General features: G+C 37.9%; 1 protein-coding gene across 1 annotated transcript; it reads right to left on the bottom strand.

The window, feature by feature from the left end:
• Positions 1-24,510: 24,510 nt before the first annotated feature.
• On the bottom strand, positions 24,511-66,389 carry HECTD2 (HECT domain E3 ubiquitin protein ligase 2). The gene is made up of 21 exons (XM_074874917.1): positions 66,121-66,389; positions 60,752-60,881; positions 54,416-54,554; positions 51,910-52,012; positions 50,907-50,996; positions 50,239-50,303; positions 49,131-49,176; positions 47,937-48,046; positions 46,431-46,579; positions 44,760-44,883; positions 42,356-42,452; positions 41,363-41,470; positions 39,374-39,506; positions 35,703-35,791; positions 34,570-34,728; positions 34,077-34,151; positions 32,976-33,063; positions 32,570-32,676; positions 30,280-30,395; positions 29,509-29,652; positions 24,511-27,100 (listed from the first exon to the last, which is right to left on the bottom strand). Exons 1-21 carry the CDS (start codon positions 66,334-66,336, stop codon positions 26,980-26,982), a joined length of 2,409 nt encoding a protein of 802 aa, XP_074731018.1. The 5' UTR covers positions 66,337-66,389; the 3' UTR covers positions 24,511-26,979.
• Positions 66,390-72,089: the final 5,700 nt, after the last annotated feature.

Raw genomic sequence — 72,089 nt, 5'->3', positions numbered from 1 at the left:
CAAACTCTATTTTGCTTCCTTTCAGAGATCAAATTATTTTGCTGCAGCCTGCAGCAGAACTAAAGGTATAGAGTCTCAAGGCCATCAGAAGACATGGAGATTTCTGGAGTTTGTATACATGAACTGGGTCAAATTATTTTCTTAAAATGGGACAAACATCAGGAAAACTCTTATGAACAGCAGCAAAAAATTATGGAAGCACAGAGAAAGCCCAGTTGAGAATCAGCTTTTACTGGTTTGACTAGATGAGGCCTGACTGTTGCCCAGCATCTTGAGAAATGGCTGGAACTGACAGCAGAATTGAAATCTCCCTTCTGGGACATCACAAAAGAAACTGTGAAAGAAAAAGCTAGCAGCTACACAGAGAGGTGGTGAGAAGGACATAGAAGTCATTCAGGCTTGAACAAAACACTTCTGTTTTTTGGAGATCAGCTCTTGTTTTTTTAGAAGCAGCTCTCACACCTGGTCATATTCAGTTACTGTCATTGAATGATCCTGGATGCTGTCACTTCCACTTTGCCCTTCTTTCATTTTATCCCCATTGTTGAATGTTATCGGGAAGGTTACCTAGGGTAATTATATATCAGTGGTTCTGCGGGCTCTGGGGAAAGAAATCAGGGATGAAGAATATTGAGCACCCAGGACTTCTGCCCCTGTTCCAGGCCTGAATCATAAGAGCTGAAATATCCTTCCCCATTATCGCAGTACTTTCCTTACCTTCTGAGTCGCCATCTTTCCAATATTAGCCTGTAAAGCAATAGTTTATGTTACTTCTTGTATGCCTGGGTAAAACCTAGCCGCAAGAGCTGCTCTGATAAGTTGTGAGAACCAGCCCTGCAGCCTAAAGAGCACTCCACTTGCTAAGCTGAGTTTCTAATTGAAGTACATCACATCTGACTTTCCTGATAGCTGACTAATTGAGCAGCATGGCAACACTCTGTATTAGGCTTTATAATGACTTCCAAGGTTTCAGTTCTTTCATTTACTCAAGATATAGTGACCACCACAGAAACAAGTCTCACACTGCTGCTTTCAGGAGGGGAGAAAGAGTTGCCTCTTTCCTTCAGATTCTGCTGTGGAATGAAAACCAAGGCACCAGCTACAAAACACCAGCCCAAATCCCAGTGAGCAGGCTCCCCAGCTGCCAGTGGATCCTCCTTGGCATGAAGGAAACATGGGGAAAGCGAAGCCCCTGGACTTGGGGAACCAAGATCAGAGTCTTGTTCAAATTTGGAGAAGGGCTGGAAACAGTATCAGTCCACTATTTACATGTGAGAGTGAGATTCCTATCTGTGAAATCTGCCTTTCATTTACATCTGAATCAAAATATTGGGTATTTTTGGGACCCAATATCCTTTTTGCTGTTACTGTAGGTAGCATATGAGACCGTATGCAACTCATGCAATTTTTTTTCAGCGAAGAACTGCCAGCTTTGCTCAACTATGAGCCTCCTGTGGACTCTCTTCTCTCTGTTTGAGAATAATTCACTCCTACGCACTTTTTCTCAAGCTACACGATCCTTTTCCCACATGACTGTGTAAGCATATCCATGCCACGCAGCAATATATTTAGGAACAGAGTACTGAGAGGAAGCACTGGAGTCTGCTGCTGCCTCCTGCAATAGAAAGAATGTGATCACATGGAGTGCATCTACTTACTCAGATCTGGTGTCAGAAGGATGATTTGTGTCCTCTCTGCAGAAGTAAAAATAAATAAGGTTCAGGCTAAGTTCAACAACCTAAGGTTGCATATTAGCAGCTCACAGTTTTCCTGGGAGATGAGGCACTTTTTGAGTTCCCACTAACAGGAAAGCAGCCAGATAAAAGCCCAGTGCATGGATGAAGGTGCTCACACTGAAGCAACTCATACTTTTTGGTCGTGACTTTAGTGGGCTTTTGTGAGCCATGACTACAGCATATTTTATCAGGATTACCTTGAGTCACTGGCCTGTCTATTCAAGATCTATAGATCTGTGGACTCTGAGCAAGTTCCTGTTCATGCACTGCATTACGAATAGTAAAGTGCAACTGTGGGTAGACTGTCAATTAATTTCTATCTTAATCTCTTGTTTGAATAACAAAGCTGTATTAATAAGTAATAACCATCCCTTTGCCAGATCTTGCAAGTAAAATCTACTCTTAGTGTAGAAATACCAAATGAGAGTAGTAAACAACTGCAAATTATTATGAACTTCGAAATCCCTGACCAAATTAGGTCATCCAAACACTGTCCCTTCCTCCTCTGCATCTTTTCCATTCCCACTCTTCTCCCCCATTACATTGTGTAGGAACAAGACTTTAGAGCAAGAGCAAAAGCAAGTTAGCTATGGTCCTCCACTTGAACCACTTTAGCAAATCTCAAAGACAGAAACAATTTAAATTCATGTATGACAATTTACCACCAAGATGGAGAGCTGGCAAACTGTAAAGTGGATGACCCACTGCTACAATTCAACCTGCATGAGCTGACAATCTGAATGATTAATGTACATTTGCAAATGGGAATAAATTTGTTCATAATGGAAGAAGCCAGGAGGTAGTCACTGAAGGGGGAAGAAATGGTTTCTAAAAATAATTTGAGGTCACATGGAGTAATTAATTGAACATCATATAATTGTTTATAAATACCTGATGGTTGCGGTGAGGACTAAAGAAGAATGAGCCAGACTCTTCTCTATGGTGACAGGGCTGTGACAGGACAACAGGCAATGGGCAAAACCTGAAACACAGGAAATTCCCCTTAAACTTAAGAAAAAATTTTTTCACTGTGGGGTGATTGAACAGTGGAACAGATCACCCAGAGAGGTTTTGGAGTCTCCATCCTTGGAATTATTCAAAACTGGACTGGACAGAGCCGTGGGCAACCGGCTCTAGGTGGCTCTGCTTTGAGCAGGAGCCTTGGACAAGATGACCTCCGGAGGTCCCTGCTAACATCCACCTCTCTTTGTTTCTGTTAAGAAGTTGACTGTGGCTTTTCAGTACCTACACAGAGGTTGCAAATATGAGAATAGAAGGACCAGAAACTTACCTATGTGACAAGATTCAATGATACTAAATGATTTAAGTAAACTGCAAAGTTTTGACCATCTGACTTAGAGCAATTTGCTAAGGACTACGGTGGATACTCCATCAATGCCAATTTTTAAATCAAATTAGGCATTATTCTAAACACCACTGTTTTATTCAACAAGGAACTAATTCAGTAAAATCTCTGGTCTAAGCTGTAATGTGTTTATATTAGATTCTTTTTAATAAGGGTCTTTTTATTAATGGCCTATTCTATATAATGTATATTCTTATACTTTATAAAAACACATTGCTGAATGGGGCCTGTGTTCCAGTGAACTTAAGTATCTTGGTGCATCTTTTAACTCATAATTTTCATTACATTCTTTTGGCCTCAGAAAACTGAAAAAATACAAAAGATATTTTTAACATAGCATTGTCACCATGTAGGAAAAACCTACAGTGAGAAGACTAGCTGATGTACTTTTTTAACTTCATAAATACGACTTTGAAGAAAAAAAAAAACTTTAAAAAAGAAAGTATAGCACAAGAGAGACCTGTACAACCCATATTTCTCCCTGGGGTGCCCTGCAGTATTGGTCTTCACAGGGAAAAAAGTAATGGTGCATGTTTTAGGCTGTGGTTTTAAGAAGCTTTCAAGAATGAAGAATCTCCTAAAGTACAACTGTAACCATGATGCCAAACTTCAGTAATATTTATAAATTTATGGAAACTGTGCCCACCTCCTTCTGACTACAGAGGATGATCAGGTGTCATGGGCACAGAACTGAAGCTTACAAAGATCTTTTGAATTTTAAGCTAGCTCAAAACACAAGGGCACGTGCATCCAAGTGGTGCATTTTCTAGTTCACTGTGTCACTGGGACAGTGGTCAGTGTATGTAGCACATTGCACATGAATAGAGTGCCTTAAGAGGCCTGCTTCAGTTCAAATATTTATTTTGTAGACTGGACATCGATTAGGTCTATGCGGCCTCTTTGTCCATCTATAGTGTGCTGCAAGCATTCAGGTTACAGCACCCAGTTTGCTGTGCATCCTGCTTCTGTGAAAAGCAGAGTATCCTTCCCATCCCTCGCTTTGACTCTGGCAATTTTCAGAAGTGAAGGTGGTACAGCTTGTCAGCATCTTCCATGGGATACCTGGGTAGTGACAGCTTGGGCTCCACACTGGCTTTTTCGCAGCCTTCTGTCAGGCAGCCAGGCCAAATCCCTTTAGACGCAAAGGGGACATTTTTAGAATAACTAATGTTCAATCAGTGACAGGCCAGACAAAGTGATGTGTTTCAGAAAATTGCTGCTCAGGAAGGAAGACTGGAGATATCAGGGAAAGAGGATTCTCATCTTTACAGAGTCATGTTAAATACGTGCTAAATTTTTCCAAAAAGAAAAGAAGTAAAACTAAATTGGCAAAAACCACCAAGTATGTTTGACCTTTTTTCCCTATAAGCAAAATCTTAGACTTGAGCTGAGGTCTCCCTCATGTGAAAAGAATAAAAAAGAACTTGTTCCCTGTGGTACATTGTTCCTTTCTGGAGATGGGGAAGATGATGTTTGTAATGTAAGTGATTCCAGCCTTTCACCATAATTGTCATGCCCTAGATGGGACTGCATGGCAGATACACCTCTCCACAGAAGCAAACCTCTGCATTGCTAATGCTTTGGAGCACCCTGGAATAGACCTTGGAATCTGCAAGAACCAGGGCTCAGAAATGACCAATGAATCTTACCAGTCTCCCCCTCAACCTTTCACTCAACTTTCATTAACAGAAAACCAAACAAAAATATCACACACACGTGAAAAGGAATAAAGAGCATTTCTTGCTGTTACAATTGCAATGAAAGTCCCCTCTTCCCCACTCCCGGACTCCCCAGCCTCCAAGCAAAAATAACTGGGGAGGCTACTGCAGAAAGGGTACTACTCACTCCCTCACATAAGCACATTTCTAAATACCCAGTGAGGGTGATTAAATGCCAACATTATTTGCTGGGACTGGCGCTTTATCTATGTGATTCACCTGCAAAGTTAATTTTGTAAAAGTGCAAACAAGCGCCGCCATTTTTTTTTTTTTAACTCTGAGTCTGATGACTGGCAGAGGTCTGTACCAGCTTCTCAGGCTGCCAAACAGTGGATCGCCTGCCCAACACAGAGTTAGAAGAGTAGTTCACAGCTTGTGAAAAAGAACTTTTTTTTTTTTTTTTTCTCATTCCTCCCATTTATGGGCAGATAGAAGAAAAGAAAAGAAAGTAAAAAACTTTGCTAACTTTTAAAGTTTGCTGATTTTCTAAAATGCACCAGCAAAATGCTCAGCTAGCAATGGAGAAAACTCTTACAATCCATTAAAGATGAAAACATTCCAATTTTTTGCTAAAAAAGCTGCATTCAAAACCCAGATCAGCGGAACTTTCTTGATCAGCCTCCATGTGTTTACTAACATGCAGATGTCTAAAAATACGTATTTACCAATCACAGGTTACCTGAGTTTAATAGATCAGAAAGAAACTAATGTCCGTTAAAATTTAACAGTCGTCTTCTAGCTTGTGTGCTTGCAGACTTTGAAGCCATGCCCAGGATAAAGTAGGAGTTCTCTGTGGGACTAACCTGATTTGAGGATGGTTAGAGGGTAACCTTTGAAGGACTGCCAATACAAATGATCCTTCTTGATAATGTCTGCCTTGAGCACGGTGAAATGTTTCTTGGATCCTATTCATTAAATGTTTCTGTCCTCTTTGAGCACCTTTCAAGTTAAAAAAAAAAATCAATCACAGAATTTTAGTGAAAAGTTTACCCTTACTAAATAAAGATACTTACTCTAGTGTTATGTTAATTAATAACTGTCTGATGGCCTAATTTGGAGGCCTCAGGATGGAACCGAACAATAAAAAGCAGAATCTTTTCTCATTTAGTCTGCATTTGCTGCTGAAATCAGTCTTTCAGACCTCTACTTCAGCTCTCTTATGATGAATTTAGAGAGATGAATGTTTGCAAAAATAGATTTGCTCGCTGGAGCTAGGATGTAAAGGCACTGGTATTCTCATTTTCCCCTCCCTTCCTCCCTTCCTCCCTCCCTTCCTTCCTTCCCTCCCCAGTACAACAGTACCATTTTTTAGGAATGCAGCTTATGCTGAAAGTACACACAGCCCAGATGTAGAGAGCTACAATTATGCAATAGAGAATTTTAGTCCACACTGAGCTTTCAAAATGTCTGGTTTAGATAGTACTTTCTCAAATGGGAGCCCGAATGTGCACTGTATGTACCTTCCTTTGCAGATGGGAAGGTGAAGGGAAACACTAGGTACATCTTTTCTGTTCATTTTTCTCCATGTATTTTGTGCCAGTGCACAGATTTGAGAAGGTTTCATCTAGAAGCCCAGGACAACGATTTCCCCTCATTTGTGGCAGGATTTCCTAAACTTCTGAAGGCTGCTTCTCCTGCTTCAGGAAAAGGAGCAAGGACCATGCTTCCTCCCCACCCCTGGCCCACCTTGGATAACCCTGAGGCATGTCTCCACTCATTTGTTTTTTGTTTTTTCAAAAACACCACCTCAGATTGTCCTTTTAGAAAATGGAAACCCTTGACAGTTGTATTAGCACTTGTTGCCAGTGTTAATATCAGTATTCACCCCATCTATATGCCTTGTGTATGACACAGATTTCTCCTGCTATCCTATTAGTGAAGTCTTACCACATTTAAATACAATTATCATTAATTCAAAAGACTGCCAGCAGTGGATAGCTTTTCTATGGTTTTAGAGGCTAAAGTATAAGTATCACAGGTCCAACTTTATGTTTCTTTTTATGATAATTAAGTGCTGACTTTATTCCCAGAACTGAAAGGATGAACCCTCCTCTCTAGCTCAGGTACAGGGCCCCTAGGCATCACCAAAATGTTAGAGGGATCTCTGAAGCCCTGCAGTGAATTTCAGCCTCTGCTTCATGTTGGAGATGCCACAAAGCAAACTTCCCGCAGACCAAAGAACCTCTGCTTTCAGTAAAATGGTCCCTAACCACCAAAGCGTGTCGGCACATACACAGTGCTTCAATTCCATCTGCCCTGTTCGGTAGCATGCGTAAACCTGGATTTTGTGGTATGACACTTAAAACAACAAATGTAGGCACATGAGGAAATAGTAGTAAAGCCAAATAAGCCTTTGTTGTGGCCTCTGCAGCATTAATGTTACTGCAGTAGAAAGCAGAGATGACTTCTTTGGTTATGGGAGAAATACAACTCTTGACAAAACTGTGTTCCATATATGAACAACATGAAACGCTTATGAAATGTGAAATTCTTCTTTTTCATAATATATTTTAGAACACATTCTCCCAGTAATATCTTCTGGAAACATACAGGATAACCCTGCTGCAGCTTAATAAACCATTTGTTTGCTCTGTGCTTTTTGTATTTCAACACACTTTCCCAGATGCCACTCTCAGCTGAAAGAGATGGGCTGTTTCTACATTTAGCAAACAAAAATGTAAACACTCTGCAGTTTAATGAACTAAAACCATGTCATGAACTAGAGGTCTTCCCTTCCTCTCCTGCCTCCCCAAGCAAGCATTTCACTCGGCCTCTAAGCAAGTATTTAAACTTCTCCAAAGGCAATATTGCCAAAAATTAAATCAAAGTGGCTTTCATACCATTTTCATACCTACTAACTATTAAATATGGAAATATCCTGGGACTCGTGAACTGACAGGCAGTCGTATTGTCATTTCAGTCCCACAAGAATCTGTTTAGTTTTTCCAATCTCAAAGAACAGTAAAAAAAAAAAGACAGATTTTGTTTAGCAAAAATGTGTGTATGTTTAAAACATTCATAGCAAATGTAGGAAAATATATAAACCTCACAGCTGATATATTAAAATTATTTTGCTAAGAGCCATGATGTCAGGTGGCCAGAGTTTTCCAGAAAGCTGGTATGTGAACAAATGGATGCACTTTTTGCGTACAGAAAACACAGACACCTGCAAACAGCTGAAGTGCTGCCTGGTGTTGCATACAACCCTGTTCCTGTGATGCAACCACGCAGGTCTCATCCACCAACGCTGGAACGAAAGCCAACCATGCTATATAGTAAATTTTCACTTATATTTTACCAATGAATATTTATATCCCAGAAGTACACAGCTGTGATATGAACTCAGACGCACAGAGTATCCACACCACCACAAACAGAAAACAGAGTGATGTGGCTCTTCCAAATGCAGCCCATCAATGCACCCCTGAATTTTGAAGGATGTCAGTCAGAATCTCTCTGTTGACTCTCAGTTTGATCAGAGCTGTTAGTCCTCCTGGTTAAGTGAACAGAGGCAGCTGTTTGCCATCCAAGAGCAAATGCCTTACCCGATTCTTCCTGCAGCGTTAGGAATAAGAAAACTGTATGAGGTATTTTTGTTTCAGTGGCCAAAATCCTCATTCTGCATAATTTGTATGGCTAGAAATTACTGTGTCTTATTCCAGTAGTGGACTAATGTAGCTCTGACTGGGATTAATTGACTGTGTTGAAAAGATAACATGTTGATAAGGCTTATGTTATCTAAATGAGCTATTTTGTATACTTTAATGTCAGGTAAATGGATAGTGTTGAAAGGAGGGAAAAGACAGAGCTAGGGCAAATGTTCAGCCATTTCAGGCGAAGCAAACCCAGCTGGGAGTAGCTACGCCATACCTTTGGTATCAAAACATCCTCACTTTCAGCAGGCAGACAAGCCTTATTCTGAGCTGAGCCAACCTGCCCACACATTGCTTCTGGTTCATGGTGTCTCTCTTTCCTTTCTCCTAGTCGCCCAGGGTATGGAAAACACAGAAATCTGGAGCAGGTGAGCTCCTACTAAGCAGGGGCTGCCCCAGGAGCTGGACTCTTCCCTGGCCGCAGCTTTCCTTTGTTGAAGTAGCTTCAGGATATTCTCCCCCAAACATCCCCAACCCTGCCTGCCCTTTGCGGCCTTTGCCAGCATTGTTTTCTGGTTCTGTTAAACCCTCTCTAGGCAATTTTGTGACTACAAAGAGGAAATTTCAGTGGAGTTAATGTTCCTATCAGCAGTGTGGGGGCTGCAGCAAGTGGGATACCAGACAGTGCAAACTTGACCACACCTTACCAGTTGCTGAAGAGAAGGAAGGACTGTTGTGATAAGGAAATGGGCAGACAAAAAGCAACTTGGTAAAAAGAAATGAGAGCAACACTCCTGGCACCCCAGTACCTTGCTTTGACCCAGGAATAATAAAGGTTAAGGCTGGCTGGAAATTTTTGGTATTATTATGCTGACTCTTGCAGAGTCAGGACACCATCATATTTGCCTTCTGCAAAGCTTCCTGTGAAGAAACAAAACAGTCTCCTGAGATAATGCTGTAAACTAGCATAAACCCACCATCAAATATAGAAAGATTGGCTGCACTTTCTTACTATACAGACTATGTACTTGCCTGTGCTGACCTCTAAAATAAAAGAGGGCAAGGTAGTGCTTGCCATGAGAGGAAGTGTTTCAAATCCAGATGATTTTAATTCTTTACTTTGGCCAATATATTATTTTGCTCTTACTTCCTAACTAATTTGTCTTGGATTTTAAAGGTGGCTGTGAGTTACCAGAATGCATCTGGGTTTTCAATGGACTTCAGCTTAGGTAATACTGTGTAAAATACAGCTGAAATAGGAAAATACCATAAAAAGAAATTTTTTGAAAGCACTGCAGTCTTTAGAATAGATAAAACAGAAATTCTAATACACGCCAGACAAATATGCATAGTATGTAATCATATGTGTCATCCTTGTGTTACCCTGGTTTGGATTCATTCTAAGTGCACTGAAAAAAGTCTTTTCATGGGCACTGGGCTGGGACCACACTGATATTATCAGGGTGGAAAAAGTAGCAATCGATTATTGGAAGCAAAATACGCTGGTGACAAATACTGGAACTGCTTACATTATATTAGTATTTCCCAATACTTTTTCTCACCTGTTTTTGTTGCCTCTTCTGCTTGATTGTACCGCTCCTTCAATCTATTGCATCTGCCAAAGATGGGGTAACCACTGAACTTCTGACAGTCCTGCTCTGGAGAAAAAAAAAATGCAATGCTTAGTGGTACTTGTTGTTGCAGAGAGTGGAAATCAAGGGTCATTGGGAGTTGTTGCATATGGCTTAATAGTCACATACCATTTTGCACATCTATTCATCCTGGGCAAAGAGAGAAGTCAGTAGCACGGAGATGTGTGTTCCATCTTCCAGAGTTGTTCTGCTAATGCAATGCTAATAGACCATGTCCTGAAGAAAACTCTTTCTTCGGGGAATATGGACACCCTTTTGCTTAAATGTGGTGAAGATTTGGACAAAAAATCATTCCACATGTAAACAAAGTCTGCTTGCTTATTTAAGAACAATTTTGAAAAAGATGAATATGGATCAATCTTAGGGGAGAATGATCAAGAACAACATATTTCTTGGGTGAAAAGGGGGCTGCTCCAATACTTATTCAGCATCATTCTTTATTGATGCTACCAGGTTTCAACAACTGACTAGAAGTTGTGGGTTTAGCACCCCTTAAGCATAAAAACATCAGTACCACACTATTTTAAGAAATTGCAAATGATGGCCAGAAACACAAAGCTTTTTTCTTAATCTATGAAGACATAATTGGGAGTAGGCTGAGCTAGATGCAGAGAAATATGAAACAACCATATAAAGGCAAAGAAAGTCTATTGTAGTCACTGGCTGAGTTTAATCTGTATTTGTAAGAAGTGTGTCAACTCAGCCAACAGAAGTTGGCAGCTATGTGTGAGCAGCTAGGTTTTCCAAAGGAAGGCCAAAGAAAAACTAGAGTGTGTTTGTTCTGGCATCAAGACACTCTCACCCCAGCTGAAAGCTCAGCTATGTTTCTTCTTAGTCCAGAATTACCATCATTCTACTCAGCATACTATCATTCCTTTTGGATACATATACATTCTTAAAACAAATGATAATTTGCATCCAGAGGTAATGTTTTTGAGGAAGGTTAATTCTGGTGAGGTTACCTGACTACTCAGCAAGCAACAGGGCACCTTCTGCAGTTCTCCACTGTCTGGTGTCCTTCAGTATCCAGAGCTTTGGATAGATCAGAAACCCTCCCACTTTTTCATATGGGAAAACTGAAGCCTAGGGAGATTATCTGATTTACTGCAGGGTCAATAATTTCCTTTCCTGTTGCAGCCGCATCTGAGAAAACTTATAATTCCCAGGTAAAGGCTTTCAAAACAGAGCAATAACGAAGCAAACTGATGTTTACAAAAGTAGTGTCACACAAACTGCGTAGCTCAGGGAATGAGTTGGTGGTATTAAACCCAAAATCAAAATAATCATGTTTACCTTATTAGAGAGAGATCTGTGGCTGCCTCCATTTACATGGGTGTTATCTGGAGGACTTACCTGGGAGCTGCAATGAGATGGACTTTGAGATGAGAAGAGCGTTGCTTGAGCTTTGAGAAAGGCTGTGGGAGAGTGACTGAAATATTGCTGCAGTGGGATGAATCCCTGGGGAAGGGACCGAGCTAAAGGGGCCTCCACACTCTACTGAGGCTGGGTGGGTGCTGCTATGTGGGGTCTGTGGGTGCTGGGGGTGACACCTGCATGAGGAGCTGTGGGTCTGCTCACCAGCTAAGGGGAGCCAGGGCAGGTCAGTGGGATATGGGTGAGGCTGCCTAAACCTGGCTTAGCATCAGCTGTGGTCCCGCTGGGTGCAGCTCAGTGCCTCTCCTGGCTAGTGTGGAGCCATGGACCTCTGCCCAGAGCCACACTCCATGTCCAACGTGCCCTGCCTGCTCCCTGGGCTCCACAGGGCTGTGCCCAGGTGCCAGCTGCTGCCTGCTATAGGTCACATAAAAGCCCTGGTACAGAGCCAGATGCTGAGTCCAGATCTCTGGAGCTTCTGGCCAGTGCCTTCATCACAAAATCCCTTCATTTCCCATCAAATTGCTCACATTTACTCTCCAAGAAAAAAGGAACAGGAAAAAGTCAAAAGAAACTTAAAAACTGTAATTACTTTATGGAAAAATCTCACACAATACAGAAAAGAAGCCAGAATTTTACAGAACCAGAGTCCCACAGAAATGATAATAAGAAGTCTGCAGAATTTTATCAAGAATTATTACTTGTTCTTTTCATCCAGATCTGTATTCCTGCTAGAGTTCTGCAGCAAGCCTAAAAGTCCAGTTATAAAGCATTACATTATCATTTGGTCCTTACATAAAGATTGTCAGGGAATTTATTTCCGTCTGCAAATCAGCAATTTCATACTTGAACGAGACAGAGTTCACTATTATTGTTATAATTGAACAGTTCTATGAAACATTCTTTTGCTAACTTACAAATGCACTTCAGTGAAGTACTGCAAGATGACAAAGATTATTACCTTTGTATCTTTAGATGATAGCCTATTAAACACACCTTAAACCATTTCTTTTCCCAGGATATCCACATAACTGATATATCATGTAATGTGCATGCACATTATCATATTAAGTTCCCACAAACATATTTTTTGCTCACACCATGAAATGAGTTAAATTCAGAGCTAGATTTGTATCTTTATTCATATAAATGCCACCTGCTGTGGAAGTATTAGAGACATTAATAACAAATTGTCAGTCCCAAAATAGCAGTGAATTCAATAGTCTACTAGGTGGATTTTAAAGAAATAAATGCTTTACCAGCTTTGGTTGACAGCCACATACAGTGTGTGGTTGCTGGAAAGAAGGACTTTGGCATCTCTGTGGTCCACAAGAGACTTCTCTCCCAGAGAAGGCAGACACACAAAAGGTATAAAAGCCCGAGTCTAAAGTACAGTATCATTTTGTAAATTGTATTATCCAGACTTATCATGCATGTATCAGTTTTGAATTTAATCTCTGCATTAACTGACTTTCCCCCAGAGCATGTACCCTGCCAGGAAGATGTATTTCCATTACCTTCCTATTTGATTTTTGTAATACTAATCCTGAGGCAAGCTTGAAAAAGCAGAACAGTGGTTAGATCCCCATCTGTGTTTTGCAGAAAGTTTGTGGAGGTTGGAAAAGGACTTAGGAAAGGATAATTTAGCATCAGATACATAGCTTTCAGATCAGATTTATTAGCAAGTTGGCTATGATGACCAGCCTTAGGGAAACAGGACAGGATTTGCTAATGAAATCCTTGTGTACTTATTGCTATATTCAAGATCTTATGATTTGCATGAAATGCTGCCTTTTGCCATAGGCTGCTCAAGATGCTGACACTTTGCTCTTCAGCAGTAAATTGGCAACAGAGGGATAAGCAGGCTTCTATGATGTGCTGCAGCTGATGTGGCAGATTAGCCATTTCCATTTGGTAGGGTTTGTTTTGGTGGTTTTTTTGTTTTTTTTTTTTTTTTTTTTCCTGGCACCTGATAGATGAGTTGGCTTTTGTATTCTTCTGAATCCTGTGATCACTCATGGTCTTACTGAACTGGTAACAATACAGGACTTGGGAACACACAGGGAAAGAAAAGGGTATTTTACCTTGTCTACCATTTTCCTCCTCCTTTGTCTATGATTGCTCAGGAAGTCCTGCTGCTGCAAGAAGAAAAAGCATGTGAACCCTTGTGAGTGGGCTCAACCAAATACACTTTGCTCATGGGAGGCTCAGGAGTAGTTGCTGTCAGAGCCAAAGCCTAAAGTGAATCTAAATTCATGGAGTAAGAAATTTTAGGTAAAAAACCATAAAATCATGTTTATTTTGTAAGATGTTGTGCTAACCTTTAAAAGAAATATCTGCAATAAGCTGTGACAGTGAGAGTATCGGAAAGGTGCTTCAAGAAACGTCCAAAATAGCATTTTCGTTTGCCTGAAGTGTGCCTGGGGATTGCCAAGTCACATTAACACACTACTCACAGAGCCTTACTACTGAGAGAGCAGGCTGATAGTCATGGCACAAGAGGTTGTTCCTTCAGCTGCAAATCCAATCCAGCTCACAAACAGGCTTTGGCTCCATCCTGGAGCAGTGACAGTGGGTCACCTCAGTCCCTTCCCCTGCAGATTGTTGCCAGAAAACTCGGAGGAGTGCAGCAGCACTGCCAAGGGAGCAACCCATGGGATAGGGACCGAAGGTGCAGCTCTCTGCCAGGAGAAAGCTCCTGCTGATGGACCAGACCACCTATGGGGCCAGAAGGGCCAGGGGAGGCAAAGCCCACAAACCCAGCTTTATGCTGAATGTTTAAATGTTTTGAGTTCCAGAGATAACCAGGGTACTTTGTACTACAAGCAGTCTGATGTCCATAATGCACAAATCCCAATGTTAATTGGAATCTCTACTGTGTTTCAAAGATGCGTTAATTATACTTAAAAGGTGAGGTGATTAAGTGATGAATTAGTCTTAGATAAAGAAAACATTTAACAGTGTTTAAAAATTTTATAATACAAGATTGGGTATGTTTCTGTAGATGAAATAATTTCAGGAGTTTTTAAGCACAAATTTTTTTCTTCCCATCTTAACTGTCAACACTTTTCTGAGCAAACACTCCTTCACATTAGAATGAGGATTTAATGTGGAGATAAAAACTTGGGGTGGATTCTTGCCCAGCATGAATGAGCACCTTTGGGATGGATGATGGCTCTGCATGTTTAAATAGCTGTTTTTCTGCTAACACTGTGAATCATAGCTTTTGGTGCTGGCAATCCACGTGACCTGAGCAAACTCCCCCCATGAACTCCATGTCAACCTATCAACAGTGTTTCTTGCCTTGGACAGAGTCAAAGTTCTTCAACGAGTTTAGAGGACAACTGGCAAACACCTAATCTCCTATTAAAAAAGAGGGAAGAAGAGCTACAGATAGTGATTAGTGGACAAAACTCCCCTATTTCAGAATAAATAAAACCAAATTAGGCCAAAGACGTCTCTTTTTTTTGTATTAGAAGTATTTACAAAATAGGATTTTGATGAAGTTAAAGGTGATGAGTTATAGAAGTCCATGCTGAGATACCAATATACATACATTTCTGCAGAAACTGCAAAGGTTACACATTCTGGACATTTTATTAATTCAGTCTGATCACTCAAAACTTTAAACGTTCAAAGGCAGTCAACAGCTTTGGAAGACAGCATTCATATGGAAGCTATTGCCTGCAGATTAGTGACTGGATCTGTGCACTCTGCAGCAGCTGCACCCTCAGGGTAATTGTGCAGAAGACAGTGATGCAGAGGTCGTGTTAGGAAATTGTTAAATTCACCTCGGGCAGAATTTCATCTGGAGCTACGGGAATTATATCAGAAAGTGGTTAGGCACAACTGAGCCCAAACATAGAAATGGAGCAGCTAATTTATGGTGCTATTAATTCTTACTGAATAGGATGTATGTAAAAAAGTGTAAATATGTGCTGCATGGGAAACAGGTGCACAATTGCTCATGCTGTTTTCTTTTTTCTCTTTTGATAATTTTTCTCCTTAATATATTCAGAACCACAGTGTTCCTGAAGCTGATTATGATCCCTCCCCTCAGACTGGAAAGTTATAGGAGCATTTAGATATATTTTACTTGTCTTGACAAGAATGAGTTCATTAAAGAATGAGAGGTCCCTTGAAAAAGATGCATAATATTCAGTGTAGTAGTACTTCAAATGCAGGGGGAAAACCTACAGGAACACTGTTTACCTTCTGATACCTGAAAACAAACACTTCCTCAATTAAAACTGAGGGTATTTGTGTTTCAAGGGTATTCTAAGAATTAACTTAATAATAAGGCAATTCAGGAATATTCAGAGGGGATAACAGCTTTATGTGTTTATGGCGTGCTCTATGCTTTGGGTATAAACACCCACTAAACATCCAAACTTAATAAAGGGGGAAAATATTAGACATTAAAGCTTCAAAAATGCTTTTTCATTGTGCAGATTGCAATTCTATACACAAAGTTATGATTTTCCTAAATAAGGAAAGAATGACTGATCAAGTTGTTAAGTTTGGGGAACATATTTTGTAAACTAGCAAGTGTATAAATAGTTCTATGAAAGTCTTTGCCAATCAGGTTGTATACAGTCAAAACTCAAGTTCTATATTGACAGCATTTTTACAAGTTGGCAAATACGGGATTCATCCAAAACCTGCTGAAACCAGTGAGCATTTTCATGGGCTTGAATAAGGACTAACGTGATATGCTTCATAATGCAAATGACACAGCATTCTCAACACCTATCTCTGCAAAACTGCTTGAAGCTTTATAATCAAAATGGATTATTTTCAGCTTAGAAAGCATGTTAAAAATTCAAAGTTTTGCGGAGACTCCAAATGCATATTTTTCAACACAGTATTCTTTAAAACTGTCTATATTTCATTTATCTACATGAAAAAAACAGCTAATAAGTAGAACAGAGAACCGCAAGTCAGGAAAACCAGGTTGGGTTCAATCCTGTATGTGATTTTGTGAAAAATGCTCTGTTCTTCTGTAATGAAAATAATTTCAAAATGCCATAGGCATGCTCTCCTCCAGCACTTGAAGTGCAAAGGTTGTTCTACTAACAAAATCTGCAAAAAAATACATCAAACCGAACAATTAAACCTCTTTATCTGCAACCCAGAACAGAATTTTGCAGAAGAAATTACCTAGAAAGCATTCATAAGAATCCATTGGCTGGTATGACTTCTGCAAATACCCACTAAAAAATTACATTTACAAACCTCTCCATATGCTATAGAAGCAGAAATTTTAGGATGCCTTAAATTGCACTCGTTCACACAGAATTACTATACACAGTGTGGGATGCAGACTGAAATATTGGAAAGTAGCAGTAAGAACTGGTGATAAGGTCTCTTGCTCTCACACAAGAAAATGTTTTGAAATAAACCAGCACCAGGAAACAAACTCCACACCTGATGCGAAGGGTAATTGAGTCCAGGACCCAGAGGTTCCCTGCCTGCTCCACTTAGTAGCTATCCAGCTCAAAGCCTGACTCTATACCAATCCTCCCCAGAGAGAAGGCAGTTTCCCCTTTGATGGTTCAGAGGCCAGGCAAGGCCTTATTTGAAAGTTTATGATGTTTTATTAACAGCTAAATACAGCCCAAAGAATATAGTGTTGATATTACAATAAAACGTGTCATTTTCTGAGTTCAATAATAAAAAAGAAGTTAGTGCTATGTAATAACTGAACAATTTACCATGATGGCTTTCATAGTATTCTCTCTGTTTTCAGCCAGTAAAGTCTTTTTGGCTTGTTATTTTTGCACATTGCTCAGGAAAATTTCATACTGAGACATGAGGAATGATGGTACTTTAGTTGTTAGACTTACCGCACTTTGCAAAATGCTTTCCCATTCTCAGCCTCTTCTGTCCTCCTCTTAGGTCATGCCTGCCTCATGAGCAGAAGGGAGGGTTTCAGGCACGACTCCTGAGCATGATTAATATTTTGGTTTAGCCACCAAACCAAAACATTTTCAGAAAACAAAAATTGAGATCAAATCAAAATAAAAGTGCAGTGAGGGCTATTTTCTTTTCCTGAGGTGAGGAAGCAGAAGGCCCTGGTTCACACTGAATCAGAAATGAAGCTTTTATTTCACTCAGAGATGTTTAACAAGAGCAACCACAGAAGTTAAAAGCTAGAGCTCATACAGCATTCACGATAGTGGCAGAACGCAGTGCTCTGAGCAACTCAGTGTGCTCACTTCAAATAGGAGAGGGCTAGGCTCCCTCTGCCTGATGCAAACCAGATTTAGGAGCTCATGGGCTACAGGCAACACGAGTTCAAATCCTGCCCTCAGAAAACTTGAATGCCAATTTCCCCCATTGCCAGTAAATGCTCTGACCACCTGAGTGTTGAATGGAAAGGTTGGAAAGGCACGATACCTCCCTTACTTTGTAAATCAAGTATTTCTCCCTGCAAAACTCATGAACTGGAATTAGCCATTAAATTTTATCAGCAATTTTGGATCAGACAAAACCTCAGGTTCTGAAGGCACAAGGGAGAATTGCTATAGGTTTGAATAGCTCTAAGTATGCAAAACCCTGTAGCTATATTTTATGGATGCTCCATTTATCAAATGTTATTTCTGATGTATATTAGCTTATCTTGCTGCAAAAATCAGACACATTTGCTATAAAACTAAGTCATTAGTGAAATAAGCACTTACACTACTGGCTAGATTTAATACTGGAGGTAGGGAGTAGTTACAAACTAGAACACTGCCCTAGAGTTACCTCTTGTTTTTTAATTCCCTTCAGCCAAAGTCACCCTGTGCTCTGCTTGTGGGCAGTCTGGGAACCCCACCAATAAAACCACCAAAACAAAACAAATCCAAAAAACCCCACCCTTCAATACACAAAAATAAATAAATCTTTTTTCATTCTATGCAAGTTGCCAACATGTGGTTTAGTATTTTCTATGGTTCTCTCTTCACAATCCGCCTATGTTAAAAAAGGTAGTTGAGGGAGACTGGGAAGGCTGTTACTCAGTTTTACAAGATATAACGGACATAAAATGCCTAGCATGTACTGTATGTTAAGATAATATGAGACATCCTTATTTAGCTGCTTTGAACTAGTAATAATCCATAATTGTGATGAAGCTCTGATCTAAGCAATACATTTCCACATTCTTTTTATATCACCACTTTTAGGTTTGATAAGCTATGTGAAAAATTCTTTGCTATTACTAGTAAGAAGCTCTAAGATAGTGTTTGCTGCAGATTCTTTGTCTCTTAATCGGCTATAATTAAGACAAATGAAGCTATGATATCAACATTGTACATTTCCAAAACTGCCTTGATTTAAAAAGCTTTTAAAAGTCACCAACCACCTGGCTGACAACTTGGTAGTAAGTAGTATCTGATCCATCCAAAACATAAGAATCTCCTTCTTGGTTTTCTCCTTTGACTCCCAAGCTGAAAACAGTGCAAAATCAGTGAAGTCATCCTGGAGATACCTACATGCATCTAATTAAAGAAGAACACTAATTGCAGAAATTTAGTACATCAGGATTTTGCATTTACAGCATTCTCAGGACAGCTGTATGTCCACCCACTAAAAAGCACGAACAAGTGAAACCTAAAAAAGGCAGGTAGATTTTTTTTTCCCATAATTACTTTCTTCAAAAGAAACGACTGGTATTTGAGCTACTAATCCTATCAATTTGTTAATAAACCTACATTTCAAATTTCTTTGCTCATCTCCATGTATCAATTTCTAGTAAAACCTGTTCGAACAAGGTTGGGAAATCAAACATGGAATCAAAGGCAAGATATTCAGCAAGCTTCAGCTGGGATCTAGCTTTCATTAACTGGCTGACATTAACAAGTGGTAACAACTCCAAAGTGAAAAACTGAGAAGCATTTAGAGAGCTGAAGCGAAGGGCTGCAGCCTCTGGGAAGAGGCAGCCAGCTTGCTACGCCCCTGGCACGGCACAGCTAACTGAAGTGTGCTGCCAAGCCCTGGCCAGTAGCTGCCATGGTGGCTCTGCTGCAGCAGCAGTCTGGGGTGCAAACTGAGCAGACACCAAGAGCTTGGTTAAAAATAGGTCCATCTAGACAGAGTTGAGGCAGATATTGTTAACTCTTTAGCTTTCTAAATATTGTCAGCTTCCCCCTGCCACCACATTGAACCATTGTTTTTAACCATCTTTTTTTTTTTTTTTAAAGAAGCAAAGACACATTTATAAGTTGCACCCTAGACATACTACTACTCATTATACTTTCTTGACAGCTTTATCTATGTGTTCCTTAATATTAGAATCACTTTGATTTATGAAAATGTGCTGCAAATAGATTGACATTGCATGTGGCCAGGATAAGGGCTGACAAGAGAGCTAGCCAAATAATTCATCTATGTATGTGACAATTCAGTTCTAAAATGTCTTGTTAAATTCCCCTAAATTATCCTGTGTCTTGAGAAAATGCAAAATAAAACCCTAAGTCTAGTGAAAAAAAGAGGAAAAAAATTTGTCACAAATAGCCTAAGGGATGACTTCCTCATCCAGGGAAATTCAAATTGAAAGCTTCCATTTCTTTATCATTCTACAATTATATATGTTTTATTACAAATGACAGTAGATCTTGAACATAGTGAAAGGCAGCATCACTATGCAAAGAATGCAGATTGTTGCTATAAGTAATGACTGGAGAAATTAGCTGGGGATTGGTTGTGCTGCATGAAAGTAGTAATTTCTTCTTCACGGTACACCTACAAGTATGAAAATGCTAACTGAATGCATGATTAAACATAGCATCTGTGCTTATGTCATATATAATTAATAAGCTCTATTAATAAAGTCAGCAACAAATAAGTTGAGAAGAAAATGAAGGGTAAAAGATAAACTGAGAATACCTTTGCACCATAAAATATAAAAGCCTTGATGCATCAGTTGGTGCTCTGGAGACAAGGGAGGGAAACCCAGGAAGTTCATTTTTTCTTTTGAACAACTAATGATATGAAAAATGATGCAAGCAATTACACCTTCAGATTCACAACTGCAGCATACCCATTGCAAACAGTTAAAAATGAAAAACGCACACAACTATAGCTAGCACATGGGGACAGGAAATCAAGCAAAGACCTCAAAAACTTTCAGCACTATCACTTTAATACAAAAACTTACTTCTATTGCATCCCTCACATTTTGGTTACATGCTTAATGTAGTTTACACAAAAAACCAGGGAATAACAGAAGACACAGCTCTCAGCATAGCTGAGTTGACGCTGCCTGAACAACTTTGATTATAGGATGATGTTTAACTCTTAAAATCAAGTATAGGAAAATAAAACTGGGTCTTCTAAACTAATTTACATGAGATTTTAGTTAGTTCTGTACCTGTGATTTCTTGGCCAACATCATAGACTACCAAAGAAATCAAGGTCACTTTTTTAAAAGGTAGAATTCATGGGTATTGAATATTTCAGTGTAAGAAATACATTTTAAAAAATCTGTAAGCATGTGAAAGCCATCACAAGTAAAAAGTGGGCAAGCATGGGCCAGATGATCAGTAGGACGAAAGCAAACATCCCCCAGGTAATTCAAACACAGCTTGGTTGTAATACCCCAGGAGATTTCAGCCCCTATCTGGTAACTAACAGAGCAAAGTAAGAAATTATTAACTTAAAATCCTTTTCACAGATTTACAGAAACCTCCAGTAGCACAGGCTACTGGAAAGAGTTTTCACCTTCCAGAATGTGCCGTTTGAGATAATAGCTTAATGCATTTCAATCAATACACAAAAATACGTTATTGAATAGGTTCTGAATCCTAAAACAAAACCACCCAAAACAAAATGCAATGAGGTTGTTTATATGCAACAGGAACAAATGTATGTTACTACTTTAAAAGCTTCGGTTTGAATGAATACCAAGTGCTTTCAATGCTTGGGAAAATATTCCTTTCACTGTAAAAATTGCCACAAAATTTGGGATTCTGAAAGAAAAGTGATGCAGAACATTTTATTGATTCCAGTACAATTAAACAATGCAGTAAGCACTATACAGCAGTGCACATGGGAAAATATTACAGTTTACTCAAGATTTAGATTTATCTAATGTGATTGAATTAAAGAAAAATTATTTCAGTTCTTAAAGTAAGATATTAATTACTAGAAGAATTAAACCTCATCAGTTAAAGAAAAAAATTATATTTCTGCAACTCAAAAACAATTCTATAGAACTATTGTATAAGAATAACCAAATTTTTCCTGTGCTCATCTCTATTTTACATAGGTCACATTTATCTACCATGATTAATTAATTTTTCTATTAATGAAGTGAAATGTTTAAGAATGAATATGATGCATTTAAGTTGACAGAACATGCCTTGTCAGGGAATTTTAAAGTCTGAGCAGGATACTCCTCCATCTTGGAATCCAGAAAGATTTGGGAAAAGATCCCTCTGTAAAGTAGATGAGATGACAACATTAAGTGCCTTCTCTGCTCACCGTGGCATATATTACTGGCCCATCTACCCGTTCCTTCCTACTAACCAAGGCCAACTATTAAAACCCCTGAGCAGTATACATGCTGCCACCACAGTCCTTGAAAGGTGTGGGAAGTTAAACATAAAATCACTAGAAGACAACCAAAACGAAGAGCCACATGTCGAGTTTAAACCACACTGTTTTCAAAATGACTGTGCTTTGGCTACTTTATATCCAGCTGGATTTATTTTCCAGGGGACAAAACACCGTTCCTGCCCTCCACAGTATCACTGCTGACATGAAATGAATATCAAAATAAATAAATATTCTAGCTCTCCTCTAGAGCAAAGAGACTGAATGTACATTGAGTAAACTCACTCATTGACAAGATGGTTTGAATAACTTACACATAGTTTGAAATAGTCATGTTCTGACAATGCCTACAGAGACCAGTGGAGACTGGATTGTTATTATCCATAGTGTGGTAGCAGCCAGAGATGCTAGTGTAAAGATACAAAGGACTGTGTCAGAACAGATGCACTTCCCCTGGTTAATATGAAAGCATCCTATAGAGTTAAAGCACCATATAAACAAGAAGCCCGTAAGTTAAACCTGACCATCATACATCTACATAATCTAGGACAACTCTCATGGGAAGAGAATATTGCGACAGAAATTAAAGTCTATTCATCACTCACTACAAATACCAAATCATAAAAATTGATGCCAAAAGTAAAAATGGTAAATGAAGCCTTGCTGTGGTAGAACATAAAACTCCTGAAACATGCAACAAAACCATTAATGGATATATCCTATTCTCACACATACAGGTATTATTTATCATTAGCACTGCAAAAGAGTCCAAAACTGAACTTATGTTAAGTACTGCCCAGCTTACATGAACTTCTACCACCCTGCCAGAGTTTAATGAGCAACTACTCTACCAGATCCTCAAAGACAAAATCTTTCCATCTTCCTTGACCTGAGTTCTTTCCTACATGTAGGTTGTAGAACAAGTTATTTTTGAATGAAACACCCATTCTACAGCTATGAATGCACTAACTATATCAAAGTATAATAACCCTTGCCATACCTGTTCCCCTGTTCTATTTTACATAAAGCCATTGGTGTTTAAAGACTTTAACAAGAATTTAATTAACAATTTGAAAGGGGCAGATCTCAGGGGGTCCACTTTTGCTCATTAATTTAACAACAAAATCCAACTGACTATGAATTAGAACATTTCTAACACAAGTGAAACAGCTGTGGCAGTCCAAACTACCCCATTATTATTTTCCTAGACACTATGAATCTTCAAAAGTGCAAGGAACTTCAGCAACATATACAACAAAAAAAGTCCAAATAGAATGGAAAATGACTTGACTTAGACAAAAAATAAATTTTCTTGGAAGATAACTAGGTGCTCTAGAAGGAAAAACACATGCTCTTACAGTCTGTCAGTCAGTACACGCAAACAGAGGTTTTGAGGGACCTTTAAGATATTTCATTTTTTTCAGGGAAGGATTCTAAAAGAATATTAAATACCACAGCTATGAAAAATAACAACAGATAAAGAATTTGCTTTTGAAGCAAGTCAACCAGTACCACCACCACCAACTACAGAGAAGCAGCCTCACCACTTAGGGCCAAAAAATGAAAAGGAAATACTGCATTTCAATTTTAAACATCAGCACTAGCCATCTTATCCCTAGTTGGAACAGGTCAAAGCAGCTATGTTTCCTAACCTCTTTCTAAATACCAGTCTTGAGGCTATTGACTGTTCAGAGGTCAGTAATAATCAGTCTCCTCTCTTTGAGGCTTTGGCAGAGTCTCTCACTGATCCCAATAACACTCTAGGGAACTCTTCATGGAAAGAGAAGATATTTTCAAAATCCAACGCTGGACGGAAGCAACTGCTTCTCCCTCCTCCATATCCGTTTGCTAGAAGCCAATTTATATTTGCTGATTTTGTGAATCTGAAATTATTTGTGATACACATTTGTAAGATACAACTTCTCTCTTCGTTATTTGTACTTTATCTACTGTTAGTTAAGAGGAAAGTCTGACATCTAATTAAGTGGTTTCAATCCTCATCTTTGCTGCCACCTGTAGGTAACTTGAGTGGTACAAAAGAGACAAGAAGCAAGTTTGAATCTGGTCAGGTATTAGTTCTGTGGTCAGGACCCGTGTCCATGAGAAAGCATGATGCTCTTGTTATCTGCTCCTGTCGATTTTAATGTTAAAATTAGTCTGAAAAAGATAAAACATACAACATCTTGGCTTTGTCTCTCCTTGTACCACAAAGTAATCTTGCAACTGAGGAAATAAAAAAAAATAAGGAAAATTAAGTTGAGGATCTATGCTATTTTACAGCATTATTACACCAGAGTATGCGCTGGAACACCTGTAATTTTGACTATAAATATAGAATATACTTCTGGGTGTCTGTCTGGTAGTTGAAACTCAGTTTCTTTTTCAGTGAGCCATGCAATGTTTTAGCAAAACTGTTGCTGTAAAGAAAACTTTTCAAAAGAAAAATAAGACAAAAGAAGATAGGTTGATCATATTTTTAAACCCATTATGATAAATTTTTAAAACGTGAAATTAGACAAGGGAGGCCAGAAATTGAAATATTTGATTTAATGACTGCACAATTTTAATACATAAAAATAGATACTTAGTAATGAACAAGTTTATACAAACCAGATTTCTTTTGTACGGTACAAAACAATGATGGAGATAAAAAAAGATTTGCTGGATTACAGGGCAAGACAAAAGAACAAAAAAACATCATTGAGGAAAAGTTTTAAAATGACCAGAGGCTTATTTCATAAATACAGTGCAATACTTTCATTTAACAAATACAAAATTTACTATTTAATTTATCAACATCAGGAAATATATAAAATGTCATTGAATGACAATCTTATTTAAAAACTGATGCAAATACAATAGCCTTTTTAGAATTCTGAGGTAATATTACACAGTAAATCAAAAAAGCTTCAATAAATAAAACTAAACCCAAGGCAAAGTGCAATTCAGTGAAAATAAGAAGATAAAGCTTTTATTTTAACCATAATAGATAAATAGTTATTAAAAGTGGGCTTAAGCCATAAAAAAATATCTTGGCTAATTTGCCGTGTTTTCAGATAAACTGTATAGCTATTTATTCATAAACCAACCTTCCACGAATCCAATTCTACAGAGAGGGGAAAGGGGGGAGGTGTTTGTTTCCAGATTTCTTACCTACATTCACATTCAGCTGTTAAAAATTTAACATTGCTTGAAGATATCTAGTTCATTCAGTGCAATGGTGAAAGTTCAATTTATTTCTTAACATCTAAAATCCTGTAAATTAAAATTTATTTTAAAATCTCCATTTGGGACAATGTAAAATGCACAAGTTTGAAGTGCTGCTTTTAACACTCTCCATGCTAAACTAGTTTTGTTCCAGGCTGAAGTCAATAGAAATTTTATTACTGGTTTCAAGGACAGCACAATGAATACAGTGCCAAATATTTTAAAATATCCTACTATTTATCTCTGCTTTAATAAAACAGTAAAATCACCAGTACCTTCTGTAGGAAATAGAATAAAATAAAATTTACACTTAGCTATTGAAGAAAATCCACAACAGCTTTGAAACTATGGATTATGCAGATGAATTTGTTCATCATGTGTAAATCTGTTGGTTGTACATAAATAATACAGAGAGGGAAAATAAGAATAATATAATATTTTACTCTTATTGCAAATAAGTAATTGAGTATAGACACTACAAGATACTTAAGCATCCATGCCCCAGCAGAAGTCAATGGGGAAAGCTGACAAATTAGATGCCAGTGTCTTGAACGATCTGGGCCTCATTCAGCTGAAAGAAAAATCTATAGAACACACAGTAGCTATTCATATTAAAAAAATACTATACTGCATGCTGATAAATTCTTTCCATTTAATGAATAAAACCCAGACTTATAATTACATCTGCATTTTAGAACCAGTTTCTTTCCCAGCTCCTAATTTACTAACTCAGAGCAAGAATACCAAGAATTCTTTTCATGTAGTTTGTGCAGTGATAACCACAAAACATTGTCTTTAAATGCTGGCCTTCAAGTTAATGAAAGCTTCAACATTCTTCCGAAATGTTATTGTATTCACTTTTGACACAGCTTATTTAAAACCTTCAGCAAAGTTGCTGAAAAAAAATGATAGCATGATACACTATATCAGTTTTTCCATGTGTTGTGGATTTAGTTATTTCCTGAAATATTTCACCATATGTGGAATTTATTTTAAATATGTAGTTTTGTTTACTATAACGCTACAGTAGATCTGGTTAGTTTGCTGTCAAAGAATGAACATACAAGTTGCTTAATACCTGTAGTTTGAACTTGAATCCCCTCAAACTGAAAAAAGTACCTTTTAACACTCTTGTACAGTCAAGTGTAAAAGCTGAATATAGAACATCTAAAACCTCTTATTCATAAAAAATAAATTTTTAGCAGTAAATGGCACTATCAAAACCCTATTTGTTCACAGGCAGTTATTTACATGCTTCTTAGACAGCCTGTTTCATTGAGAAGGAAAACCAGAATATTAAAACTGCATACATTTTATAAAGACTAAAATGCCTATTTGCCTTTGTGAAAATATGGCTACATGCTGTATGTTATATTTTTTCTATTATTCATGTTAATTGAAAACATTCTACCACTGGGATTAACTAATAAAGAAATATTCTGTATATTATGTCCCAGTGGATACCTGTGGTATAAAGGAATTATGATTAATGATAAAGTGCTATTAAGAAAAAACAGAAACAAACTATAACTTATAAATTGTCTTAGTTGGGTTCTGTTTATCAAATAGACTAGCTTTTTGTATGAAGAAAGCTATTTTCTGTGACAAAGCAAGCAGTAAATGTATTGCCATTCAGGAAAAAACATACACTTCATATTTAGTAAAAAAAAAAAAAAAAAAAATCTAAGTTGGGTAAGACTGGCACAGTATCAAGACATAACAACAAAAAGCTTAAAGGCACAATTAGAAGAGAGTGAATGCTACATAAAAATGCTGTTCTTGAAGTATTTCATTTTATTCTAGACCAAAACCCTCTGCATTTGAAATTCCAATGATCAACTTTTGCTTCAGTTCCTTCTTGTTCTTGTAAGGAGGGAGACAGAGCTGGTTGAAGCAGGTATGGGCCACAGGTAACCTAAAATAATTTTTTAAAAGAACCCAAAAAACCCACATTTAATGATAACACAATAGAAGCAGAACACTGCCAACTGCCTACACATATTCAGTCAAACATTACTTAAATAAGAAACCCTGTAAAAGGAACATTGATCCTAATGTTGGTTCAAGCTCTGTTGAACACAAATAACACCACTGTTTGTCGAATGCACCTCAGGTGAATTTGTTTGCCTGCAACTCCCTCCCCACCTTTCTTTTTTTTGTTAAGTTGGAAACATCTCCTTCCAGGTTTTGGAAACTGCGGGTACCGTGTGACTTCAAAATCCCTTTTTCTCTAAATACAAAATCTGGGTATAATCAGAATCTGCAACCCAAAGAAGCAAGGTGTGTCTTGCAATAGGTATAGAGGCACCTAGATGAACCACATCATCACATTACTGTGAGGATACAGAACTCAAAGTTCAGGCTGGTAAAATACATCTTTACAGACGTATGCAGAGCACTGAGGTGCTGCTAGAAGCCCTGGAAAAACAACAGTTCACAAATTTTGGTCTTAGCCACACCAGCACTTTCAGTTGCAAGTTTCTTTGGAGAGCTGTTTGAAATATATATTGCAGATACCCCTTAGGACTGCCTGACTGAAACACTGGAAACTCTGCTCCTCACTAGAACGGATTAGTTTGATGAGAACTGTTCTTCAGTAGCAGAAGCATTTGTTTTGCCAGCAGTATGAGATGCCATTAACATCCTGCCTCAAAGCCACAGGCAACAAGAAGCTATGGGATCTTCTTGCCCTTTATATTCTCAAGTGACACACAGGACAGCACTGAGGATATAGACTTGTCCTACAACTGATTACTTGTGGGGAGAGAGGAGAAAGGCAATGAGCTGAAGCTCAACCTGACATTTGGAATTAACCCAACACACTGAAAAATTTCTAAAACTTGGACACTTAAAAGTTAAATTTTAATGTGTGACTCAAAAGCTCTTTAGTTCTGTTTTCCCTGAAGCCCTTAGTTTTTTGAATGGCAGTAGCTTGGCCTTTGGTCATTAGTAAACGTTCTTGAAAGGGGGTGGAATCCCACCAGATCTGGAAACCCAAGCTACTTCCCTCTCCTACCCTTTCAACAAGCAAGCAGAGATCTGTTAATGAGACTGGAGTCATGTGCTTCAGAATTTGGAAAGTTGGAAAACTGGATATTAATTTGGCAATTCTTATTGATATTATATTCTTTGGTCCTGTTGTGTGAGCAATGCAATGCCAACATGTCTACATCAATCCCTGTGCAGGCAGTCTGACTGCAACAATTATCTTGCAGAATACAGACCTACATAATTTTAAAGTGCACACTATTTCAAAACACATTTTCCCGTTTTTAAGAAAAAGAACATTTTACAGTAGAATGAACTTAAACAGAGATTCAACATTGACTGATATTTCTTCATTTTTCATTAGATCCTCACATTCCTTTAACATGTTACTGGAACCAGTTATTAGCATTAGAAATACGTTAGTAATAAGATAAACCAAATTTAAAAACAAAGCCAAAATTTATTTTGTTTATGCATTTAATTCAGCTCTCCACAGAAAACCCAACAAAATTTTGACTTTAAAAATATAGCGCCATTTAAGTATTTTGATTATGTTTGAGAAATCTAGGTCAAGCCAGTAATTACTGCTTAGCAGCAATTACTGCTTAGCACTGAGCTTCAGAGCAGTAAGATTTTCTATACAGCTTTCCAAATTATTTAAACTGACTTTCTCCAGTCTTGAGAAGAAAAATACTAGCTGCAAAGTATGTGGAATTTCTCAAGTCAATTCAATACAAAATAAAATGCTACCAGAAACATAAGAACCTGGCATGAACAATTTAACCTTCACAATGAAATTACAAGGCTGCTTTTATTTCTTCTGAGCAAACTCTGTATCAGCCACACACTTACTAGAGACCCTAAAGCTACATCTTTTCATACATGTTAAAATTCTTGTTTAGACCATCAAAAAAGAATGCAAGCATTTCCTGCAACTGCAGGGGCTCCTATGCATAATGACAAACAGACTCAACAAATTCAGAAAAATTAATGGTGATTCACAGTATATTTTCATTAGCTCAGCTGTCATGTTAAGAACAATTAAACAAATATTTTATTTGCATTGAAACCATGTAAGGAATCTCTATAAATAAAGACTTCCTGGCCCCAAATGTAAACACTGACTGGAGAATCAATTTTGTATCAGATGCTCACCTGCAAAATTTATGTAGGCAATAAATGGCTATAATAACATTCTGAAGACAAACTAAAGGAGTCCATGCAGTTTCTTCCTTTTACATTAGTTTTCTCTTCTTTAAAAAGACATTCAAAAGCGATAAGGGCTCTCGGAAAATAATTTAACAAAAATTTTTAAAAATCCAGAAAACAACTTACCAATTAGTGGATGTGTCACTCTTTGAAATCTTGAAATTCAGATCAGCCATTCCTCCCACAGGTACTCTATCACTTCCTGTAGCAAAATGTAGCAGCTTCTTTTGAAGGTCAAGAGAAAATCCAAGTACTACATCCCAAAAGTATCTATGTTCAGGGCCGAGGGAGAAGAAAATGGTGTAACTTGCCATATCATGACAAAACAGTAAGAGCATAATAATACAACTGCAAGTACTACATGAATACATGACTGTCACTTACTGAGAATTTAATGAATGTAATATATAGGACATCAGTACTATCCTCATATGCAAGGTTAAATAAATTCCCAAGGAGTTAAGTACAATGTTTTATGAATTTTGGAATGATATCTTGTCAAATGATGCCCAAACCCACTTTTCTATAAAAATATAAATGCCTTCTACTCACTAATATAAACGTCCTTAGTATCAAATAGAATTGGAAGAGAAAAAGCATTTTTAGAAGATTAGATAATAAAAAAAAAGACTCAGATTTCACTACACAAGTTTTGAACCTACTCTTTTTAAACTACTTCTAGCTGATTGTAACCTTTTAAAGGTATTCAGCAACACATTATGCCATTAAGAATCTAACTCTTTCTATTTATAGATAATAGTGTCTTTGTCTTATTTGGAAATTGGTTTTTAAAACTTCAATCATTCTCAGATTATCCTTGAAGAGATTATTCCCAACAGTCTACCATTCTATGATTTTTTTAAACTCAGTAATTAGAATGAAAAAAATTAAGCCTACCGTATAGTAAGATCAGTTTTTTGGTAGCCCTCATATTGGGTACTTCTCTGTAAAGCGGACATATCAAGTTCAGGACTGCCACAGACAAGAATTTCAACTTCTTCTGGACGAAGTAGCTGCCAAAAATCAAGGATAAAATATTTCATTTTTTTTAAAGATAAGAAGTGATGCTACTAGATTCAGATTAGATTTTTCTTTTGGCGTTATAGAAAAATTAACAGAATATCATTCGCTATAAATCTAACTTAGATACATATTGTTTTATAGAAAAATTAATTCCTCAGTACTTTGAAGAATCTCTTACTACTGTATATAGTAAAAAGCAAATTACCAGATAACATCATATTTTAGTGTATTTCTTTTGTTCCTCACTTCTTTTTCATTCTTACATTTATTACACTGACTTGCTTGTCATCTGATTAGATTACAAATGGGTCAGGAAGAAAATTAAATTTGTATGTATGGAATTCAGAGGGAGGGTCTTGGAAGTTGTAACCAAAATTCAGATCATTTCGTTTACACTGAAAGTCCCAGTGTAGGTTGATGAGTAGCAGTGGCTGACAGAACTTGACTCGTGTGCCCCCAGGGCTCGGTTTTGGGGCCACTCCTGTTTAACATCTTTATTGATGATCTAGACGAGGGGATCAAGTGCACCCTCAGTAAGTTTGCAGACGACACCGAGTTGGGTGGGAGAGTTGATCTGCTCGAGGGTAGGGAGGCTCTGCAGAGAGATCTGGACAGGCTGGAGCGATGGGCTAAGGCCAACTGTAAGAGCTTCAATAAGGCCAAATGCCGGGCGCTGCACTTGGGCCACAACAACCCCCTGCAGCGCTACAGGCTTGGGGAGGAGTGGCTGGAGAGCTGCCAGTCAGAGAGGGACCTGGGGGTGTTGATTGACAGCTGGCTGAACATGAGTCAGCAGTGTGCCCAGGTGGCCAAGAAGGCCAATGACATCCTGGCTTGTGTCAGAAATAGCATGGCCAGCAGGGACAGGGAAGTGATCTTACCCCTGTACTCGGCCCTGGTGAGGCTGCACCTCGATTACTGTGTTCAGTTTTGGGCCCCTCACTGCAAAAAGGACATTGAATTACTCAAGTGTGTCCAGAGAAGGGCAACGAAGCTGGTGAAGGGTCTGGAGCACATGTCGTACGAGGAGCAGCTGAGGGAACTGGGGTTGTTTAGTCTGGAGAAGAGGAGGCTGAGGGGAGACCTCATCGCCCTCTACAGCTGTCTGAAAGGAGGTTGCAGAGAGCTGGGGATGAGTCTCTTCAACCAAGTAACAAGCGATAGGACAAGAGGTAATGGCCTCAAGTTGTGCCAGGGAAGGTTTAGACTGGATATTAGGAAGTATTTCTTTACAGAACGGGTTGTTAGGCGTTGGAATGGGCTGCCCAGGGAGGTGGTGGAGTCCCCATCCCTGGAGATGTTTAAGAGTAGAGTCGACTTAGCGCTGAGGGATATGGTGTAGTTGGGAACTGTCAATGTTAGGTTAATGGTTGGACTAGATGATCTTCAAGGTCTTTTCCAACCTAGACAATTCTGTGATTCTGTAATTGTACACACTGCTGTGCAAAGCAAACACACATAACAGTAAACCATATTTAACAACTGCTAAACTTACACCTGCAGAAACTACTTATTCCTTTACAACAACATCATTAAATTGCATGAAAGTATGTCAGGGCATTTCAATGGATATTCATTCTCCTTCCAGAACCTGCCCTGCAGTCACATCTCACTTTGCTGCAAGCATGTCATACTTGGCTAATTTCACAGGAATGAAGAAAATCTCATGCAAATTGTAATTGCCTCTTCTTTCTCTTCTTACTGCACAAGGGATGATGGAAATTACAAAAGGCATTCCAACAGCCAAACAGGACTGAATACGGAAGAATGTTTAATCTCAACATCATTGAGTGTTCTTCCTGCAAAAAGTAATAGGTGTTTTCAGAGGAGACACTTGAGCACACATAGTTGTTCTGTTGCTCATAACTGTAGGGGATACAGAGAATCCTTGTAAACCATTCACAGGAGAGCCCGTGAAGTGTCTGTGAATGCCTACTGATAAACCCAACTTATGGAGCTTTATTTATCTGTTTTCAATGGAACACTACAGAGAACAGTTGATTACCTGCTTAATTTCTTCTGCTTATGTTGGATTAATCAACTACCTTGATTAATCAAGAATCTTCAAGACTCCTAAAATCATCCAGTGTAATTTCTTTAATTCAGATAAGTCATTGTCACATATTTCAAACAGAAGAAGAGTTATGTTTCTTTTTATTCTTACCAGTAATGCATATGAAGCACAGACACTATGAAATCCATAATAGAAAGCTGCAAATTGTTTGTAGATTGATTTGTTGAGAAGAAAATCAACATAGAGCTGCACATATTCTAAAAAAGAAAAACATTTTATTTTGCTACATATTTTAAAATAATTTGTTTAATAATCATACTAATTTAATAATTTGTTTAAATAATAATTTGTTTTAAAATAATTTATTGCGCTCTCAAATTGTACTGAATTAAGAAAAATGAATGCATTTCACTTTAGATACTATTAAATTGGTAGATATTAAATTGGTAGGAACTACAGTAATTTCATTTTCCCACTTTGTTAGAGAAAACCTAGACTTATAAGAAGGAAAAGGACAAACAAATCTGCCAAATATGTGTAGTTAATATTGAAGTACCTTTCCTATTCTGATTTGTGACTGGAATTTTATCTCCATTTGGCTTTAAGTTGTAAGATTTTATAACACCAAATTCTTCCTGAAAAACCTGGAGAAAAAAGGAGTCAGTGTCAGTACTGGACAATACATTCATACACTCCCAAGTTACAAAGCTTGTATTTATTATTTCATGTATTTCCCCTGTCTCTCTCTTTAGCACATGCTGTAACTCTGAGGGTTGTGGGATTTTTAAAAGTTAAATGTTACAGTTTTCAACAAATTGCTCAAGAAATTGGTATTCAAAGTAAAAAAACTGACCCACTTAGACAGTGGCATATCAAACTGACCTGCAGGCTCTGGAACCACGAAATATTTCATACAGGAAAACAATTTAGGAGCATCAAATACAATTAAGAAGGTATTTGTTCCACAGTAACTCACCTAGGAACTCAAAAGTTCCACTACTGTCAGTGGGTCTGAAGTACCCGCTATTGTCAGACAACTTATATGGTCTGACAATAATGGAACTCAGAACTGAGGGAAAAAAGGTCATTACTAGTCCAATACACATCCATAAACCAGCACTAAATTTTACTAACTAGTATGTGTTCTAAAACAATGAAGAAATTAAAAAAGCTTCCTTGATTGAAGTAGAAGTTAGATGTACAGGTCAGGCAAAACTACCATAACTTGAACAAGCTATCGTTCAAGGGAGATTTCCTGGACAAAGCATATAAAATAACCAGAATAAGCTTCGACTAGCATCTGGGTTAGACAGAAAATGGATTGTTTTGCAGCCAGATGAATTCCACAAATCAGGTCACCGATTGCAAGGTGATGGCTGAGAGCGGGAAACGCACTAGCAGTTGGCCATGCAACCCTGGTAGTCAGTGCTCAGATCCACCTACACTGCCAAGGGACAACAGCTTAAAGCCTGGTAAGGGAGCCAGCCTCTGTATGCCCTGAGGCCCCAGGTCTAGACTGGTCTTGAAGCAAGCTTTAATGCCCATGCAGTTATATTCCAATCAGCAATCACAGAGTAGTAGACCACTCCATTGCAGAAACATTGGTAAAAATTACTGAATGAGTTTGAGAATCACTTATAATTGTGTATTTAATGACCTGAAAGGTTGAGTAAAAATCCTCTTCGACATTGCCTTCATAGGATAGAAGTTCACTCAGTCCATGGGCCAGTTCCTACAATATATGTAAAAACTCTTCAGTAAATCTTCAAAACTAAGTGATGTACTTTGCAAGGACGTGCCAGAATCATTACTTTATACAGAAAGTATCTTGGAAAAAGCTGTATATTCAAAATGTGTACACAAAGAAAAACCTCACTGCTTAATTAATATGTGTGTGCATATATATTTGTTCATTTTTTATTTCAGTATAAACTTACATTTTCCTGTTTACTACTGAAAATGCATCAGATTTTGGTATTCTAACTTCAAGTAGATCAACAACAATACTGCTATGCTAGAAAACATGGAGACTTTATCAGCCTGTGTTGAAACAAAGGCTGTTTTCAAACAGTTTATAATTCAAGCATTAAATATAAATAAACCAGGTTTTAAATCAGTAATTTAGCCTCTTAAAAAAACATAATACTTACGGGCATAATCTGAAACAGGTCATCTAATGTGACATCAGAGATGCCTACAAGTGTGTTATGATCACAGGGAACAATGGGAGGACTCAATAATTTCTTGTAACAGCAAGGTGGGAAACGAATATCCAAGGTAATGCTATTATATACAGCAAGTCCCATAAGCTATACATGTCAAATGTTAAGGGCAAACACCACACATCCTTATTATAGTTAATATTTTAAGTAACTTGAAAAATATTTTAAGATTTTAGTCAGCATACTCATTCTAAACTAATACATGCTAAACAAACAGAAGGAATGAAAATAATTTTTTTGTACTGACAATTTTAAATACAATTTTGTATTACAGTTAAGTACTAATTAAAATGGTCAAATGAGGCACACTTGAGAATCTTCATCATAATACTCTATACAAGCATTTCTAGAATAAATTGTTCCAAAGTTGTTACAAAAAAAGTTTTTAAAGAGAACTGTAGATATTTTTAATAAGAAAATTCTAGAGAGAGCTCAATATAGCAATTTTTCTTTTAAATAAATCTAAAAGCATGAAGACAAACCTGCACTGGCACTACAGCTCATCAGCTAGTACATTTAAGTGTATGTCATGAAACAAATTAGAAGAATCCAGTTCACAATTCAGCTTCTCACTAGAACAGAATAGTTTAGTTGGAAGAGATCTACAACAATCATGTGGTCCAACTGCAATCAGTAAAATGGGGACATCATCATCTCATCTCAGTGGAGTTATTAGCATATATTATCATTAATCATTTGTCTGAGGACTTCATAAAGGAGCACAACAGAAAACCTAGGAATATTAATGCATACAGGCTCATTTATGTTTACTGAATTAAACACAAAGGTGTAAAAATTACAACTTATACACAAAAAAGTTGCACGTTTAATCTTAATTCTAGTATTTTCTGACCGTAAAATGTACCACGTACCCACATACCACCATTTTCTTCCTATTTTTAGTTCACTTGTTTGAATAACATTCTTTTTATACAATTAAAATGGAACACACTTGTATACACAGCATCTGAATGAACTTTAATCAATGCCTTATTTCATCCCCATACCAAGTCATTGAATGGCTGTTCATTTAGCACCGTCTAGCGGACACAAAAGGATACAGCTCCAACCAATCGGAATTCAGAATAGTTATCACACTTAAAGCTGCTGAACCAATGGCAGTGTGAGTCCTTGTGGTAGGTGAACATGCCTGCAGAACAGGAATGGGGTGGCCTTTACAAAATCTCATCTTTCTCATATATGCACCTTTAAAAGTGCCCCTGAGTGCCTGTATCTCCACACTTGTTCTCATCTCCATCTTCCCGACCACAGCAGGAGCCTGCAGGTGCTTGGGCAAGGACCACCAAGGGCAGTGCCAAGCCTGAAGGAGGCAGAAGCCCACCAACCCTGTTGTGTGCTGGTGCAACATGTTTTCCAGTGCCTCCAGTAGTGGATATCCTGCACTGTCTCTGTGCAACCTGTTTCTCCACTATACTTCATCATCCATACAGCCAGAAACATTAATTGTCTAACCAAAAATTTTTTTGCTGCAAGGTAAACCTATTTCTTCCTTCCTGGGTCAATAGCAGATGACAATCTTCAAAAATGCTGGCATGAATCCTATGATACAAATACCATAAGCTTCACTTTCTTAGAATAGAAAGCTGTAAAAGGTTCATTTTGTACACACACTAGCAGCAAAGGGGTACATTTCTTTTCTGTCAAAAAATTGTATCAGAGAAGTTAAAAAACCCCAAACCACCAATACCCTAAAAAAGCCTCTCACTGGTCTAAATGACAAGCTAGATCCTACTGAACTCACGACTATAGACTAGCTTGACTGCTATTTGCGTCAGATAAGGATCATTCTGTTTTAAAGAGTGATAGAAAGTAAAAACCTATGTAATGAAGCCACATAATAGCTTTAAGATGCCTAGGAAGTATTGCTCAGAGAAGGAAGACACACTCTAGTTAAGTGTGCACTAACAGTGAAATTAACTTCAGCAATGCAGAAATTGTATAAAGTGTGATGACTGGTTTTAATTTGTTGGGATTGAATGGGCTGACAGTTTATTACTGTTTCTACAGTCAGTGTACAAACCAAAGCACTGAATAGTTTTAAGGACATCTTGTATGCAGTAGTTCACCACATCTGTGTTTGAAGATGAAGTTGGGGAAAAATAATATTTAAATGAAAAATTTAAACTCCTCTGGATTAAAAAAAAGAATAAAAATCCAACTGATGTCTCAGGAACATTAGTTCTTATGAAAATTTATAGGTAAAATTCTGCCTTCATATTTTTCCCCTCTACTCTTCTGAACAGTACAACTTTCTTTTGAACTTTTGCTCAAAAAGGTGCTCATCACAAAAGCTTTAGACAGTGCCTTTATCAGAAGCAACAGAACAGTTGCATGTAAGGCACAGCAAGGTTCACATACTGAAAGATGGCAGTGATACTGGAACAGAATAGGCCTCAAATCCCATTTATTGTCTAAACCAAGATGAAAAAAAGCATCGTAACACCTATAGGAGGGCAGACAACAGTGTTAATTGGGAGGTCTTTAATTTCAGGGATAAATCTGCAGGATCAGCTGACCTGGAAAGGGTAATAACAGTGATGTTTTCCTATGTTTTTCCTTCCAAGCTTCTGACATACATTATTTGCAATTTAAACATTAAATACAGCAGAGTATACAGCCCCTTTCTAAGGGATGAGAACATTTCTGAACTCCTCCCACACTTGGCTGATAGTCATATCAATGAAAGAATTTACACTTTAAAGTGAGAAAGCCTGCCAGATCTGGTGAAAAAAACGTTACTCTTGAATGTTTCCAAACTCATCAGTTACCAAGCTCTGCTGACAACACATTTTTACTAACGGAACTGTCAAACTTACAGAACACTTTCTCCAGGATAAATTGTTTCCTATTAAGGTTGTTATCACCAAATGTCATCTCTCTACACAGACCCCTTTCTACTAGGAAAAGGGCTATAGGCAAATAATGATTTCAGCAGATTTGAGGACATATTTATGACTTAAAACTCTGGACCCTTAGAAGGGGACCTATAAACAACAGATGACCATGCATTTAAGGGACATGAACACTTCCAGGCAAAGACAGACAAGTTCTTGCATTCTACCAATGACTAGCAAGCATTATGCTGAAGTTCCTGGAAATCAATATTTCTAATTTAAGAGCTAGCCTGGGAAAACTTTAACCCATTATGGCATCAGTAATGTATCCATGCACAGCTGAGGAAAGCAGACTCATTTGAGAAATATTAGAGTGGGGAAAAACACCACCCAGATCCTTCTACAGCAATATGAAACAAGTAGATAGAACTGCTTGTTTATGAATGCTCATTCATGTCTTCATATCTCCTATTTACTCAAAAAAATCTTCCTCTTTTTTTTCTGCTTTGGGCCTGCAAATATCATTGTGGGCTCACAGGTCCTGAAGACAGCAGAGGCAGGCTATTTCCTTCAGTCTCACATCTGCCTATACTGTCTCTGCACCTGACTGAAGGACCTTTCTCCCCTGAGAGCATCTCAGACCCCTTTAAGAATACTGGCCACACAAATACCCCAAACAGAATGTATGATAACAAAGAATCAAGTAAGAACTAACTGCTGCCAGTACTAAACACAGAAATAATGCTAGAACTTGCATTACACTGTCAGTGCAACTATCAGTGCAAATGGAAACCGTTGATGCATGGGAGGCCAGAATCAGCAGTTTGCCAGAACTGAGCACAGTAACAGCATCCAACTGTAGCTACTTAGGAAAACCAGGAGAACTCCCTAAACTACCAATATGAAGACAGCTGAAGGCAGTGTAAAATGGGAAAATGCAGCACGAGGAGAAAGAGGAAAGGATGGCAGGTGACAAACAAATACATTTGGCTTTATCTCCACTTGAATATTTGCTAAACCATCTAATTCAGAGGCTGCTATATTGTCTCTTCCTATTTTGGAACAGGAATATCATATTCCAAATCGCAACCAAACAACATATCAAGCTAAATGGAAGAAACTTATTCTTAAATCCAAATATACAAAAATTTCCATGGACAGACAAGTGTCAGTGTTTCAATGGCTTGCATATCTTTTGCTTATTCTTCTCAGCTTGTTAGTAGGTCTAACAATTCACTAACACTCATTCCATTTGAGTTAAATAGATTTAAATCATCCTTGTCCTACTCCATAAAATAGTTGAAGGCCTTCTCCCATCTGCTCAGAGGTAAACCAAGATCCAGTCTCTGGCAAGAGATAGAAACACTGTAACAACACAGATATATCAGAGGAACTTCAAGGAAAAATCTACTGCTAGTCTTGAATTCCCCTGCTTTGTATCCAGTATGCTCACTGCCTAGGTATACTAACAAACCATAAACATTGAGCCTCTGGTTTCTGAAACGAGGTTTAGCATGACTAAAGTCTTAAAAAGCTAAATCATAATTTTAATTCTAAACATTTCCATTGATCAGAGATTTGTTCACCCTCTAATTTTGCCATACCACTGAAGCACAATCTCAGTTTTTCAGCAACACTTGAACTTCCCTATCAAAATCCAAAATCTTCAAAGATCTTCAAGTACTTCCCACTCTCTTCCATTTTCCTCTATGCCAAAACTTCTTCTCATCTATATACAATTCTAACCTGCCTAGTTTTTTGTTTTTACATCAATTAGTAACTGGTCTGCCTAATGAAGAATTCTTATCCATTACTGTTTGATAATTTAAAAATAACATATTTTCACATTGTACTTAAAAATATTTATGAGGACTCACCGTAATCTGGGTGAAAAATCTGGCGAATCAGAAGAAGAAACCATTCTTTTGTCAGGCCACCCATATCAAGACCAGCTTCCCCTACAAACGTGACTTTCAACTTCTTTTTCAGATCTGCCCTCTTCCTTGCTAACTATTGCAAAATAGGTAGGGAAGAAGAAAAAAGGAGATGTAACATATTATCACTATCTCTAGCCATAGAGAACCCATCTCTATCTCTCTCTACCGCTATTGCTTTGTTTAAACTAGTAATTTGCATCATCTCCTACTAATAGGTCAAAACTATATTAAAACAATGATTGAATTGCAGAAGCAAGATGATCATGACTACTTGACATCATTAACTACCTTGCACATGATGCCACTCTCTAGGCTTGAAAAGAAGTTAGGTGTATGCAAATGGACTTCTAATAAGCTACTAGATACAATGAATTGAGTCCATCTGGAATATTTTGGACCTATATATTTTTTTACCTACACAGAAGACATTCTACCAGGAAGAAATGACACATTAAAAAAAATAATTAGACATCCTTTGGAGATATTTAGAAATAAGGAGGTAGCTAAAACTTTCAATATTTGGACACCGTTCTGTTCAGCATAAGATACCTGCCAGAAAGTATCATCTGTTTTGCAAAACTGTTTTTTGGACAATGGTAACAAGTTATTTTCATTCCTTTGTCCTAAGAGATAGCATTTCATCCAGGTATGCAAAGTTGCTGCAAAGAATTAGATTACAGCCTTTCACAATTGGCAGTGATCTTTCAGGTCAAGTCCCTATACAATTTTTATTTAAATCATTAATTAGCGGCCAGCTCCAGAGAAAGTGTTTATACCAGTTAGGAAGATGCATATGATAAAACAATGTCTATGTTGTTAGCTGCTCAAGTAAATTCCCGTTGCACAAATTTTATAACTATAGGCATTTTTATTATTTGACACAAACTTTTTATTAGCTGAAGTGATTTTCCTTTCAAATTTAAAAAATTAATTTGCAAATACAAATAAGACATCTTTCCCCCACCTTCCACTCCCCACACTTGTAAGAATATGGATAATATCATACATTCTTACTCATCCCTGAGACGGACAGAAAAAAATATCAAAAATAAATAGCCAAAATATTCTTCTATCAGAACTCTTGAAATTGCTCTTGGCTATTTTCATGTGGTAAAAAAAACCCCTACAATGCCTGAGAGAAAGCAGTATTACCACTCATATTTCTTCTATCTTAGGAAAGAAGGCCAAAATAGACAGGCTTTAATGTAGGAAAAAAAAAAGTTTAAACTTGTTTTCTGAACATGAGTAATCAGAATTTGTTTGGTCTTATTTTCACCACTTGGACTTATTTTTCCATACCATCAGGCTGTTTTTAGTGTTGAGAAAGAATAGGGAACTAGATTTCATTAAATAATGTTAATTAGCAAGGTTCAGTGGATACTGAAGAACTGCCTACTTTAATGGACACATTTGTTTCATTTTTAAAAAAGGAAAAATTACATTCAAGAATGTGAGGAATTAGTTAAAATCAAGATAAGAACTTAAGAAAAGAAAGGCTAAAATAATTCTTATAGGATAGAAAAGTTAGTGAAGGAAAAGAATAAAAATATTCCAAGAATTAGAACAGAACAAACTCATTAGTGATTAGTCACTTACTATTCATGTTCCTATCATGACCTGATAATTATGCACCGCATTCTTAAAATAAAAATTGCAAACACAAATACATACCATGTGGCACGCAAACATGTATGTTTATTGTAGGCTTAGCTATGGAGCAGTACGAGGATGAAAATAAAGTTCAGAATGTCTAACCCAATCAATTCTGCAGCACTGCTATTGTGACAGAAATTCAGTTCTTTTTATTTAATATTATAGTTATATTCCCAATCTCTTAGCACAGAAAGATTTAAATATGACTTATCAAACTGAAACTAAGTGCAATAATTGTTCTGCAGCAACACACCATTTAATTACATTTTTTGTTACCTCATCAAGTGAGTCACTAACAAGATGCGTCCTCCTCACTTTCACATTTAGGAACAACATATTCATGTCAGGTTTCTGTCTGCGAGAGACTTTATCCACAAGGCTTTGCTATTTGAATGAAAAAGAAACATCATACCTGTAGTATCTTCATTTAAAAAACAAAGTGCCATACTTGATAAATGTAGAAAGTCCTTAGTATCTTGCATTAAAGACATTACCCCAATATGATAACTGCTTCAATATCTTCTAAGAGGTAGAAAGCAATTTCTTGTCTATTGCAGATAGAATTTACACCATAGTCAAACTAACTTATCAGGAAGTTTAACAAGAAGGCGGCAATTGTGCAGCAACCTTTTAAACTCCCCAAATAGTTAAAAACATACACATACAATTCTGAAGACTGGTTTATGCTTTACTTAACTATTGACAAGACACATCCAGCAAGACAGGAATGGATAGGTGGTGGTACTGCCACATTGAGCACCAAGGAAACCTGTATCACCTAGCACCTGAATGAAATTACCACTGGAGGAGGCAGACAACGCTTCTTTCAAAACAGAAAAGGCTGCCCAGAAGCAGTACCTCTTCTGGGACTTGTGAACATACAGTTGCATCTTGGTCTTCCATGACAACATATTCTCATAGAATAAAATAGGAAACAGTCCAAAATTCTCATGGAATTTTTCTTCCTTAATTATCATGTTAATTTAACATGCTAGCACATTATGCTTATTTCTGAAAAAAAAGTTACTGTAACTCTTTCTCCACAATACTGGTATTTATAAGCATCCTGAAACTAAGAACAATAAAATAAAAAGTACTGAAAGAATCCAGCATGGACATTTGTATCAATAGTAAAATGGCTCAAGTTCTTTTTCAGGGTAGTCTGAAATACTAGAAGTTGTGACGAAGGGCTGTATGCAATACCAATCTAACAAAAACTTAAAAAATACCAACGGATAAGGCACAAACATTTATCACTAATTGACTTACCCGTGCAATACTTATCATCTGTTGTTCTGAGTCCCTTTGAATAATAACTTTTTTTGCTGCTATAGAAATAATAAATGGGTATTGACAGAAAGAAAACCTAAGAACAAGAGAAGAGAAAAGTATTTGCTTTTTAGCATCTAGCATATTATTTTCTTTTTAAGAATACAGGAGTGAATCGTTGCATTAACATCCAGAAACTACCTTCCCTCCACTGATAGTAATTTGCAAATAGCTGCTGGTTTTTGTGTTGTATACATAGATAATCAATTCAGTAGAACAAACTGTTTATTGCAAATACTACTAGAAATTGTCATTAGTAATAACACTTATCCTCAATAAAGCTCTTTTTTATTGTTTATCATTATCAATAGACCTAATAAAAAGTCATCTTCTGCTTTAAATACTAAATTCTAATTGCTACACTAAATTAAAGAAAATGATAGTATCTTCTTACTAAATACAAGAAAACCATCTATCTCAGTGCAGCATTCTTAGGTACACAGTAGAAATATTTCTTGTTTGGCTTATTTGCTGCAGAATTGATTTTCAGAGGAACTGATTTTCCACAGGTCCTTCAGATTTAACTTAGGGTTACAACTGTTTAGGACTTCTAAAATATCAGATCACAGACACATTCCACTGCAATCAAATAATACAAATAATTTAGAAAAACTTCAGAAATCATCAAGGTAAAAGATTTTTTTGTTACTGGTTATTTTGGTAAGTTTTTTGTTGATTTAGCTCATGCATCACCTAGCAGAAGTTCATATTGAAATACCCAGAGCTTCAGACTCTATGTGTGCATCTTCAATCCAGACTACATGTGCACGCTGAATCCTGTCTCTGAGAAGCTCTGAATTCTAGCGTCTTTAGGAAAGAATGGAAAATGAGGAAAAATATTCTCACTTGGCCTCCTGGAAATCCTAATCCAAAATGTTTTACCAAGGAGTGTTAACTTAGTTCGAAGAATTATGTATTTCAAAATATTTTATATAGGGCTTGCTCCTACTTGGCCTTCTTAGTTTCTAAGCATATAGTCTTGATTGCAATTCTTTTGTTGTTTTTGTTTTGTCATTGTTGTTTCATTTTTTAAAAAAAATTTCTTTTTAAGTGGAACAACACAGTTAAAAGATGTAAAATTGGAAAAAAGTGTGGTTGTAACAAAGTAAAAGAATTATATTTACCTTAAAAATAATACAGATAGTCTGCACTTCAGCTACTCCAGAAATTATGTGTCAAGCAAACTTTGTTTTGATATATAATGAATTTCCAGTGTCCCAGCTAACTGAAAAGAACTGGAGCAGGTGGAGATCTCGCAGCCCTTTTATAAGTTTGGATGTGGGTGCCAAAACAGCCAGATGGTGCCAATGAAAAAATAAAAAAAAAATTTTTAAGCTCAGCACTATTCAGATTCCAATGCTTTGACTGAGACTATGCAAAGCCTACTGTATTTATTGCTATCATGTGTCACGAGGTTTTTTTGTTTGGTTTGGGTTTTTTTTTTTTTAATTTTCTTCCTTCCCAAGCAGAATATCAGGTATCAGACAGAAGTCTAGCCTAAAATACCTGCCTTTGGTGGAGCAAATTATGCCCTCCAATTTTTCCTCAACCACTGCTAAAGGCAAGGAAAATTGCACATGCAATAAACAAAAAGCTACATTTGGATGGCTGATGTCTTAAATTAGCTTACTGAAAAGTCTTGAAATATGGGGAAATTTTAATTGATCTTCTGATTCAAGCTGTAAAGACTGAGTGATACATACTGATATGCTGAAAAATGCAGCTATACAAAATAACATTTTTATTAAGAAAACATTAATAAGATTTTAAACTTTAGCAGAAAGATGAAATGCCTAGATGTTTCTAAATCATACTGCTGGCTGCCTCTCGCAAGAAGAAACTACCTTTGCAAGCTCTGAGTCTGTAAAGATTTGTGTGTTCGTTTTCATGTAACAGAAATAGTACAGTTGATTTAACTGGAACAAATATGATCAGAGCCACATATATACAGGTAATTAGATACATTTTCATCATTAAGTACTAAGTATGCATACAACATCACTTTCTATGAATGTATTGGAGGTTAAAATATATTCCTTGTAAGATACAATTAGAAGTCTATGACAATAAATAATAAACTCATATTATATTTTACATCTTTTCTCCAGTTTGCAAAGGCAGAATGAGATCTGTTACAATCTCACATTCATGCAGTAGCAAGTATAGCACATAGTAGCTATACTATGTTTTTCCAATGAGATACAGTATTTAATGTAGCTATATATACATAAAAGGTATGTATACACACACACTGTATATGCACTACATATAAAATAGATATCCACAATGTAGATACAGTGCTTGGAAATACTACTAAACAAGGACTACCAGTTATTCCTTTTACCTGTGAGAATTTCCATAACACTGCCAGTTATGATACTCTTCCATAAGATCAATATGATCAAGTGTAGAATTATAGAAATCCGTATATGAAATAATAGGAGGACTGATCAGACTATTTGCAGCATCTATAAAGAAAGCACAAAAGTCTTAAAATACTGTCTGGATTCAACACATCCATTTTCTAGGCATCCTGAGCACCAGTGACCTCAGAAACTTTAAGGCAAAATCAGCTGCTAATAACTTTGTCTCAGTCTTAGCTACAGAATTACAACTATAACATAACACCATGTGACATCATAATAATTGTTGTAGAAAATAGTAAATCCCTAGGTTCAGCCCATTTACAATAAGAGAACCTTCATTTGACTCTAGCCCACTTAATGACATACACTTAAGGCTGCACAGATAAAGAATGCTATGTTCTGCTGAAATCAATGAAAAAGCAGTTTGATAGATGGATTTCTTAAACACCTTCACTTAATTTCAAGCATAGCTATGGATATAAAATCTACATACTTTCCAGTTAACAATTATGTGTTTTAGTTTGATGCCTGTTTGCAAAAGGAATGGAAAGGGAGGGGCACAAAACATAGTATGCAAAGATATGCCTATTTCCTCAGGTAACCACTACACCATCTAGACCCACCAGTACAAAAATTAAGTACTTGACCAAATGAAGAAAACCAATTCACATTTAAGCTACCTAACTCATTATGTACCATTCATATAATGTCAAACAGCTAAAAAGTTTTCTCTATTTGCACTTAAACGTAATTTAGTTTGGATCAGTCAAACACAAAGTAGTGTATTTTGAATTACTACATATCCCTTTTCCCAGAATTAAAGAATCACCAACTTTTTCATAGATGACTAGACAACACACGTCTTGGTTTTAAATACAGATGAGCTTATGTGTCTAAACTGTTGCTTTGAACAAGCAGGACTGTGCAAAATGCTTTTAAGTAAAAGTTTTAAGTTGACAGCGAAATGAAAATATCCTCATCCCAATCTTAATTTTCACTTGGTGGTTTCATTTTCTCCAAGATAGGAGAAAGAGTTTTTGCCCCTCAAGAAAGGGGACTGACCTTAAGCCCCCCATTTCCATAGTAAGGGCTCTAATCACTGAGGTATTGGGGATGAGTGGGGGAGAAGGTTTGCATTTGCAGTGGTCAAATTTGCTGTGCTCTATGTTGAGCTGGACAGGAATTTACTTTTTTTAAGCTATAGTTTTGGACTTAAGAGGCATGTGCATTGTCTAACCTCTTAGATGCTAAATTCTTCTGTGGGGATAAACCAGTCACAGAAGAAATTCTGGTAATTACACATTTTAAAAAGTTTCTTTTATAAATCTAAGGGAAACCTTAACTATTGGTTACTCCTGTGGACTTTTGTTTGAATAATCTTCAGTTGTTACATGAAAATGATGCATAGCAATTATCTTCTACTGGAAAGCAAGTATGAAGACATGCCAATAGATGTTTTTTGTTGCTTACCTCTTTTTAGGAATTTTATTGTAGTTTGTACTGTGCCACCATTGCTGTCAGTCTCCCCCAGAAGAGGAGAGTTATAAACGATCACCCCCCCCATAGGCATATGTAGGTCTACACACAAACGTACATTTCTCTCTCTCTCTCCGCACACACACATGCATACACAGCTCAAGAATACCTACTAAATAGAGCCAGGACTTTGGTTGCTGATGGAATCCACCAGGTACATTTCACCATAGGTGGAAACTCTTCAGGTTTTGCAGGAAACAGGCGTAAAGAAATAAATTGCAGTAACCTGTCCACCAGCTGCTTGAACCTCCTCTGTGAAATCCTAAAACAAACATGCTGCAGTTAATCCCATGTGATCACTGTCCACTGTAGAGTTTATATTATCAGATTTCAATGTTATTTTTTAAAAAACATGCTTTTGTTCTATACACAAAACAAAAATTCCAAATATAAAGTTTGAAAGAGCATGCTTTTAAATATTGGCACACAGCAATGCTCTTCAATGTACCCCTAACTATGCTTTTTAATGTCTCTGACTTAAAAAAAAAAAAGCACAATGGAATCATTACTTGTTCTTGACTTTTAGTAAACAAAAAGAAAACAAAAATCCTTAGCTATTTCACTCCACAATCTGAATATTGAGGAATTCTGACTTTTTTTGTTTTGAGATACTTGGTCCTATTGAATAAAGAGTAGAAGGTACTTCATATGCTTGTGACAAGTGCACGTTTTAAATTATGCGCTGCACCACTTCCGTAATATCACAATACACATATATGTGTAGATATATTAAAGCATCCTTTTCTAAATAAGAGCTCTCCTGTTTTAATGATTTAGATTTCTAATACATATTTTAAGAATAAAAACATCAATATGCCTATCGCATCCTTAACCAACAGGGTAAACCTTATTTCTAAATAATGGTCCAAATGAAATCACATATTACCACAGTTTTAAGCAAATCTAGACATATTACAGGGTGGGGGGAGGGAAATATAATTTCCATCCTTGCAGAGAAGAAAATCCTTTATTAACAGATTCCCTAGGAGATAAGGGAATTATGAATATGGCCATTGAAACTTTTTTTTTTACCTCAGACTAAACATTTTGCACAGCCATTATAAGGAAGGCAACCTGCATACCAACTTAAAAGCTTTTCTTTGGGCAGTTACCCCCACATGACTTTATTAGTGAGGTGCTATTCAGAGTTATTTCAATTAATTAAAAATCTAATGTCCTATCTACACTCTCTCACCACTTCTATTACACTACAAAGCAGGGACTCAATTTCCTTTGTGGTTTTCATACAATACAGTAAAGTTACAGTATCTTTTACAAATTATGCAAGATAAACCTTTATTTAAACAAAGATCATAAAGATGTATTAATAATACCATTTAAACATGTATCTAAAAATTTGCACACATAAGTTATTTTGCAATTAAGGCTTTCTTGCATAAAGATATTAATTCTTACATATTATATACAGTTTGCATCTATAAATCAGTATCACTTAGTGGACTATGTCCAAATGTAACTTTGAAAACAACAAAAACAATCTCTTTAGTCAATTAAATTAGCTTTCATATAATTTATAAAACAGTCAACATCAATGGAAATACAGTAACAATTGTAATCCTAAAAATGGAATTTTTAATTTTATTTTTTTATTTTTTTACTTTTTAGACCAGTGCACTAGGAAATGATGGTCAGCTTCTGTTAAGGCTGCTATCTGTCTTAGCAAGTGAGCATAGATGACATAAGTAGAAGTGTTACTAAATTGAGGATTCTGAAAAAGATTAAAAAAATGTGTTAGGTTAATAAACTGCATAAAGGGAAAAAAAGTCATTAGGATTTTTTATTATGTTTGTTGTTGCCAATACAATTACGCAGGAAAGGAATTCACAAAATTGCTGTGACAGTGGTAAAACTATGAAAAAAAATTATTTGCAACTTCTAGTCAAATAAAAAATATATAACTTCTGTATTGTAAAAGTATGATTTTTTTGTTTGTTTCCAAGAAAGCCCACAGGTAATAAAGGTAGTACTCAAACTATTTTTCTGGATTATCATTACTCTGTAGCACATAAATTACACTCCTCTGAGTGATGTGCTTTCCATCTCAGTAATAAGGATTCTCACAGCTCCTGTCTTCCCGCACATCAAGCCAAACTTATTTTCCTCTTATATTGTATGAATTCACACATTCCCACTTTTCAGCAGGATATATTCCTTATAATTCACAGCTAGTATACCACCCCAGAGAAGAAACTATTGTCTCAAAAAATTAAATTACCATCTGATCTTCTCAAACAACAGCAGAAACCTCTTCTTGTGTGGAGAGGTGTTATCTACACTGGCAAAATTTAAAGGGGAAATTTGCTACAAATGCAAATCAACTATAGTAGTAAAGGTAAGAGGTTAACACAAACAGAAGCGAGACAATGTAGCCAGTCAGACAGACTGGAGAGAGGCTGCTAGATCAAATGGAACACTGGAGAGAGTTACAGCAGTATCAAAAAGTGCATATATGGAAACTTTCTGGAAAGATCAGAGTTACAGCATATCAATAAGAACAAATAACCTGCTAAAACATTTGTTCTTTCAACCCACAAAGTGATAGGAAACAATTACGTATCTAACTGTTAGTTCATAGTTTTAATCTATGCAACCTTTCCCTATCAACTGTATTCCATTAAGCTCCCATTCCCATCATGCATACCCTACACTTCTGTATTTTAATACATTCTTATAACAGGAAATTAAATGTGAAGTATCTCAGCTATACAGAGTATCGTTTGCACAGTATACTGGTTTATAGATTATAAGTTAAGCAGACATAGACTTAAAGAAAAATACTGTATTTTTCTTACCTGTAAAAGTATACAGTATGCTCTAAGATCATCTTTTGTTCGCGGCCTATGAATTAATGAAATAATAAGCAGAACCATATGTATACATCATATACACACATTAAGAGTCATGAAATCACGCACCTATGATTTCACTTTGCTTTGCCAATATGTGTAGAATACCATATTTAATGATCTTCACGTCTCGTAGAAACTGAAAAGGCGACTTAAAGATTTTGACTACTCTCTAAAGGCAGTAGGCTATTTTAGCATGTCTTTTGTGGCATAACACGAGAGAACGCAAAAAAAAAGTCAGAACTGAAGAGTAAGAGGTGTTCCAAAGAGGGAAGTCCATGCTGTTGTCTATCTCAGCTGACACCACAGAAGAGTTTATTTGCCCCATCTTTGATAGTTCCTGCCAGAATTCTTCATATACTTCTACCACCACAGCCTCTGTACTACTTGCTGTTGATCTGCTTTAGATAATGCTTTACATAACCACACATACACATGCAGCAACAGCACAGAAAGGTAGTACAAGGTGAAGAAAGGAATAGCCAAGGGCTGGGTCACAGCTGAGTCACACCAAGGCGCTGCCTCTTGATATATCTTTTTGTGAATCAAACTATGCATTCTCACTTCTATTACTTCTTGCTAAAACATTGTTATCGCCAAACCTCCTGCCTGTGGGCTATGCCTTTCTGCATCCTGCACTGCCCTTTCTCTGCTGTTGTCACACATGAATGGTATGAAGTAAACTTTGGATCAAGGAATTATCTAGGTTAAAATATCCTAGTTGCTGTTGGGGGATGGACAGGGAGAATATGTTTTACTCTAGATAAATTCCTTAATTCATCTTACAGTTCAGATGCCAAAAAGATTTCCCTGGCAGCAAGCAGCTGACATTTTGTAGGGAAATGTATGGCTGGGGCTGCCTCTCAGAGGTCCAATGTCAGCTTACAGAGTTCAAGATATATTTCAGCAGATTTGCTGCCAAAAGGAGACAAGTTCTTATGAGTAAATAAGTTCTACCAGAACATTTTCTTTCTTTGGCTAAAAAAATAAAGACAAAACATGTATCAGTTGTAAGTGCTGGCACAACAGTAATGCAAACGTTTGTTGTAATTACCCTTTCCATTCTTGTAGCAGACCATTAATTATTCCTTTTAGGACTGACTTCTGAACATCTTGAGGCTATGGAAAAAGGAGAGGGAAAATCATATCTGCTGTAATGATATATATTCTATACAAGATACTGTACACACAAGCAAATTTGTTTTGCTTGTGATTCAAGCCAGCTAAGAAATATTCGTGTCATGATGCTGAACTCCTAAGTATCTTTCCTCACAGACTATTAGCTGAAGCTTGAAGTTGTGCCAGTGGTGGCTTTCAACGCTTTAAACAACTTAATAACTGTAAATATAATTTCTAAATTACTCATGTCCTTTGTTTACTAAGCATAGTACCTACTTTTTGCTACCACCATCCTCACATTTTCCTTATTTCTCACCATGTAGTGTCCCATCACAGTCATGTCATATCTTCAAGTGGTCTTTGAGATCTACCACAGTATAAACTGTGCATTACCAGTAGCAAAAATTTCCTCCTCTTTTACTAAAGCAGTTTTCATGATTCTATGACAATTCTCATGGGACCATTTTAAGTATGTTTTGAGAGATTCTTCAGAAATTGTGCCTATCTGAGAAAAACTTTTGGTATAAATTGCTTCTTTGCATATTTCTTTGCTGAAATAATTGTTACAATGTTTAAAAACATGAATTCTTTTCTTCTACTTACAGTGTTTAATAAGGCATCATAGACAATATTCACAAATTTTGCATTGATTCCAGAGTCCTCAATGGTATTAAATGGAGAGCTGGTATCTTTCTGTAAGTTAGATAATACATGAAGCATTTTGGTTTTGAAGTGTTTTGAATATTTTAGCTATCTATGAAAAAGTTTAACAGCAAGTTTAAATAAAACACATACAGATATAACTATTTTCCTTATCAAAACATAAGAATCTAGGTTGCTTTTATTAATATGTGAAAGATGAAGCTAAACAGTAGTAATCTACACTTTGGCAATATTCACGTAACTTCATTACCTTGTTCTATTTTAAAAATGTAAGAAGATTTCAAATAATGAATTACATCAAATTTTCACCGTTTATCTTTGTTGTTGATCCACCATCAGACAAGAGCAACAAAATCATAAGCATTCAATATTTGTTAAGTAGCTAAGTAACTATTTTGTCTAGGCTCAGGTCCTACTGTCCATATTAAATAGCATAAGCACATTTTTCTCTGTAATAAGCAGGAAATATTAATTTAGCATGAATTTAGAAAGTTTTCACACATGAATATGATCTTTCCCAAGAAAAACTGAGTATGCCATCACAACACAAGAACAGCTATACTACTCAAGCCCATATCACAGGTTATTTTCGGCACAGGGAATTTCTGTTTCCAGATTTGCCTGGGCGTCCATATTAGCTGCATTAGCTTGCATGTTTTTAGACTGTAAATTGTGTAGAAAGTATCTACACAGTCATAGTGTCACAAAACGAACTACATACTGGAATTTTAAAGCTCCACATACACTTGAAACACAGCTGCTTAAATGGGAATCAATAACTCAATGCAATAACAGACTATCTACCAAAGGCAGGTAAAATCATGACAAAATTATCTTAGTTGCTTTAAGTAACTAGCTGCAAGCCTTTAACTGATGTTTTTGTAAAGACTTTGAAGATACAAAGCACTGTAAGTACTAAACAGTATTATGAATTATTTTCTACCTTAAATGCAGCGTTTATCTCCAGGAAAGAATCAAATGTTGTAGAATAAAAATCATGTACAGCTTTCCAATCTCCTGATGACTTAGCCTTTTCCACATCATCCCTAGAAAGAATATATTAAAATATTGGTAATATAAGGGTTCAATCTTTCCAGCCAATCTTTCTAGACTTTAGACTGCATTGTAACCCTAAGCTTTCCTCCCTAAGCACACTTAGAAGACAGACAAGTATAATATCAATATCTTTCTGAAATCTTTGTTGTCATTTTAAGATCACGGTATTACAAGAGAACAAAAGCGTATTTTGTATGAGCAAATGTCTCTTATTCAAAATGTTAATTCATGGTGTCACAGTTCAGTATGTTAAGACAAGTAATTAGCAGAACAGAATTATGCTGAAGATACACTGACATGATAAAATTTCTGAGACTTATTTATTCAAGTATGCAGCCTCCTAAACTAGTCAAATTCATTATCATTTGTACAAAATTTTATCTTCAAATTTTTCAAATAAAACTTAAACTTTGTGTGTGGCTGTACACATTCCTTAAGAGGACAAAATCTATGGATTTACTCTTAAAGTACTTTTAAGTATTGGACCTTAAAGCAAGTATCTGTATATGAAATTCTGTATACTATCATATGTTTAAAACAAACAAACAAAAAACCCCCAACCAACCTTTGAAGCAGAAATCTAACTATCTACAATGCTGGTGATACAAATCCCAGTTTGCTCCCCCACAGATAATTTCTTGTACTAGATATTATAAGTTATCAGTGGGACATACCAAAAATGCACATGACTTTTTAATACTTTACTTCAAAGAATAAAATTCTTGATAATTACACAATTAGACAGCAGTCAATAGATACAGAAATCTAAATATGGAAAAAATTTTCAAATCACCTGAATACTAACAAAGGATCACCTCTTGTCAAATTATCTTTTATACCTGTTTCCTTTTCCACCCAATACACACAGTGACTAATCAAAAAGCATTCCTTTTCCTCCATGAATGCACAAAATTTCAAACATGGAAAAGAGCAATAAAAACTATATGCACATACATCTCTTGGAGCAACTGTGATTTTTTTTTTTTTCCCATCTGTTTGAAAAATAGAAGAATCAAGCTTCTTCCTAGGAATACTTCTCCCCATTTCCTGACCAAGATTATCCTGCTGTAAAGCACTCAAGGGTATTACAACAGCATAATGTTGCTCTGTGGGTGCTAAGGCTTAAAAAAAAAAAAAGCCATACTTTCAATGAATTAGTAAATATCCCTCTAAGAACACACCCACACTATATTGGCATATATATTGCCAATATATTTTCATGTATTGCAGGCAGAATCCCCTAGTATCCCCTAGATACACCTTATGCCATTAGTTTTTCAACAAAGTTATGTCATTTCCTCAAATGACAGCGTCAACATCACAATTTTTGGGAGCATAGGTATGTTAGAGAAAAAACATTGCCTATTGCTTTGTGCTCACAGAGAACCAAGCAAAGCCAGCAAAACTTTGTGGTGTAGACCTGACATCAGGGAAACAGCCTATACTAGTTAAAAACAATTCAGGTGGTTTCCCTGGGTACTTCTGCTAGCCTAGCTAAGCTGATCAACCATCATGTGCCAAGTATCATAACGGTGTTGGAAGAAATATAATGCAGATGCACTTTTGATTAAGGGTCTGTACTGATCTGGAAAAACAGAAATGGAACACAAGACACTATTTTACATCAAGTCTACTTCTATCTAAACCAGTGTTACAGGGCAGCAGCATAAACATGTCTGCACGGACTTTAATCTTAAAACCCTTTTTTTCTTAGACAAACTTAAAGCATAGTGCCTCTCAGAGAAGTCCTAGGATAGCTTATACTTACACTGCTTAAAATTGTGGTCACATAAGCAGGAGAATACATAAAAAAAGAAACGTTTTTGCCATAAAACTAATATTGAAAATTAACACACTTTAACATAATGCATGAAGAAAGGTCATTTGCACTTTTAGCCAAAGTTAGAAATAGTGCAGTCCACGTAATCACCACTCCAGGTCCTCAGATATGATGTTATACATTTAAGTGTCTGATGTGCAGCGTTTCACACAAGACTGAGAATGCCCAGTACCTCAATGGAGAGGATACACCATAATGGACGGTACAAACAAAATACCTAAGACTGAAAGAGATTTTCCAGCCTACAATAAGCCATATGTATTTTTTTCCAAAACCAAACATCCACTGAATGTCAGAAACTGAATTTCTAACTCTGAAGTACAAGCTTTGCCATTTCTTGAACAGAACAACACTTCAAGCTAGAAAAAGTACTTTGTTAATTTTCACAGTAACACAGTTATCAATCCCACCATCACAACCAGACTAAATGCTTGTCAGTCTTACTGAACTGTTTCCTCATTTGAGATTAGCAAAATCAAATGTATGAACTAGGACAAAATGAAGAAAGTCCAAAGAAAGAAAGTACATTTTTAGAAACAGCAGTGTAACTTACTGAAAATCTTTCACAGTTTTGGTTCGGATGGGAAGGGAAGGTTCAGGAGGAACTGGTGCTTTTTGTTCTTGGGGTAGTGTATCTATAGAGATGCGCTGCTTTTGTCGTACATCGAGGCAAATGGGTGGTAGGTCTCTCACTTACAAAGAAAAGTAAACAACAATAAATACAATCATATAGAATGCAATCATATATATAAACATATATATAGGAACTAAGGGAAAAAAAGAAAACTCACACTCGTTGATTCTACTTCTTTAAACCCCTACTCATCCAAGTACTTTTCCTACCACATGATCATCCTAGATGTGATGGAAACTTCAACTAATTGAAGGGAAATAAAACCCTAGAAACAAGAACTGTGTCCTGAGTTCGTAACTATGTCTTTGCAAACAAAGTGCTCCTCCTGCCAATGGAGGGAGAAAATTGGCCGGTCTGTCTCCTATCTAAGGCCTTCTGAAAGAAGGGAGTCTCTACTATTTTATAAATGAACTCCTGGACCAAGCTGCAAACAAATGATCTGCCTATTACAAAAACAAAGAAAGCAAACCAAGCCAGATTTTCACAACTGAATTGCTGACATGCTACTGGGGGGAAAAAAAAAAAAAAAAAAAAGAGAAAAAAGAAAGCTTGTGATCTGTGTTCCAACTTCTTATTAGGGAAAATAGCAAGATTCTGTACTTACATAAGATACGCTGGTATTACATCAGTAACACACACTGGTATACATACAGCAGTATTCACATCACACAAGAAAACCTGAAGTTCATATATAATTTCATTTTTAGAAATGAGTGCTGCAGAATTTTCATTAAATCTATTTGTAGATGTAGATGCTCAACCTTCTGAACAATAAGTCAAGCGCCTTCTAAAGTCAGATGTGTAAAGGAAGTGCCTATTCTGAACATTACATCTACCTGAACCTGTGAGGAACTCAAGCTAAGCAAGTTAGAACATAATTACAAAGGGAAAAAAAAGAAGTCAAAGGATGTCATGGAATTAGTTACTCAGAGTGATCCTGTTATATTTGCTGTTTGAAAGACAAACCAAGCAGTCCATGACTGGTAGGTATTAGAGACGAATACCACTATTGTCCGTTATTGTATTGACTATATATTGTAAATATTGTAATATACAAACTGTAACACTGGTGGTTCCCTGCACCTAAGAAAAATCTCAAGCACAACCACACCAAAGTCCAACTGTTTTCTGATGTACAAGGACAAGTCTTCAGTCAGTTTTTCTGCACTGTGATATATAATTTTAGCTGGAGCTGACTGTGGATCATCTACAGTCCCTTAAAAGAATCTCTCCAATAAATTAAATGGGAAATGCGTTTTCTGTCTTGCAGCAGAATTACTGCTGAAACAGTAGCATCTTTAAACATTTCTCAATAAATTTGGCCGCCTATTCTAAGTACAAATAGCAATGCTTTAAAGTCTATTTTACTACTTACTTTGTATTTGACGTGAGAATATTGTACTGGGTTTATGTGGCAAGGTTTTGGCGTGGCCTCTGTGAGAGAAGAGATGGGGCTGCCTCCATGTCAGACACAACCAGCTCCAAAACAGACCCACCACTAGCCAAAGCTGAGCCCATTGGTTACACTGGTAGCACCTCTATGATAATGTATTTAAGAAGGGGTAAAAAAAACACTGCACAGCAGCTGAGAGAGAGGAGATTTAAAAAAAAAAAAAAAAAAAAAAAAAAAAAAAAGAGCAAAACCACCCTACAGACACCCAGGTCAGTGGAGAGGAAAGGGGAGGAGGTGCTGCTCCATGCACTGTAGCAGATTCCCCTGCAGCCCATGGAGAAGACCGTGGTGAAGCAGGTTGTCCCCCTGCAGCCCATGGGGGACCTCGGTGGAGCAGATATCCACCTGCAGCCTGTGGAGAGCCTGCAGCCAGGCAGGCTGCTGGCAGGAACTGTGGCCCATGGGGGACCCATGCTGGAGCAGTCCATTCTTAAAGGACTGTACCCTGTGGAAAGGGCCCTTGTTGGAGCAACTCATGGGAAGGACCTATATTGGAGAAGTTTGTGAAAGACTGCAGCCTGCCAGAGAGACCCCATGCTGGAGCAGGGGAACAGCGTGAGGAGGAAGGAGTAGCAGAGCTTTATGATCTGACCGCAAACTCCATTCCTCACTCCCCTGGGCTGCCTGGGGGAAAGGACGTAGAAGAATGAGGAACAGAGGAGTCAAGTTGAGCCTGGGAAGAAGGAGGGGCAGGGGGAAGGTGTTCTGAGGTTTGTTTTTGTTTTAACTGGCAATAAATTAATATCCTGAAGTCAAGTCTGTTTTGCCTGTGGCAGTAACTGGGAAGTGGACTCCCTGTCTTTATCTCAACCTATGAGCTTTTTCATCTTATTTTCTCTGCACATCCTGTTGAGGAGGGGGAGTGGTAGAGAAGCTTGGTGGGAATCTGGCAGCCACCAGGGTAAACCCACCAAAAACATGAAAAAAAATATTCCAGTGCAGTATACACAAACATCCATTTTACTTAGAGTGTCTTTTCAAATATCCATAAAATGCCTTTTTAGTATGATTTATACTGTACCTTTTAAAAAGCATTTATATGAATTATGACATATGTTTGGGATAAAAGACACTATATAAAATAAAAGCGTCCTCAAAAGTCAAACATGTTAAATCAAAATCCTCTATGAATTGTCTAAGAACCCTCTAAGTCTTTTCCAAGAGCCACTGTTTTTCAAAATTAACTAAACATCAAAGTAAATTCACTACTGCACTGCCTGCTCCATTTATCACAGCAAGGAAATAGATGCTAACAAAAATCTCCCAAACCCAAAGGCAGATTCTTTTCACTCATGCTAATGACAGAGGCACTGTCATTGTGACTTAAGTCAGCCACCATTCATCAGATGATAATAGATCTGAGCTGCCCTCAATCCCTGGAGTATGGCATTGATTATAGATATGGAACCTTGCCCACTCTCACAGCTGGTATTTAAAGCTATTTAAAGAGAAGAGTAGTAATTTTGAAAACAAAGTGGACACGTAGATACAAGCCAAGGTGCCAAACAATCCTGCCATGCAAGTGCTCTGCTATTGCACATCATTCTCTGAAAGCAGGATTGACTGACTTTAAAGAAACTAAGACTATGTCTTCTTTTTCTACTCTGAGAAAGACAAGTCATTTTCATTTAGCTCTCATTATGTCTTCTCAATTTTAAATGGATTAAACATTGACTTATAACCAGCTGAATATACTGAAATGAGGAAAATATTCTTTCCACAACTGTAGAAGAGACAGCTGCTGTCAGAAGCCATTTCTCATTTCAGTAAATTGAGGCTGCAGGTGCTAAGATGGTAACTTGTGCCCTGTCAGTGATGCAATTTTCTTTCAAATATACGCAGCTTAAATTAGACAGACTAAAACTGAGTTTTAATAATATGTTTAATAACAATGTCAACTTCAGTATGTTTTGCCATAATTCAAGTTTATTTGTAAAAATATTTATTTGCTCATCTGATATTCAAAAATATTAATTAAGATCTGTCACTTGAGTTCCATTGAGGAGAAACTTGAAACTTTATGTATTGAGTTGATAAGCAGCAATACCACAATATTACAAGACAAGAAAAAGCAATCATTTCTGGCTGTTTGCCCAGTTACATCAAGTAAAAAGACTCAGCAATGCATGCCTGCTTAGGGAATGATCAAAAACTTTGAGGAGGAAAACCTCATTGATGGGAAACAGAACTGACTAGTACAAGGAAATTCAGAGTGAATGAATTTAGAACAGCAATTATTTTCACAATGACCAACACAGCTACTGGAAGATGAAAATTTTCAAAGTAGGTAAAAGCAAAAAAATCTTACTTGTATTTCTAACATTAGGAAAGAACTAGAACAATCTAGTTCCTATATAGGTTTCATACCAGATCATTGTTAAATTAGAAGACTTGTTATACCAATTCAATCTCTGTGGCAGCTACATAGCAAACAAACATCACTCTAGCTTTCATGCTGTATTTACCAGCATTACCTTTTCCAGACTTTTGTTTTTCAATGAAATTAACATTCTTTGAACTCAAGCCTAAAGTTTTACCAGTATATGCATGTATACATACACACATATTCAGAGGAACAGCACATGTCTAGATAAACTGAAAAAAAACCTCCACCAACCAAGCATCATTCCTGAATTGCAGAATAGCAAAAGAAGCATTAACTGAGAAGTTTGTTTCAATGATTTTTTTTTCCATAAAATACACATACCTCAAAAAATTTTCAGTGCATCTTGGACTGTTAATAAAAATAACCTGGTTTTCTATAGGCAGGTTACCCTGATCCTGAAACTACCAGAATATCTGCTCAATTTTACACATTGAGCTCTATTTCAAGAATATATTCTTGACTATAGTAAATATTGCCATGCATTAGTGTGGTGGGAATTAACAACTAAGTACTTATGAGGCAGTAATTACAATTGGGACAGTATCATGTGCAGCAAGAACTGAGGGCACTTCAAGAGAGAGGTGTTCAACATTTTTGTCAGGTACAAAAAAAAAAGGGCGGGGCGCAGATTTCTTCTGTTTAGTGAAATGAATTCTGCAATAGGGTACTGTATTTTTCACGTTGCTTGCCTCAATACCAGATTTAATTTTACTTTGTCCTAAATTTTATTAAGGAGTAGGCTTTCATATCATAAGATTGTACTAAGCAACTATTCAGACAGATGCTGGACAGGAAACAATTAAGGCTTAAATAAAGACAGACAGTAGCTTGGAGTCTATGAATCAAATGCATGCATGTTTCTGTTAAAAAGGCTAGCAGCTGAGTAGTTAATATTGACAAGAGGTCACTTTTAGCTTCTTAGAAAATAGTGTTATCTGAGAAAGAGAAAACATTTTATTTCTCTGAGCACTTTCAGATTCCAACAATATTGCAATTGTTTACATGCAATTCATATATGAAGACTTCTCTTTAAAAATATATAGGTGAGAGCAACGGCCACCTGAAGGTTGTTCTTCCAGCTTTGTTAGCTCAACCTTACAGCACTTTGTAAGAATCAGCAGAGCTCTGACCTGCTTTGCAGCATCTTCTTTTTGCCTTACCACAGGTATTGCCCTCAAGAACAGCACTTCTACCTTAACTCCAGTAGTTATGCAGCTGCGGAAGAATTCTTCACTGGCCATCGCCAGCCACCTTGGTATCCTTTGTGTAGTACAAAGTGACTTGAGCAAAGTACAAAGTCCTGTCTGAGCTATCATTTACACATAACTGCCTTTTGTGGTTCAGCTATTCCCCCCCTTTTTTTTAAGTAAAAAGCACCTCCTTACTCTGTAACAAAAATTGCTGTAAAAAAATAAAAATAAGAGTCTTCCATTGACTTTCACTTTTGCAGTATAGCTAGCAAGGATACAAAGATTATTTTAGTAAGGATCTAATCCTGCAAGGTATAAACCACCTTTTTCTGCGTAACTCTGAAACTGACAATAGCTGTCCATAGTTTTGTTTCAAACTCACACTGTTTAATTAATGCAGTCTTTTTCTTTCTAGCCTCAAATCCTTTGAGTGCTATAAAGACTTAGAGAATCACAGAACAGTAAGGCTGAAAGGGACCTGCTCAGAGGCAAGATCAATACAGACCTGACAAATGTTTGTACAGTCTTTTATCAAAAGTCCCAAATTACTGAAATTCCATCTCCTAGCCCAGAAATCTAATAAAAACTCAGGTCTACCCACAGTGTCATCTCATCAGGCTTCATGATTCTAGCCTATCATACTGAATATACAGCTCCACTTTATCTTTTCATCAATTATCATTACCTCATCATACCACAACAACCTTCCTTCTCACCTTTAAAGCTCTTCAGAATTTACCAATCTCTGCCTGTGAATTTTATTTTGTGTTATCACTGGCCTTCATCTTCACTGAAAAACAGCAACTCTCAGCAACTGTCTCCCTTAAAAGCCCTATGCTTGCCTCATCCCTGCCATCCTTCGGATGGTGATAGAAAAATCTTCACAAAATTCTGACACAATTTCTAGAGAAACTGCCATCTGACTGCAGTTAGACAAACAGTATCTGCAGATGGGCTACTGAATGTGTAACTTTCTTTAAAACTTCAGATGATTATTTCATCCTCCAGGTCTATTTATTTTTCTTATCCAACTTGTTTCTATGACATAACCTCTAGAGAGGATGGACTATCACCTATATCACTGCCTGTACAATGTACAGCACAGCATAATTTAATGAAATCTAGATTTCTAGGTTTCTTGGCACTACCACAATACAAATATTGGCAGAACACTGAGCACCTTCTTAAACTGGTAGCTAAGTAACACAGGGCTTTTATTCTCTTACCATTTTTGATGTTGGGTATAACAAGTTGCGTAGGCGAATTTCTGTTTCCGATGCCTTCTTTCTTTTGGTTGATAGTTGTGATGAAATTGCTGAAAGTGGAAAACTGATTTTTGGCTCCTCTCTCCAACCCCTGTAATTAAGATGACAGCATGCTATAAAGGGCTAATACATTACTGCAAGAGTAATCTTACTCATGAAGTATTACACAGAATACTTAAATATCTTTTGTCTTGAAATCAGAGTGGTAATACTTAAATAAGACATAAATAATGATTCTGCAAGTTTGTTTCAAATTGAATCAGGAGAGATACCATAAAATTCCTTTCATTATATTAAAAAATTCAAGTATTAATTTGCAGGATATAAAGATATCCTTGGATTACTGTGAGGAAAATACAATATGATTGGAACATTTTCAACAATATTCTAACTTTCTATATCCTAATTTCTAACTACTTTTATATTCTTCACTACATCCAGCTCCGTTTAAACAGATTAAAGTTCCTTTTTCCAAATAACCCTAATATACTGCAGTAGTTTAGACAAACTTCCCAAGACTTAGAATTTTTGGCCCCACATCTCATGTGAGCTAGCCTGCTAATAAAATTTGAATACTGGTTACCTGGGTAAAAACCCCTAATGATTCAAAATCATCAGCACCAGCTGCCACTGAAGAAAGGCTAGCCAACAAACATTTGTTAACAAAAAACCTGCCCGAGTACCTGTGTGTGCTGCCATCAAGAAGTCTGCACAAGCCTTTGCTAGAAAGTGTTTTAACAGTGAACAGAAGTGAAATCACAAAACAGACTCCACAGGATTGTGCCAACTGGTCTGTTTGACACTGAGTGCTATTAGATATAGTTTTACTCTGGAGAATTCACAAAGCATCGGTGGGTTAAAGGGCTTGCCCAAAATGACAGAAGTCACACCATGAAGATTTTAATTTCCACCTTATTTCCAAGCCATCAGTTGATATGGGGCAAAGGTAGATCAACTCAACAGAAGTATATACACTCTCCCTGCACATCATGATTTCCAGCCTCACGTTAACCTAAAGATTCATTTGCTTCATATCTGGTATTTGTGCTCTCAGTTAAAAAAAAAAAAATAAATGTTTTCATGCAAATCAAAACTGCAAATCCCCAAACGAGAATAAAAATTCTAGAATAATTAACATAATATCCTATCAATTTTTTTTTAAACCCATATGTTTCCCTTTCCCATTACGAGTAGTAAATTTGGACTAAAACACGCAGCCAGAGTTCTGAGAAAAGCACTTCACTTCCACCACAACATCCTGAAATACCACCACGAGGATAATAACACAGCCCATAAACCTGACATGCTGCAGTGTACACAAGCTGGTACACTGCCGGGAATATTAAATAACTGTGGCACAAACAGCCATTTTTCCATGGCTTAGAGCTCAGCAAATTATAAATTTGAACAATCAGCAGGACTTTGGGCTTTAAAAATACCAAGTTTCAACTTCTAGCTCCAAACTCCTTGTATGCAAACATTCAAAAAGAAAATGTAATTACCACTACAATTTTCACATTAACTTTTTCTTTTATTCTGTAACATCTGAAATATCATTAAGATGCTTCTTAAAAATGACCTGGCACATGACTGGTGAAAACCAGATCCTGAAGAAACATGCCAAGACACAACTGACTGAAAAAGGACTTCTAAACAAATCCAGATCTGAAGTTAATCCGCTGTGTCAAAAAATGTATGCTTTAGGTAGAAAACCTCTGGAGCTTGGACTAGTCTAGTTATGATTAATAGGGAATAGATATCATAGATAATTGAGAAGAGGAGCTTTTATGAAACAGACTTTTTGACCAACTCAAGCTTTCTAGGTTTTAGTCCAGCCATGCCACTGAAATAGCACAGTTGAACGGTTATTGAAAAACATTCTTAATGCCACCTCCCCAACAACGATCAGAAAGAACAAAAATTGTATGTACCATTTAACTCCATCATCCTGTTCCAAGTGCAGTTCCAACAGTATTAAACAAACATATGAACAAAGGCTTTACTGGAAAGCCCTGAAGGAATACTGTGAAACTGCATGCTTATTAATGAGGATCTCTGACACCTCCTGGGAAAGTAATCTAGGACAAGTATATAGCACCATGTCATACTTACAAAATTTTGTAGGAGGTCAGTGAGCCTCTAGAGCCTAAGACTCTACACACATACTGCCATCAGAAAACTGGAAAATTGAGCCCCCTCATAAAGAATGAGTATGCTTAGAGAGAGTAAGTGGATCAAAGTAATCTTTAATCCTCTTTATTTAAGAGCATATTAATAAACTCACAACTCTGCTGGCTCCTTATTGGAAGTTTTCCAAAGTATTAAGCCTTCCGTAAGACTGGAGAACTACTAGCATTATACTTTATAAATCTATGTTTTTCATTATTGAAGTTAAATTAGATGGTGAAAATAAGTCAAACAGTTTGCAAAAAGAACATACAGAGTGCTTTATGAGAAGAGGCAAAAGACCATCTAGAAAAGTTTCTTGAAAATCCTAGTCTTTAGCCCTAACTTAACTCACTCAAGATCCATATGTACATGGCAAGCAAAGGGCAGTGAAGAGTAAAAGGTTTTCTTCCCTGTGCAAGAAGACATGGAGGACATCAGATAACTTAAAGGAAGCTGTCAAGGCAACAGCCTATGCAAGAAATAAGATTTTTCCTTCCATTCATATCTTGAAAGGCGTAACATAAGACTGGTTTCGCTTTACAGATGCCTCTACTTGTTCCTGCTTACTAGGGGCAAGTTATTTAGCTTCCCACAAGTTTCTTTTCAGAATCTGAATACAGACCTCCAAACCATCACCCCTTATGCATTATTTCTAACCACTATTTGACCCATAAGGAAAGCCTGAACTTGCAGGATCATGTTAATTTATTCATGGACTAATTTAATCTCCGTAACTTTCCTTAGAAATAAAAGCTCCTCCCTGCCCCCAAGGAACCATTCTTCCACAATTCTACATGGCACTTGGCTAGGAAAAGCCATGACAATAGCAATAGCCACATAACCCCTTAGCTCCAATTTACAGCCAGCTTAAACTCCCGATGAGACATCTTTCACGCAATGCTCTTAGGAGAAAAAGGATACCACAGTTATCGTACTAAAATTCTGACCTTTTCCACAGCTATTGGGGAAAATGGAAACTAAAGAATGTGTCACACCTTCACATTGCCTTCGAGGAAGTCATGTCATATCAGTTGCACAAATCTATGGCGGATCTTTAGTGCACTGAAGAAAATGTCAATTACACAAAATCTGGAGATGTTCTGAACCAATGACATCTGAGGCTCACTTCATAAAGAAACAAGGTATAGTATCTATATCACCACAGTCATCATATGAGGACTATAAATTTAGAAACAATAGGCAGAGAGAATATGAAAATTAAGGTCATGTGGAGTACCACTTTATTTGTATTTTTAAAGGAAGGGAATTTTAATGGAAAAAACCCCATGACTAAGCAAAGATTTTTTTTTAAGATACAACAATTTCCCCCTTTTGTCATCACATCACATTACAAACTTTTCCCCAGTTTAATGAGGAGAAAACCAAGAATGTATTTCTCTCTTTAAAAGTGTTTGAGAGGATTTGGTTAAGTAACACTCATTTTTTGATGTTCAATCAGAACTTCTAATACAAGAACTTGTATTAAAATCATGCTATATATGATGAATCTCACAACATACTTCACAAAGCCCTGGAATTAGATGTGTAGGTTGGTCACAACTAGGGCTTCGCAGACCAATAGTCTAATACCTTCTTTACAGAAACTCAAAGGTCTTGCAAAAGCATACCTGCACCCTCTATTTGGTATATTTTGATCAAAACCTGCATTGTGTTACAAACAGAGAAATCCAGGGCTATGGAAATGTTTATTACATCTTTCCCCAAAACTCTCTCTCTGTAACATACTATTCAAACCCATGTGCATTTCTTTGTAAATTCAAAATCCCACACACATTTGACAAGCAACCACACCTAGCCAGATCTGAGCTCCTCTCTAGCACACCAGCTTAGACAACTTACACCTGTGGGCAACAGTTCAGAGGTACATGAAGGATCTCCAGCTACAAACAAGTTATCCTGATTCTTTAAGGCAGTGGGAATTCTACAAGGCTGCCCGGTTGCACACATTTTTCGTTAGCCGAGCTAAGCCTGACACATTTTAGACCTGCATCTGTATCTTTATTCTAAGGGACTGGCATTTCCCATTCAAAGTCTGAAGTGGAGAATTTCAAAGGTAAAAGCAACTCCTGGGCACTTGTCCATTACACACTTCTCCCACCAAATCTGTATTTGAATCACAGGAACAAACACATTCTTCTGCATTCAGACAGATTTGCAAAGTTGAAAGTCTTTCAGAAGATTGGAATGTTGTAGGCAAAACACAAAATTGGCAGAATTGCTCAAAGGAGTTTGCAAGTTTGCCTATGATTACTTTGTTTAGCATTACAATTATATCACAACAGTCATAAACATTAGATGCTCAATTTTTTAAACTCAAATTATGTAAAATGGTAAATATCTGACTTACTAGAAGTTATCAGAACTGTTGAATTAAAATACCATAAATGTACCACTACAGGACTGGTAAAATTTTTGCTCTGTTGTTGGACTGAAATAATTTACAGCAAGCTTTAACGTTGAGCTATGTAAGATATTCAACTCATGCCAGGAAAATTTTATGTTCCGTAATATTGTATGGTCAGCAGAAAGAATATCACAACTCTAGTAAAATTAAAAATCTCAAACAAGGCTTCTGAAATGAAATTATTTTGGCAAATATCCTTCTCACAGTTTTTTATCTGTTAACTCATCACGTATCGAAACGTTTTGTCATTTTTGTTTCAACGCAGAGTAAAAACAGGAAAAGACCTTTGGAGAAAAAGTTAAAAATACAGAAGTATTTTCCAGCTAGCTGTCTTGCTATTAAGCGTATTAAGAGCTGAAACCCTCCACCCCCAAAACCCTTAACGAACATTCACAATGCTGCAAACCCTCAGTCATGACTAACCCACAAGAGCAGACCGTTGTAAAATGTTAAAGAACTATAAGTAGACAGAGAATTTATAGCTTCATTATGTCACTGCTTACAGATGCACTTGTTATTTTTAAGAAACTTGAATGAAAGCCTCTCAACGGAAAAGAACATGAAAGAAAATGAACATGATGCTCCCCCAACAGCACGAATAAAGCGGCAAACATCGCAAATGACAGCGGGGACCGCAAAGACGGTCCTGCTCCCCGGGGCCGGGGCCGGGCCCGGCGGGCGGCAGCCCGGCTGCTGACGGGTCGCCCGGCCCCGCCGGCGGCCGCAGGAGACCTACCGCGGCAGCCGCGCTGGATGCCGATGGGATGGGCGGCAGTTTCTCTCGCTCCTTTTCCTTCTCTCCCTCTTCCTCCTCTTCTTCCTCATCCTCGCCGCCCTCCTCGGCTGACCGGGGCACCGCGCTGCCCTGGCTCAGCTCCGCTCCCGGCGCGATCCCCGCGCCGGGGTGGAGGTCGGCGGCAGCCGTGGCCGCTGGCGGGCTCTGCAGCGACATGGCCTCGCTCCTCACGGCAGCCCCTCAGCTCCCGCCGACACCCCGGCGCCCGCGCCCTCTTCTTCTCCTCCCTCCCGCCGCCCCCCGAGGAGCCCCCGCGGGCGCCCCCGGTGCCGCCGCTCCGCTCCGCGCGGGGCCGCCGCGGTAATGCAGCAGCAGCAGCAGCCGCCGGGCTGCTCCCGGGCGCTCAGACACCCCCGCACGGCGGGGCGGAGCGCAGGCCCGCCGCCCCCGCCGCGGCCCCGGCGAGGAGGGGGAGCGTGGGACGCAGCGGCGCGGAGGCGGCCGGCGCCGCCGGACCCCGCTGCCCTTGCGCCCCCTCAGCCACCGCGCCACCTACAGACCGCGGGCAGGAAGAGGGGCCGCCGCCATGTTGTTTATAGGCGGCTCATAGAAACGCGCTTGGCGACGGGGGGCGCCGCGCGGGGGCAGCGGAGGACACGGCTACGGAAACTCCGTAGCGCAGGAAAAGCCGCGGGGCCGGCCAGGCGGCGCCGGGCGTACGGGAATCGGGGCTGTCCCCCGCGCTCTGCGCAGCCGCGCGGGTGAAGGGCTTCGCTCGCCGGGGCGGTGGCACCGCCGGGCCCGGGGGCGGCGGGGATGCCCGGCAGCACCCGCCGCCCGGCAGCACCCTGAAGCGGTGCTTCCGCCGGCCGCGCTCTCCCGCCTCCCAGCGACGTCGTGCCCGCCGCGGCCCCCACGAGCGGGGAGCGGCCTCCTGCCGGCCGCGGGGGGAGGCCGGGCCGGGCCCGGCAGCGAGTAAATACACGAGTAATAAATACTAAACTGCGGTGAAGGGGCCTCGGGGCGGGTGCTGGCACGGCACTCCCGCCTCTCCTTCACACCGGGCCGGTGTGGCATCTTGCACCGCTGGCAGGGACTGCGCTGGTCGTGGCACCTCTCATACCGCCCAGTCACCTCACGGTACCTTCATCGCGGTTTCACGTCACACACTCCAACGTGGAAAATACAGAAATGAAGTGTAAAAGCTTAGTCCTGTCTCTCTTTCACTGGCAAAGCCAGAGCGGTGCCAGGGCCTGTGCATTGGCAGGTCTTGGCCCTTCGTTTGGACAGGTCTTGCAAAGCCTGAGGTAGTATCTGCTGTCAGAGCGTCTGTGCAGTAGCCTGGGCTTGCTGAAGCTTGGCTGTAATAATATTTTAAAAAATCATCTTCAGAAGACACGCTATAGTTGAACTGCTTGCAATAAAACATCTAGACTACATGTAACAGAGCATTTGTCTGCAGGGTACTGACCTACCACATGGCGTGGTATGCAAAGGCACAGGAGTCCTTCTGCATGTGAGGGGTGCCATGTTTGTGTGCACTAAGCTACAGAAAATTTAAGCCCTTCAAACCATTAGCTGCCAGACAAAGCAAGTTGCTTTCAGACCACTCTAATTTTGTGTCTGGAGGAGAGTTCCCCTCCCAGCTTCAGGATCAAAGGAGTGTGAATAGTGTTACAGACCACTTGAAACAACCCTTCGGAACTGTTTTTCAGATGGAGGTAAGCCACGTGATAGTTTTTCTCAGCACTGGCATTACACAAGTAGCTCCTGCAGTTTGGAACTGTGGTAAAGATCTCTATAAGCTGCATAAAAGCAAAGGCATAATAGGTAATGCAGTGTTAATCTAACACATTGAAAAATGCTTTCCCTTTTTGAAGGAACGGGCAGACCTGGAGTTTATTAGGTTTCATTAAGAAATTGCTTTTACCAGGTTAAATATAAGAGCTGGTTTTCCAGAAAGTTCATTCCTTACTGTTCGTACTTCCCAGTTGCTCTCAGTGATTTGCATGAATAAGTCACCTGCTGCACTTAAACAAAGCCCCCCAAACACTCACTCATCTTTTTCATGAAATAACATAATGACAGTAATTGCAACAACTTCAGTACAAGCAGCTATACACCCAGTGGCAGTCCCCAACTGGAAGTTATTGGCACAGCTGTTTTGTGGAGCTTGAAACATGGAAGGATCTATCTACTCCCTTATGCCTGCAGAGAGAGATGAAGCAAATGAAAATAGAAATGTAGGAAGGCAAGTATACAAACGAATTCATAATGCTTTTCTTTCAATTCCATTGAGCTATAAAGGCCCGATTTCTGATAGCTTCAAAACCACTGAAATAGCCTTCTACCAGGATTATTTCACAAAAAGCTAATGCAACATCAAAGACATGAATTTTCACTATCCATACTGTCCTGTGCTATTTGAAGCTGAAGCGTTCCGTTGAACTAAACTAATTGAGGTGAATACTTTGACCCATGACAATTACGAAAATAGGCACCAAAGTACTGTTAAAAATTTTTCTTGCAGTTTTTGTAAGAGAGTAAAAGGACCACATACTGAAAAAGCAAACACATTTTCCTACTTCTGACAAAAGTAGCATACAACTGGTGCCTAGGGTTTGTAACTAAAAATATTTCAATATAATTCATAGATCCACAAGGCAGTCATAGATATAACCACAGCTGGGAAAGGCATGTCTAAACTGGCTCTCAATTTGCTAGCACGGATGGATGCTAGCTGTGTGCAACACTGCTGCATGTAATGAGGCAGTGCACGTAAAACCTGCAGTCATTCGTTGCCAAAGTGTTAAACCAGGAAAGCAGGCAATGGAGCAGTCAGAAAACAGGATAAAGAGAGTCTGTCTTCTAACAGACAAGATTTGTGGGATATACAACGTATAAAATTTTGCAAAACTAAACAGAGGTATGCAATGGCCATTTTACAAGACATCACGGATTTATTAGCCAGATTGACCGGGAGCCTTGACAAAGGGCCATGCACACTTAATGCCTTTATTTTGAAAGTGTTTGCAGGCTTTTTGTTTGCATCACCTTTCATAGTATTTCCAGTTCTTTCTTTGAGGCTGATAACGTTTTTGCTTACCTCAGTGGTTGCTTTTCCACCCTCAACTGTTATTATGTTTCCTCCTTTATCCCTCCAAGGACCATTTCCTTGATTTTTTTAATCGCTTCTGAGCTGCTTAAAAATCTTAAATCACATAGTGCCATCTACTTCACAGTATTTTTTGGCAAGTGGGGGAAAGGTAAAGTTCAGTCAAAACCTGTTGCTCACGCCAAGTACATGCTGCCTGGGCCTACACATCCACTCTGATTCCTGGATGAGTTTGCAGTCTGTGCTGGACCCCGTGCTGGCACGCCACGCTGCTGGCTCAGATAAGTATACGTACACCTCAGCAACACCCGGAGTGACTACAGGAGGGACATAGGCAGTACGTGACCCTGAACATATTTTCTTGTACTTATAAGAAGAGAACAATCCTGATTTAGCAGGGTGTTGATCCTTTCAACCAGAAGAAGACGTTCTTGACAACTTATTTTAAAATTGTTCACAAATATATTTCTTCTATCCAAAGAGTTTGAGCTGTCAGGAAGGGGAAAAAGTCAACGGCGCATCTCTGTGCAATGACGTGGCCAGGCACAGACTGCCACTAGAAGTGACAGATGGAAACAAACCAAATGCTAACATTTGTTCACAAATGATTAGTAAATGCTTACAAGTAATAGATACACTCGCAGAGACTGGCATTTAGGAGTGATGCACAGATAAAAAGAAAAAAAAAACAAAAAAAAAGGGCTAAATTCCCTGGCTAGTATTTTCATGACAAATAACTGAGTGTACCTCACATGTTCCTCTGCAGTCAGAAGTCAAAATGCAACCATAGCCAAAATCAACCCTGGTTTAATTCAGTAACATTAGGGGTGGTTTTGGCCCATTATGGGTTTTTTCCTGGTCCTCAGATGCTTTACTAGCGTTTGCAATCAAAGAGTATCAAAGATCCCTGGTGCAAACTGGGATTTCAGGAAGTGAAGTGACCTGTGTCGTTTAGAAAAGGTAGGCTGAATTTCCTGTTCAGTTGGTGATACACTCTCATCACGCAGCTATACTGTGTCTCTCTCTTTCATCAAGTAGTAGTTTCTTTCTCTTCATACTGTTTGAAGATCTCATACACTTCCAAGTATGAAATATTTGGACCATTTAACAGATGTGTGCTTTGTGAGATGGACCCTGAGTGGGCACAAGGGGAAGCACAGGATGGCTGAAACGTTGAAAGGGGAAGCAAAGGCTGGAGACAACCCATTTCCTTTCTATGGGAGTAGGAGAGAGATAAATGGTTGGGAGTTTTCCAACACAACAGGTTTTCAGCAAAACATTTCGCTTTCAACAGAAAGACCTGATTCATTGAAATGGAAATGTTTTACAAAGAAGCATCTTTTTCAGTGACCTTTTAGTAGAACTCAGGCAAGATGCCACCGAAATCCACCTGTTACTCTGTCGACTCAGTTGGAGAGCTTGCCACGCTTGCCATGTGAATCATCAAAATCAGAGACTGCATGATTTCTGGACTCCCCAGCTAGCTAACTTCTGAGCTGCTCTACCCTCCTGTGCCACCTGCCCACAAGTTCATGTCTGCCCACAAGTCATGACTATTCTGAGACTGCACAGCCTCAGAGGTTGTAAGGGATGACCCTAATCTTGTCCAACCTCCCCTACTGGAAGCCATCCGTTTCCCTTGAAGTTGGACTAAGGTATAGATTTGGGGAGTTTTGTCCTAAAGAATCCAAATGATTGTGAATCCATCTGCCATTGCTGACAAGCTAGTCCAATTATGTTTATTCTTGCTGGGAATAGGGAATTATGTCAAACTTGAGCTTGTCTTACTCTATCTGTCAGTCCCTGGATCATATGCCTTCATCTGTGAGAGAGAAAAGGTCCCTCTTTTCCAGGAGCACACGTGCAAGGTGCACTCAAACTCTCCTGAGCGAAGTCCACATTATTTCCCCTGTGACTAACATTAGATGAACTAATCTATAGCTCTCACTTACCCTTTGGCTGTCCTCCAGTACTTGGAAAGCCCCATTTTAAAAAGAGTTTATAAACATTTGGAAAAGTGGTACAAAGAACTCCTCAGCTAATTCATCTGAGGCACTTACATGCAGGTTACCCAGCTGTTGTTTTGTCTTGGCGGATACTCAATTATATCTTTCTCTTTGGCAAATGGTAAACTTTTGATCAAAGATACATCATCAGATGTGATGCATCCTGCTTGGGCATTCCTAGTATAGAGAAGGAAGAGGTAATCAGCAGATCTGTCTTATCTGCATTATTACATTTGCATTTTGGGTTCCTTGTCATCACTGACTGGTGCAATAAAACATCTGTACCAGCTAACTGTAAAAGGCTCATGGGCACTGGTGCGTAGGCAACAGCTGATTTTTTAGGTTAGTGATTAACTCTTTTTTGTCTGCCTAAATAAGCTGAATATTGTATTACCCCTTGCCATGGAAGAGGACCTTTGTGTTGAAAGAAATCATTAGTCTGTATTTTAGAAACACTATAGCTATTTTAGTGAGGTCCAGAGTGAGGTTATCTGTGATAATGCAGTGTATGGAAACACTAGAAGAAAGACACAACAAGAGAAGAATTCACCAAGTGAAGAGAATGAACTTAGTGACCACACAGCTTTTACTAAGGTTTCCATTTCTTCTCTCCAGAAAGTTGGTGATGGTTATGCAATCTTTAAACTTCAGTTAACTTCACTTCAACTCTTACAAGATATAACAGTAGCATGATCTTCCCCAAGGTATAGCAAGGGACAAAAGTTCAGGCTAGAAGATAACCCTCTATCTTTGTCATGTCTGATCTGGAAATTATTTTTAAATGAGATACAGATACTAGACACAGAATTTTATGCAATTTCTATTCAAACAGGAAATAAGAAACAAGT

Source organism: Strix uralensis, chromosome 7, assembly GCF_047716275.1.
Source record: "Strix uralensis isolate ZFMK-TIS-50842 chromosome 7, bStrUra1, whole genome shotgun sequence".
Taxonomy (NCBI): Eukaryota; Metazoa; Chordata; class Aves; order Strigiformes; family Strigidae; genus Strix; species Strix uralensis.
This window is presented reverse-complemented; position numbering and strand designations above follow the sequence as displayed.

Excerpts from the sequence above, each read along its gene's own strand:
- HECTD2 (XM_074874917.1), bottom strand. The coding sequence starts at position 66,336 with ATGTCGCTGCAGAGCCCGCCAGCGGCCACGGCTGCCGCCGACCTCCAC. Across the intron at positions 39,507-41,362 it reads TTAGTGACTCACTTGATGAG|TTAGCAAGGAAGAGGGCAGA; the intron begins GTAACAAAAAAT and ends ATTTTGCAATAG. Across the intron at positions 35,792-39,373 it reads GATTTTTCACCCAGATTACG|GCATGTTCACCTACCACAAG; the intron begins GTGAGTCCTCAT and ends CCTGTTCTGCAG.